Source organism: Cherax quadricarinatus, chromosome 97 (genome assembly GCF_038502225.1).
Source record: "Cherax quadricarinatus isolate ZL_2023a chromosome 97, ASM3850222v1, whole genome shotgun sequence".
Lineage (NCBI taxonomy): Eukaryota > Metazoa > Arthropoda > Malacostraca > Decapoda > Parastacidae > Cherax > Cherax quadricarinatus.
In genome coordinates, this window is record NC_091388.1 from 4418279 (window position 1) to 4490367 (window position 72089).

Consider the following 72089-nt stretch of genomic DNA (forward strand, 5'->3'; position numbering starts at 1 on the left):
AGGGACGCTGTAGAGGCACCTAGGGATGTTGTAGAGGCACCTAGGGACGATGTAGGGGCACCTAGGGACGCTGTAGAGGCACCTAGGGACGCTGTCGAAGCACCTAAGGACGCTGTAGAGGCACCTAGGGACGATGTAGGGGCACCTAGGGACGCTGTAGAGGCATCTAGGGACATTGTAGAGGCACCTAGGGACGCTGTAGAAGCACCTAGGTACGTTAAAGCACCTGAAAAATTGAAGGTAATTGTTGTAGCTACACCTAGGTCTGCTACACCTAGGTCTTCTACACCTAGGTCTGCTACACCTAGGTATGCTGAATCTAGGTCTGCTACACGTAGGTCTGCTGCACCTAGGTCTGCTACACCTAGGTCTGCTACACCTAGGTCTGCTACACCTAGGTCTACTACACCTAGGTCTGCTGCATGTAGGCCTGCTGTAGCTACACCTAGGTCTGATACACCTAGGTCTGTTGTAGCTACACCTAGGTCTGTTGTAGCTACACCTAGGTCTGCTACACCTAGGTCTGCTGCACGTAGGTCTGCTGTAGCTACACCTAGGTCTGATACACCTAGGTCTGCTTCACCTAGGTCTGCTGTAGCTACACCTAGGTCTGCTACACCTAGGTCTGCTGCACGTAGGTCTGCTGTAGCTACACCTAGGTCTGATACACCTAGGTCTGCTTCACCTAGGTCTGCTGTAGCTACACCTAGGTCTGCTACACCTAGGTCTGCTGCACGTAGGTCTGCTGTAGCTACACCTAGGTCTGATACACCTAGGTCTGCTACACCTAGGTCTGCTGTAGCTACACCTAGGTCTGCTGCACGTAGGTCTGCTGTAGCTACACCTAGGTCTGCTACACCTAGGTCTGCTGCACGTAGGTCTGCTGTAGCTACACCTAGGTCTGATACACCTAGGTCTGCTACACCTAGGTCTGCTGCAGCTACACCTAGGTCTGCTGCACCTAGGTCTACACACAAGTCACTACTTACCACAGAGGAGCCAAGAGATAGCGATCAACCCACAACACATTCTGAAAAGTATGTTTTATATATATATATATATATATATATATATATATATATATATATATATATATATATATATATATATATATATATATATATATATATATAGTGTACATGATTCAAAATAGTGTATATACATAGTATGTATAGGCAGTGTGAATATTTGCAGTGTGTATAGGCAGTATATAGAAGCAGTGTATAGAGGCAGTGTGTACCTGGTATGAGTGCAGTACCAGCAGTGAGAGTTCTGGTACTCTGGCAGTGTATACAGGCAGTGTATAGTAGCAGTGTGTACCTGGTATGAGTGCAGTACCAGCAGTGAGAGTTCTGGTATTCTGGCAGTGTATACAGGCAGTGTATAGTAGCAGTGTGTACCTGGTATGAGTGCAGTACCAGCAGTGAGAGTTCTGGTACTCTGGCAGTGTATACAGGCAGTATATAGTAGCAGTGTGTACCTGGTATGAGTGCAGTACCAGCAGTGAGAGTTCTGGTACTCTGGCAGTGTATACAGGCAGTATATAGTAGCAGTGTGTACCTGGTATGAGTGCAGTACCAGCAGTGAGAGTTCTGGTACTCTGGCAGTGTATACAGGCAGTGTATAGTAGCAGTGTGTACCTGGTATGAGTGCAGTACCAGCAGTGAGAGTTCTGGTACTCTGACAGTTTATATGTGCTCAGTCAGTCCATCAATACTGCCAGGTTAATTAACCTTGCAACACTCTTCCAGTATTAATGGTGTTGCAACACCTGCAGTATTAATGATCTTGCAACACCTGCTTGTGTTGCAGACTCTGGCATTGTATGTGTCAGGGCACCAAGACTGTTCAACTGTCTTCCAGTGTATGTAAGGCGGCTACCAGTACACCCCTGGTTGTCTTTAAGACCCCTGGGTGTCTTCAAGACCCCTGGTTGTCTTAAAGACTCCCTGGTTGTCTTCAAGACCCCTGGTTGTCTTAAAGACCCCCTGGTTGTCTTCAAGACCCCTGGTTGTCCCACAGCTGGTGCATACTGCAGGTATGCACCAGCTGTGATAAGGGTAATAACCCCAAGCACCAGCTGTGGGTGAGGCAGCTGGCAGCCTGTGCTCACTGGTAGAATGGCCAGGAATTTTGGTATCATGTCAACAATGACTTCCAAGAACCTACTGAGAGTGAGAAAGAGAGAGAGAGAGAGAGAAAGAGAGAGAGAGAGAGAGAGAGAGAGAGAGAGAGAGAGAGAGAGAGAGAGAGAGAGAGAGAGAGAGAGAGAGAACGATCCAGCAAGACTGGACCTAGTATTCACCTTGAGCAGTTCAGACATTGGTGAAATCACATATGAAAAGCCCCTCGGAACTTATGATCACGGGGTTCTGAGCTTCAAATACATAGAGTTACAAGTGGAGAGGGAAGCAGGGAGAGTAGGGCAGGTGAAGCCAAGCTACAAGAGAGGGACTACACAGGCATGAGGAATTTCCTGCATGAGGTTCAGTGGGACAGACAACTGGTGGGGAAATCAGTAAATGAGATGATGGAATATGTGAGAACAATATGCAAGGAAGCTGAGGAGGAGTCTGTACCCAAGAGCAACAGAGGTAATGAGAAGGCCAGAACGAGTCCTTGTTCAACCAAAGTTGTAGAGAGGCCAAAACTAAGTGTGCTAGAGAATGGAAGAAGCATAGAAGACAAAGGACCCAGGAGAATAAGATTAGTTGAAGAGCCAGAAAGCAATATGCACAGGTAAGGGGGCAGGTCCAGCGACAATGACATAGCATCAAAAGCCAAGTCTGACCTGAAGCTGTTGTACAGTCACATCAGGAGGAACACAACAGTTAAGGATTGTTGAGGAAGGAAGGAGGGGACTTCACATGAAACGATCTAGAAGTATGTGAAGATACCAATATGAGATTTAAAGAAGTATTCACAGAGGAGACAGAAAGGACTACAGAAAGACAAAGTGGTGGGGTACACCATCAAGTGCTGGACACAATACACACAACCGAGGAAGTGAAGAGGCTGCTAAGTGAACTAGATACCTCAAAAGCGATGGGACTGGACATCTCTCCATGGGTCCTGAGAGAGGGAGCAGAAGCATTATGTGTACCACTAACAACAATCTTCAACACATCTATCATGGGTCCTGAGAGAGGGAGCAGAGGCACTGTTTGTACCACTAACAACAATCTTCAACACATTTATCGAAACAGCACAACTACCTGATTGTGACCAGACTTACCTGGAGTTCATTACCTTTGTAAATTGTGAGTTCATTACCTTTGTAAATTGTGAGTTCATTACCTTTGTAAATTGTGAGTTCATTACCTCTGTAACTTGCTCAGCTATCAAAACTTTGGAGTCCAGTCCCTGGACCAATTATGTACCTCTGTAATCTTTTGACTACCGCCCACAGGATGGGTATGGGGTGCATAATAAACATATTAAACTAACTAACTACCTGAGGTGTGGAAGACAGCAAATGTAGTCTCAGTTTTTAAGAAAGGAGACAGACAGACAGCACTAAACTACAGACCAGTGTTACTGACATGTATAGTATGCAGAGTCATGGAGAAGATTATCAGGAGAAGAGTGGTTGAGCATCTAGAAAGGAATGAGCTTATCAACGACAACCAGCATGGATTCAGGGATGGGAAATCGTGTGTCACAAACGTACCGGAGTTCTATGACAAAGTGACAGCAGTAAGACAAGAGAGAGAAAGGTGGGTAGATTGTGTTTTCTTGGACTGTAAAAAGGCTTTAGATGCAGTTCCACAAAAGAGAGCAGTGCAACAGCTGGAGAATCAGGCAGGGATAATAGGGAAGGTGCTGCAATGGATCAGAGAATACCTGTCAGGAAGGCACCAACAAGTCATGGTACGTGATGAGGTATCAGAGTGGGCGCCTGTGATGAGCAAGGTTTCCCAGGGCTCAGTCCTAGGACCAGTGCTGTTTCTGGTATATGACTGAAGGGATAGATTCAGAGTGTCCCTGTTTGCAGACGATGTGAGGTTAATAAGAATTCAGTCAGATGAGGATCAAGTAGAACTAGAAAAGGATCTGGCCAGATTACAGGCCTGTCCAGATCCCAATCTGACTGAGTAGAGGCTAGGGGGCCATAGACTGCAAACCTCACTCAAGGTTAAAGATTGTAATAAGGTTGGTAGAATTACCGACAATATGTAAAGTAAAAGGACACAAGTGCAACTAATGTGACATTTATTGTGGCAACGTTTCGCTCTCCAGGAGCTTTATCAAGCCATTACAAACAATACATGGACACAGAGGGTATATAAAGGCTCAGAGTGAGGTGCAATACTAGTGAGGTACCATTTCGATGTTCACTAGTGGTAGTAGTAGTAGTAGTAGTAGTAGTAGTGGTGACAAAAGTAATACAATATGATAGAGCAATTAATTCGTACAAGAGTAAAAGGATATAAAAGCTATTACTTGGGTAACATAAAAATAGGTTGGACAAATATAGACTGGAATGAGGCAGGTTGTTTCAGTGTTCACTCTCTGTAATGTGCTTGTGTAGTATAACAGGAGAGACTATGTGATGGCAGGGTTTACTGTTTTCAGGAGGATTCTTGTGATGAATGGTTTGAAAAACCGACAAGTTGAAGATTGAGACACTTATGCAGCATATGGAAATCTTTATTCAGGAAATGTTTCGCCACACAGTGGCTTCATCAGTCCAATACAAAGAGGAAGGCGTAAGGAGAGGAGGAGAATGAGGTGTTCAGTCCATCAATCTTGTAGAATGTACAGCATAGGGCCGTAGACGTGGCTTATATACTGTAGTGAGGTGAGGTGAAGCAGGCGGAGGCGGGGTCATAGTGGTACCATCCACTAGTCGAAGTAGGTCTTCGTCCAAAGGTTGAACAAGTGTTGAAGAATTCTTTGTAACAAGATCCCATGATGCTGCAGTGTCTGACAGTTGTGATGAATGGTTTGAAAAACCGACAAGTTGAAGATTGAGACACTTATGCAGAATTCTTCAACACTTGTTCAACCTTTGGACGAAGACCTACTTCGACTAGTGGATGGTACCACTATGACCCCGCCTCCTCCTGCTTCGCCTCACCTCACTACAGTATATAAGCCACGTCTACGGCCCTATGCTGTACATTCTACAAGATTGATGGACTGAACATATCGACTCCAGGCTGAGGGACTGATTACCTCATTCTCCTCCTCTCCTTACGCCTTCCTCTTTGTATTGGACTGATGAAGCCACTGTGTGGCGAAACGTTTCCTGAATAAAGACTGCCATATGCTGCATAAGTGTCTCAATCTTCAGGAGGATTCTTGCTAAGACTTCGGAGATGGTGAAGCTGCCGTTGTTTTGTTTAATTGTATTCGAAACAGCGATCAGTGCTGATTCGAGGCACTTGCGTCTGCGGTAATTAGTTATTTTGATCACTAATTGGGCGTCTCTGAATTTCATGAGATGATTGGTGGAATTTCGGTGTTGAACAACGCCTGTGTACAACACCGAAATTCCACCAATCATCTCATGAAATTCAGAGACGCCCAATTAGTCATCAAAGAAACTAATTACCGCAGACGCAAGTGCCTCGAATCAGCACTGATCGCTGTTTCGAATACAATTAAACAAAACAAAGGCAGCTTCACCATCTCCGAAGTCTTAGCAAGAATCCTCCTGAAAACAGTAAACCCTGCCATCACATAGTCTCTCCTGTTATACTACACAAAGCACAGAGAGTGAACACTGAAACAACCTGCCTCATTCCAGTCTATATTTGTCCAACCTATTTTTATGTTACCCAAGTAATAGCTTTTATATCCTTTTACTCTTGTACGAATTAATTGCTCTATCATATTGTATTACTTTTGTCACTACCACTACTACTACTACTACTACTACTACTACTACTACTGTGAACATCGAAATGTTACCTCACTAGTATTACACCTCACTCTGTGTCCATGTATTGTTTGTAATGGCTTGATAAAGCTCCTGGAGAGCGAAACGTTGCCACAATAAATGTCACATTAGTTGCACTTGTGTCCTTTTACTTTACAAGGTTAAGGATCTTGGGGTGAGTATAATACCGAGGACATCTCCTCAGGCACACATCAACCAAATAACTAATGCAGCATATGGGCACTTGGCGAACCTGAGAATATCATTTTGACATCTAAGAAGTCATTCAAGACACTGTGTACATCAGACACTTCACACCATGTACATCAAGCCTGTACACAGTGTATATCAGGCCTATATTGGAGTACGCAGCACTGGAACCCACTACTGGTCAAGCATAGCAAGAAATTAGAGAAAGTGCAAAGGTTTGCAACAAGACTAATCCCAGAGCTAAGGGGCATGTCCAACAAGGAGAGGTTAAGGGACCTAAGGGGCATGTATAACGAGGAGAGGTTAAGAGAAATCGACCTGATGACACTGAAGGACAGAAGAGATAGGGGGGATATGATAACGACATATAAAATACTGAGAAATTGACAAGGTGGATAGAGACAGAATGTTCCAGAGATGGGACACAGCAACAATGTGTGACAATTGGAAGTTGAAGACTCAGGTGAGTCACAGGGATGTTATGAAGTATTTCTTCAGCCACAGAGTTGTCAGGAAGTGGAACAATCTGAAGAGTGATATAGTGGAGGCAGGATCCATACATAGCTTTAAGACGAGGTATGATGAAGCTCATGGAGCAGGGAGAGAGAGTGGACCTAGTGGCGACCAGTGAGGAGGCAGGGGCAGGAGCTGTGACTCGACCCCTTCAACCACAATTAGGTGAGAGAGAGAGATACATAGTAGTTTAAATTGTATCAGACTTATTAATTACTTAGTGACTACCTTCAACGGGACAGTGTATTGGTACCATTGTACCAGAGGGAAGTGTACCAGTGGTATTATTGGTACCATTGTACTACAGGGAACTGTACCAGTGGTACCATTGTTTCACAGGGCAGTGTACCATTAGTACCATTGTTCCACAAGGGAGTTTACCATTGGTACCATTGTACCACAGGGCATTGTACCATTGGTACCATTGTTTCACAGGGCAGTGTACCATTGGTATCATTCTTTCACAGGGCAGTGTACCATTGGTACCATTCTTCCACAGGACAGTGTACCATTGGTACCATTGTTCCACAGGGCAGTGTACCATTGGTACCATTGTTCCACAGGAACAGTTCATCCCAGAATCACATAATTTATCTGACATTTTCTTATCCGAGGGAGTAAATACCAGCTGTCAGCACCAGCTGTCAGCACCAGCTGTCAGCACCAGCTGTCTACGTACCATGATGGTACTCCTGGAACAATGGTACCATGGTACACAATATCACAGGGGTGAAATTCGTTTGTAAACTGACAGTTCTGGACAGAACTGTCAGTCCAACAAAGCTGTCAGCACAGGAGGGATGTGGGGGTGACCTTGCAGATAGCTGCCACAAGACGGGCAGTCAGAGGGCAGTTACTACAGCAAAAGACTGATAGCTACTGCAGTGCAACACTGACAGTTAATACACCACAAGACTGACAGCTACTACTCCACAAGGCTGACAGCTACTACACTACAAGACTGACAGTTGCTGCACCACAAGACTGACAGTTGCTGCACCACACGACTGACAGCTACTACACTACAAGACTGACAGTTGTTGCACCATAAGACTGACAGTTGCTGCACCACAAAACTGAAAGCTGCTGCACCACAAGACTGACAGTTGCTACTTCACAAGACTGACAGTTACTACACCACAAGACTGACAGTTAATACACCACAAGACTGACAGTTGCTACACCACAAGACTGACACTTGCTACACCACAAGACTAACAGTTGCTGCACCACAAGACTTGCAGTTACTGCACCACAAGACTGACAGTTGCTGCACCACAAGACTGACAGTTGCTGCACCACAAGCTGACAGTTGCTGCACCACAAGACTGACAGTTGCTGCACCACAAGACTGACAGTTGCTGCACCACAAGACTGACAGTTGCTGCACCACAAGACTGACAGTTGCTGCACCACGACACTGACAGTTGCTGCACCACAAGACTGACAGTTAATACACCACAAGACTGACAGTTACTACACAAGACTGACAGTTAATACACCACAAGACTGACAGCTACTACACCACAAGACTGACAGTTGCTGCACCACAAGACTGTCAGTTGCTACATCACAAGACTGACAGTTAATACACCACAAGACTGACAGTTTCTGTACCACAAGACTGACAGTTGCTGCACCACAAGACTGACAGTTAATACACCACAAGACTGACAGTTAATACACAAGACTGACAGTTGCTACACCATAAGACTGACAGTTGCTGCACCACAAGACTGACAGTTACTGCACCACAAGACTGACAGTTGCTACACCATAAGACTGACAGTTGCTGCACCATAAGACTGACAGTTACTACACCACAATACTGACAGTTGCTGCACCACAAGACTGACAGTTGCTGCACCACAAGACTGACAGTTACTACACAAGAATGACAGTTACTTCACAAGACTGACAGTTAATACACCACAAGACTGACAGTTGCTGCACCACAAGACTGACAGTTGCTGCACCACAAGACTGACAGTTGCTGCACCACAAGACTGACTGCTACTACACAAGACTGACAGTTAATACACCACAAGACTGACAGCTACTACACCACAAGACTGACAGCTGCTACACCACAAGACTGACAGCTACTACATCACAAGACTGACAGCTACTACACCACAAGACTGACAGCTACTACACCACAAGACTGACAGCTACTACACCACAAGACTGACAGCTACTACACCACAAGACTGACAGCTACTACACCACAAGACTGACAGCTACTACACCACAGTACTGACAGGTGCTGCACCACAGTACTGACAGCTACTACACCACAGTACTGACAGGTGCTGCACCACAGTACTGACAGGTGCTGCACCACATGACTGACAGTTGCTACTTCACAAGACTGACAGTTAATACACCACAAGACTGACAGCTACTACACCACAAGACTGACAGTTGCTGCACCACAAGACTGTCAGTTGCTGCACCACAAGACTGACAGTTGCTGCACCACAAGACTGACAGTTGCTGCACCACAAGACTGACAGTTGCTGCACCACAAGACTGACAGTTACTACACAAGACTGACAGTTAATACACCACAAGACTGACAGTTGCTGCACCACAAGACTGACAGTTGCTGCACCACAAGACTGACAGTTGCTGCACCACAAGACTGACAGTTACTACACAAGACTGACAGTTAATACACCACAAGACTGACAGTTAATACACCACAAGACTGACAGTTGCTTCACCACAAGACTGACAGTTAATACACAAGATTGACAGTTGCTACACCATAAGACTGACAGTTACTACACCACAAGACTGACAGTTGCTGCACCACAAGACTGACAGTTAATACACAAGATTGACAGTTGCTACACCATAAGACTGACAGTTACTACACCACAAGACTGACAGTTAATACACAAGATTGACAGTTGCTACACCATAAGACTGACAGTTACTACACCACAAGACTGACAGTTGCTGCACCACAAGACTGACAGTTGCTGCACCACAAGACTGACAGTTGCTGCACCACAAGACTGACAGTTACTGCACCGCAAGACTGACAGCTACTACACCACAAGACTGACAGTTGCTGCACCAAAAGACTGACAGTTGCTACTTCACAAGACTGACAGTTGCTGCACAAGACTGACAGTTGCTGCACCACAAGACTGACAGTTACTACACAAGACTGACAGTTAATACACCACAAGACTGACAGTTGCTGCACAAGACTGACAGTTGCTGCACCACAAGACTGACAGTTGCTGCACCACAAGACTGACAGTTGCTGCACCACAAGACTGACAGTTGCTGCACCACAAGACTGACAGTTACTACACCACAAGACTGACAGCTACTACACCACAAGACTGACAGTTGCTGCACAAGACTGACAGTTGCTGCACCACAAGACTGACAGTTGCTGCACCACAAGACTGACAGTTGCTGCACAACAAGACTGACAGTTAATACACCACAAGACTGACAGTTGCTGCACCACAAGACTGACAGTTGCTGCACCACAAGACTGACAGTTGCTGCACAACAAGACTGACATTTGCTGCACCACAAGACTGACAGTTAATACACCACAAGACTGACAGTTGCTGCACCACAAGACTGACAGTTGCTGCACAACAAGACTGACAGTTGCTGCACCACAAGACTGACAGTTGCTGCACAACAAGACTGACAGTTGCTGCACCACAAGACTGACAGTTGCTGCACAACAAGACTGACAGTTGCTGCACCACAAGACTGACAGTTAATACACCACAAGACTGACAGTTGCTGCACCACAAGACTGACAGTTGCTGCACAACAAGACTGACAGTTGCTGCACCACAAGACTGACAGTTACTACACCACAAGACTGACAGTTAATACACCACAAGACTGACAGTTGCTGCACCACAAGACTGACAGTTAATACACCACAAGACTGACAGTTGCTGCACCACAAGACTGACAGTTGCTGCACCACAAGACTGACAGTTGCTGCACCACAAGACTGACAGTTAATAAACCACAAGACTGACAGTTGCTGCACCACAAGACTGACAGTTACTACACCACAAGACTGACAGTTGCTGCATCTACATGTATGTACATCAGAACCACGAGTGTACACCAGTACCACAAGTGTACACCAGTACCACAAGTGTACACCAGTACCACAAGTGTACACCAGTACCACGAGTGTACACCAGTACCACGAGTGTACACCAGTACCACAAGTGTACACCAGTACCACAAGTGTACACCAGTACCACAAGTGTACACCAGTACCACAAGTGTGCACCAGTACCACAAGTGTACACCAGTACCACAAGTGTACACCAGTACCACAAGTGTACACCAGTACCACAAGTGTACACCAGTACCACGAGTGTACACCAGTACCACAAGTGTACACCAGTACCACAAGTGTACACCAGTACCACAAGTGTACACCAGTACCACAAGTGTACACCAGTACCACGAGTGTACACCAGTACCACAAGTGTACACCAGTACCACAAGTGTACACCAGTACCACAAGTGTACACCAGTACCACAAGTGTACACCAGTACCACAAGTGTACACCAGTACCACAAGTGTACACCAGTACCACGAGTGTACACCAGTACCACAAGTGTACACCAGTACCACAAGTGTACACCAGTACCACGAGTGTACACCAGTACCACGAGTGTACACCAGTACCACAAGTGTACACCAGTACCACAAGTGTACACCAGTACCACAAGTGTACACCAGTACCAAAAGTGTACACCAGTACCACGAGTGTACACCAGTACCACGAGTGTACACCAGTACCACGAGTGTACACCAGTACCACGAGTGTACACCAGTACCACAAGTGTACACCAGTACCACGAGTGTACACCAGTACCACAAGTGTACACCAGTACCACGAGTGTACACCAGTACCACGAGTGTACACCAGTACCAAGAGTGTACACCAGTACCACGAGTGTACACCAGTACCACGAGTGTACACCAGTACCACGAGTGTACACCAGTACCACGAGTGTACACCAGTACCACGAGTGTACACCAGTACCACGAGTGTACTCCAGTACCACGAGTGTACGCTAGTACCACGTGTGTACACCAGTATCACGAGTGTACACCAGTACCACGAGTGTACACCAGTACCACGAGTGTACACCAGTACCACGAGTGTACACCAGTACCACGAGTGTACACCAGTACCGTGTGTATACCAGTACCACGAGTGTACACCAGTACCACGTGTGTACACCAGTACCACGTGTGTACACCAGTACCGTGTGTACACCAGTACCACGTGTGTACACCAGTACCACGTGTGTACACCCGTACCACGTGTATACACCAGTACCACGAGTGTACACCAGTACCATGTGTGTACACCAGTACCAGGTGTGTACACCAGTACCAGGTGTGTACACCAGTACCAGGTGTATACACGAGCAACACGTGTGTACACCAGTACCGCGTGTGTACACCAGTACCACGTGTGTACACCAGTACCACGTGTGTACACCAGTACCACGTGTGTACACCAGTACCACGTGTGTACACCCGTACCACGTGTATACACCAGTACCACGAGTGTACACCAGTACCACGAGTGTACACCAGTACCAGGTGTGTACACCAGTACCAGGTGTGTACACCAGTACCAGGTGTATACACCAGCACCACGTGTGTACACCAGTACCGCGTGTGTACGCCAGTACCACGTGTGTACACCAGTACCACGTGTGTACACCAGTACCACGTGTGTACACCAGTACCACGTGTGTACGCAGTACCACGAGTGTACACCAGTACCACGAGTGTACACCAGTACCACGAGTGTACACCAGTATCAAGAGTGTACACCAGTACCACGTGTGTACACCAGTACCACGAGTGTACACCAGTACCACGAGTGTACACCCGTACCACGTGTGTACACCAGTACCACGAGTGTACACCCGTACCACGTGTGTACACTAGTACCACGAATGTACACCAGTACCACGTGTGTACATCAGTACCACGTGTGTTCACCAGTACCACGTGCACACCAGTTCCAAGAGTGTACACCAGTACCACGTGTGCACACCAGTACTACGCGTGTACACCAGTACCGCGTGTGCACACCAGTACCACGAGTGTACACCAGTACCAAGTGTGTACACCAGTACCACGTGTGTACACCAGTACCACGAGTGTAAACCAGTACCACGAGTGTACACCAGTACCACGTGTGTACACCAGTACCACGTGTATACACCAGTACCACGAGTGTACACCAGTACCACGTGTGTACGCCAGTACCACGTGTGTACACCAGTACCAAGTGTGTACACCAGTGCCACGTGTGTACACCAGTGCCACGTGTGTACACCAGTACCACGTGTGTACACCAGTACCACGAGTGTACACCAGTATCACGTGTGTACACCAGTACCACGTGTGTACACCAGTACCACGTGTGTACACCAGTACCACGTGTGTACACCAGTACCACGTGTGTACACCAGTTCCAAGAGTGTACACCAGTACCACGTGTGTACACCAGTACTACGTGTGTACACCAGTATCACGAGTGTACACCAGTACCACGTGTGTACACCAGTACCACGTGTGTACACCAGTACCACGAGTGTAAACCAGTACTACGAGTGTACACCAGTACCACGAGTGTACACCAGTACCACGTGTATACACCAGTACCACGTGTGTACACCAGTACCACGTGTGTACACCAGTACCACGTGTGTACACCCGTACCACGTGTGTACACCAGTACCATGTGTGTACAACAGTACCACGAGTGTACACCAGTATCACGTGTGTACACCAGTACCACGTGTGTACACCAGTACTACGTGTGTACACTAGTACCGCGTGTGTACACCAGTACCACGAGTGTACACCAGTACCACGCGTGTAAACCAGTACCACGAGTGTACACCAGTACCACGAGTGTACACCAGTACCACAAGTGTACACCAGTACCGCGAGTGTACACCAGTACCACGAGTGTACACCAGTATCACGAGTGTACACTAGTACCACGTGTGTACACCAGTACCACGTGTGTACACCAGTACCACGTGTGTACACCAGTACCACGAGTGTACACCACTACCATGTGTGTACACCAGTACCACGTGTGTACACCAGTATCACGTGTGTACACGAGTACCACGTGTGTACACCAGTACCACGTGTGTACACCAGTACCACGTGTGTACACCAGTACCACGTGTGTACACCAGTACCACGTGTGTACACCAGTACCACGTGTGTACACCAGTACCACGTGTATACACCAGTACCACGAGTGTACACCATTACCACGAGTGTACACCAGTACCACGTGTGTACACCAGTACCACGTGTGTACACCAGTACCACGTGTGTACACCAGTACTACGTGTGTACACCAGTACCATGTGTGTACACCAGTACTACGCGTGTACACCAGTACCACGTGTGTACACCAGTACCACGTGCGTACACCAGTACCACTAGTGTACACCAGTACCACGTGTGTACACCAGTACCACGAGTGTACACCAGTGCCACGTGTGTACACCAGTACCACCTGTGTACACCAGTACCACCTGTGTACACCAGTACCACGTGTGTACACCAATACCACGTGTGTACACCAGTACCACGTGTGTACACCAGTACCACGTGTGTACACCAGTTCCAAGAGTGTACACCAGTACCACGTGTGTACACCAGTACTACGTGTGTACACCAGTATCACGAGTGTACACCAGTACCACGTGTGTACACCAGTACCACGTGTGTACACCAGTACCACGAGTGTAAACCAGTACCACGAGTGTACACCAGTACCACGAGTGTACACCAGTACCACGTGTATACACCAGTACCACGTGTGTACACCAGTACCACGTGTGTACACCAGTACCACGTGTGTACACCCGTACCACGTGTGTACACCAGTACCATGTGTGTACAACAGTACCACGAGTGTACACCAGTATCACGTGTGTACACCAGTACCACGTGTGTACACCAGTACTACGTGTGTACACTAGTACCGCGTGTGTACACCAGTACCACGAGTGTACACCAGTACCACGAGTGTAAACCAGTACCACGAGTGTACACCAGTACCACGAGTGTACACCAGTACCACAAGTGTACACCAGTACCGCGAGTGTACACCAGTACCACGAGTGTACACCAGTATCACGAGTGTACACTAGTACCACGTGTGTACACCAGTACCACGTGTGTACACCAGTACCACGTGTGTACACCAGTACCACGAGTGTACACCACTACCATGTGTGTACACCTGTACCACGTGTGTACACCAGTATCACGTGTGTACACGAGTACCACGTGTGTACACCAGTACCACGTGTGTACACCAGTACCACGTGTGTACACCAGTACCACGTGTGTACACCAGTACCACGTGTGTACACCAGTACCACGTGTGTACACCAGTACCACGTGTGTACACCAGTACCACGTGTATACACCAGTACCACGAGTGTACACCATTACCACGAGTGTACACCAGTACCACGTGTGTACACCAGTACCACGTGTGTACACCAGTACCACGTGTGTACACCAGTACTACGTGTGTACACCAGTACCATGTGTGTACACCAGTACTACGCGTGTACACCAGTACCACGTGTGTACACCAGTACCACGTGCGTACACCAGTACCACTAGTGTACACCAGTACCACGTGTGTACACCAGTACCACGAGTGTACACCAGTGCCACGTGTGTACACCAGTACCACCTGTGTACACCAGTACCACCTGTGTACACCAGTACCACGTGTGTACACCAGTACCACGTGTGTACACCAGTACCACGTGTGTACACCAGTACCACGTGTGTACACCAGTACCACGAGTGTACACCGGTATCACGAGTGTACATCAGTACCACGAGTGTACACCAGTACTACGAGTGTACACCAGTACCACGTGTGTACACCAGTACCACGTGTGTACACCAGTACCACGTGTGTACACCAGTACCACGAGTGTACACCAGTACCCCGAGTGTACACCAGTACCACGTGTGTACACCAGTACCACCTCTGTACACGAGTACCACGTGTGTACACCAGTACAGGCTGTGGCATCAGTGCCAAGTGTAGGAGGGTATGTGGTGCCCAGGTGGGTATTTTTATACCCAGAGTGCCACGAGTGACAGAGTCTTGGCACTCTCTCTCTCTCTCACTCACTCTCTCTCTCTCTCTCTCACTATCTCTCTCTCTCTCTCTCTCTCTCTCTATTGATTGAAAGTTCATTAGAGAGGAGGTTCTTGATTATCAAGGACCCAGCGTGGTTATCAAAGACACCCATTGTGGTTATCAAGGACACCCAGTGTGGTTATCAAGGACACCCATTGTGGTTATCAATGACACCCATTGTGTTTATCAAGGACACCCAGTGTGGTTATCAAGGACACCCAGTGTGGTTATCAAGGACACCCAGTGTGGTTATCAAGGACACCCAGTGTGGTTATCAAGGATACCCAGTGTAGTTATCAAGGATACCCAGTGTGGTTATCAAGGACACCTAGTGTGGTTATCAAGGACACCCATTGTAATTATCAAAGATACCCATTGCGGTTATCAAGGAAACCCATTGTGGTTATCAAGGACACCCATTGTGGTTATCAAGGACACCCATTGTGGTTATCAAGGACACCCATTGTGGTTATCAAGTACACCCAGTGTGGTTATCAAGGACACCCAGTGTGGTTATCAAGGACACCCATTGTGGTTATCAAGGACACCCACTATGGATACAAAGAACACTCACTGTGGGTATCAAGGGCACCAAGTGTGTTTATCAAAGACAACTAGTGCATATCAAGGACCCAGAGGGGTTATCAAGGCTTGATAACCCATCTGGGTCCTTGATATACTCTGGGTGTCCTTGGTAACCACACTTAGTGTCCTTGATACCCACAGTGAGTGTTCTTGATCTCTATAGTGGGTATCCTTGATAAACATACTAGGTGTCCTTTATATCCACTATGGGTGTCCTTGATATCCGCTGTGAGGACCTTGATATCCACTGTTGGGGTCTTGATACCCACTGTGGAGGTTCTTGATACCCACTGTGGAGGTTCTTGATACCCTCTGTGGAGGTCCTTGATACCCACTATGGAGGTCCTTGATATCCACTGTGTTGTCCTTGATACCCACCGTGGGGTCCTTGATACCCACTGTCGAGGTCCTTGATACTCACTGTGGGGTCCTTGATACCCACTGTGGGGTCCTTGATACCCACTGTGGGGTCCTTGATACACATTATGGGGGGTCCTTGATTTACAATGTGGGGGCCCTTGATACCCACTGTGGAGGTCCTTGATACCCACTGTGGGGGTCCTTGATACCCACTGTGGAGGTCCTTGATACCCACTGTGGAGGTCCTTGATACGCACTGTGGGGTCCTTGATACCCACTGTGGGGGTCCTTGATACCCTCTGTGGAGGTCCTTGATGCCCACTGTGGAGGTCCTTGATACCCACTGTCAGTGTTTTAAATGATGTACGTGTCCGTGGTGCCCTTGGTGTAAGGGGTAACTGGGTCGTGAGTATGTACGTACGTGTCCGTGGTGCCTGCCCCTGATATAAGGGGTTTACCTGGAGTTTACCTGGAGAGAGTTTCGGGGGTCAACGCCCCCGCTGCCCGGTCTGTGACTAGGCCTCATGGTGGATCAGAGCCTGATCAACCAGGCTGTTACTGCTGGCTGCACGCAATCCAACGTACGAGCCACAGCCTGGCTGGTCAGGTACCGACTTTAGGTGCTTGTCGTAGCTGGGTCGTAGGTATGTACGTGTCCGTGGTGCCCCTGGTGTCAGGTGTAGCCGGGTCGTGGGTATGTACGTGTCCGTGGTGCCCCTGGTGTAAGGGGTAGCTGGGTCTTAGGTATGTACGTGTCCGTGGCGCCTCTGGTGTCAAGGGATAGCCGGGTCGTGGGTATGTGCATGTCCGTGGTGCCTGTCCCTGGTGTCAGGAATAGCTGGGTTGTGGGTAGGTACGTGTCCGTGGCGCTCCTGATGTCAGGGAGTAGCTGGGTCGTAGGTATGTTCGTGTCCGTGGTTCCCCTGGTGTCAGGGGGTAGCTGAATCGAAGGTATGTACGTGTCCGTGGCGCCCCTGGTGTCAGGGGATAGCTGGGCTGTGGGTATGTACGTGTCCGCGGTGCCCAGGAGATGGGTATGGGCACTGAGTCACGCCAGAGGTGCCATGGCATCCTGGGGTACATACCCCAGCAAACCGTACAACCCATGGCTACCCTGAACCCCCTAGGGTCCCTAAGGACCCTGTAGAATACCCCAAGGGGGCACTAACACCCATAGATACCCACAAAACAATACCCAGTCATACCCAAAGCTCAAATTTCCATTAGAAGGGTAGGCAGGGCCTGTTTAGGGCGCCTCCGCTGCTACCCAATATTAGACAATGTAACCCTGACGGGCATTCCTGCCAGAAATACCCAATGGGGCAGCAGCGGCGCGGCAGCAGCAGCAGAAATACCCACTGGGGCATCAGCAGCGCCCTCTACCCAGTATAAAATTAACCTGCAGGACTCTAGACCCAGTCACTTCAGGTCCGCCTTTTGCCCCGAGTACTTGGTGTGCTAGAGGCTATATTTTACCAGGATGGTGAGTAACACTGGAGGAACACTGAGTAACACTGAGTGACACTGAAGAAACACTGAGAGTACCTGGTGTGCTAGAGGCTAAGTTGCCAGGATGGTGAGTAACACTGGAGGAACACTGAGTAACACTAAGTGACACTGGAGGAACACTGAGAGTATCTGGTGTGCTAGAGGCTAAGTTGCCAGGATGGTGAGTAACACTGGAGGAACACTGAGTAACACTAAGTGACACTGGAGGAACACTGAGAGTATCTGGTGTGCTAGAGGCTAAGTTGCCAGGATGGTGAGTAACACTGGAGGAACACTGAGTAACACTAAGTGACACTGGAGGAACACTGAGAGTACCTGGTGTGCTAGAGGCTAAGTTGCCAGGATGGTGAGTAACACTGGAGGAACACTGAGTAACACTGAATGACACTGGAGGAACACTGAGAGTACCTGGTGTGCTAGAGGCTAAGTTGCCAGGATGGTGAGTAACACTGGAGGAACACTGAGTAACACTGAGTTACACTGGAGGAACACTGAGAGTACCTGGTGTGCTAGAGGCTAAGTTGCCAGGATGGTGAGTAACACTGAGTAACACTTACACTGAGTAACACTAAGTGACACTGGAGGAACACTGAGAGTACCTGGTGTGCTAGAGGCTAAGTTACCAGGATAGTGAGTTGCTTACTTTTGAGAAACACTGAGATAACTTAGAACATCACACAACACTACAGCAACACTACCACATCAACACTCGTGGTGAGGAAATACATGCCTAGTGACCTGTGCACTTTATAGTGATTTAAGTTGTAGTGAAGTGATCCTGAAGGATTCTACAGTGTTATTGGTGACTCTGGTAGATAATGGAAGATAAGGGATGAGTCCCTCACACAGTGCAAGATGGCAGAATCAGTCCCTCTGCCTTGTTGAACGATACAGACAGTGGAAGATGAGATGGTCAGTCCCTCAGACAGTGAAAAATGAGATGGTCAGTCCCTCAGACAGTGAAAAATGAGATGGTCAATCCCTCAGACAGTGAAAGATGAGATGGTCAATCCCTCAGACAGTGAAAGATGAGATGGTCAATCCCTCAGACAGTGAAAAATGAGATGGTCAGTCCCTCAGACAGTGGAAGATGAGATGGTCAATCCCTCAGACAGTGAAAAATGAGATGGTCAGTCCCTCAGACAGTGAAAAACGAAGTGGTCAATCCCTCAGTCGTGTTGAACGATACAGGCAGCTCAATCTGACCTTGGAACACGAGTCTGGCAAATCAAATGTGGTCACAGATGCTTGATCTGAACACAGTACGGGGGTCACAGTACGGTGGTCACAGTACGGTGGTCACAGTACGGGGGTCACAGTACGGTGGTCACAGTACGGTGGTCACAGCTCCACCATTCACTGTTAAGGATGTCAAGAATGCTCAAAGAAGAGATGCTATATACTCTAGTGTAATTTGATTCCTTCTGCAGGAAGATCGAACTGTGTGTGTGAAACCACCAGCAACACTTATCATAAACCAAGACGTACTGTATCGTAGAGCCGATCTAGGTACTACTAGCAGAAGGTAGTTGAAGATTCCAGAGGTATGTAATGGTTCCAGGGACTCGGCCCCTAAAGTTTTGATAGCTGAACAAGTCACACGTCCACTCCTAGCAGAAGAGTTTACAATCTAGGTGTATCCCACTAAGCGAACCTTGGGAAAGTTGTGCTAGACGTACTCACCTAGTTGTACTCACGTAGTTGAGGTTGCAAGGGTCGAGTCCAAGTTCCTGGCTCCGCCTCTTCACTGGTCGCTACTAGGTCACTCTCCCTGAACCGTGAGCTTTATCATACCTCTGCTTAAAGCTATGTATGGATCCCGCCTCCACTACATCACTTCCCAAACTATTCCACTTCCTGACTACTCTGTGGCTGAAGAAATACTTCCTAACATCCCTGTGATACATCTGTGTGTTAGGGTAGAATATTTCAGTATAAGGCATAAGACTGCCCAGACAATAGCTCAAGTGTTTAAGGAACGTATAATCTGGAGAGATACTGCTCCCTTGTCCCTAGTACCAGGTAAAGGAGGAGAATTCCGCAAGGAGAATCTTGAGAAGCTGTGTACTTTGTGCAAGATTTCTAAGTCAACCATTATTCCTCACCATCCTGCCAGCAATGGTTTACCTCGAAGACTCAGTAAGAGAGTATATGATGTTTAGTATACTGCAAACACTGTTTACAGTGTCTCCATACCTGGTGATACCTCTGGTGATACCCTGGTGATACCCCACGTTATTCATTGTATGGTGTAGATCAGCGTTTACCTGATGAGTTCTTGTATTCCACCCAGAAAGCAAATTATGCTTCTGATGATTTCATAGCGGCTCATACCAGCTAGGATTTACAAGTCTTGAACATTTGAGCAGAGTCAACTCAAACCATGCCACGGGCAGGGATAGAACCCACGATTCGTCTGTAAGAACTTGTATTTGTGGTCACAGTGGTGGCCTATGCTAACCTTACTATGGTGTAGAAATATACCTAGTTGGATGAATCTTATTGTAGCTAGCTGGCCCAGTGGCTAACGCGTCGGTTTGGAGTTTTGCGACTCTCTGACCGCGGGTTCTATCCCGCCCGTGGTATGGTTTGAACAAACCAGATGATAAGTAAGAAATGTCCAACGTTTCGCCCACACAGTAGGCTTCTTCAGTCAAGTACAGATGACTTAGCAGAAGCAATAGAGATGTGTAGACGTTGTCATCAATCCATCACCCTTGAAGACGTAGTTTCGTGGTGGTCAGTCCCTTAGACAGTGGGGAATGTGGTGTCAGTCCCTTAGACAGTGGGGAATGTGGTGTCAGTCCCTTACACAGTGGTAGATGTGGTGATCAGTCCCTCAGACAGTGGTAGATGAGGTGGTCAGTCCCTCAGACAGTGGTAGATGAGGTGTCAGTCCCTCAGACAGTGGTAGATGTGGTGATCAATCCCTCAGACAGTGGTAGATGTGGTGTCAGTCCCTCAGACAGTGGTAGATGAGGTGTCAGTCCCTCAGACAGTGGTAGATGAGGTGTCAGTCCCTCAGACAGTGGTAGATGAGGTGGTCAGTCCCTCAGACAGTGGTAGATGAGGTGTCAGTCCCTCAGACAGTGGTAGATGTGGTGGTCAGTCCCTCAGACAGTGATAGATGTGGTGGTCAGTCAGTCCCTCAGACAGTGGTAGATGAGGTGGTCAGTCCCTCAGACAGTGGTAGATGTGGTGGTCAGTCCCTCAGACAGTGGTAGATGAGGTGGTCAGTCCCTCAGATAGTGGTAGATGAGGTGGTCAGTCCCTCAGACAGTGGTAGATGAGGTGGTCAGTCCCTCAGATAGTGGTAGATGAGGTGGTCAGTCCCTCAGACAGTGGTAGATGAGATGGTCAGTCCCTCAGATAGTGGTAGATGAGGTGGTCAGTCCCTCAGACAGTGGTAGATGAGATGGTCAGTCCCTCAGACAGTGGTAGATGTGGTGTCAGTCCCTCAGACAGTGGTAGATGAGGTGGTCAGTCCCTCAGACAGTGGTAGATGAGGTGGTCAGTCCCTCAGACAGTGGTAGATGAGGTGGTCAGTCCCTCAGACAGTGGTAGATGTGGTGGTCAGTCCCTCAGACAGTGGTAGATGTGGTGTCAGTCCCTCAGACAGTGGTAGATGTGGTGTCAGTCCCTCAGACAGTGGTAGATGAGGTGGTCAGTCCCTCAGACAGTGGTAGATGTGGTGTCAGTCCCTCAGACAGTGGTAGATGTGGTGTCAGTCCCTCAGACAGTGGTAGATGTGGTGTCAGTCCCTCAGACAGTGGTAGATGTGGTGGTCAGTCCCTCAGACAGTGGTAGATGTGGTGTCAGTCCCTCAGACAGTGGTAGATGTGGTGTCAGTCCCTCAGACAGTGGTAGATGTGGTGTCAGTCCCTCAGACAGTGGTAGATGTGGTGGTCAGTCCCTCAGACAGTGGTAGATGAGGTGGTCAGTCCCTCAGACAGTGGTAGATGTGGTGTCAGTCCCTCAGACAGTGGTAGATGTGGTGTCAGTCCCTCAGACAGTGGTAGGTGAGGTAGTCAGTCCCTCAGACAGTGGTAGATGAGGTGGTCAGTCCCTCAGACAGTGGTAGATGAGGTGGTCAGTCCCTCAGACAGTGGTAGATGAAGTGTCAGCCCCTCAGACAGTGGTAGATGAAGTGTCAGTCCCTCAGACAGTGGTAGATGTGGTGGTCAGTCCCTCAGACAGTGGTAGATGTGGTGGTCAATCCCTCAGACAGTGGTAGATGTGGTGTCAGTCCCTCAGACAGTGGTAGATGAGGTGGTCAGTCCCTCAGACAGTGGTAGATGAGGTGGTCAGTCCCTCAGACAGTGGTAGATGAGGTGGTCAGTCCCTCAGACAGTGGTAGATGTGGTGGTCAGTCCCTCAGACAGTGGTAGATGTGGTGTCAGTCCCTCAGACAGTGGTAGATGTGGTGTCAGTCCCTCAGACAGTGGTAGATGTGGTGTCAGTCCCTCAGACAGTGGTAGATGTGGTGTCAGTCCCTCAGACAGTGGTAGATGAGGTGGTCAGTCCCTCAGACAGTGGTAGATGAGGTGGTCAGTCCCTCAGACAGTGGTAGATGAGGTGGTCAGTCCCTCAGACAGTGGTAGATGTGGTGGTCAGTCCCTCAGACAGTGGTAAATGTGGTGGTCAATCCCTCACACAGTGGTAGATGTGGTGTCAGTCCCTCAGACAGTGGTAGATGTGGTGTCAGTCCCTCAGACAGTGGTAGATGTGGTGGTCAGTCCCTCAGACAGTGGTAGATGTGGTGGTCAGTCCCTCAGACAGTGGTAGATGTGGTGGTCAGTCCCTCAGACAGTGGTAGATGAGGTGGTCAGTCCCTCAGACAGTGGTAGATGAGGTGGTCAGTCCCTCAGACAGTGGTAGATGTGGTGGTCAATCCCTCACACAGTGGTAGATGTGGTGTCAGTCCCTCAGACGGTGGTAGATGTGGTGTCAGTCCCTCAGACAGTGGTAGATGTGGTGTCAGTCCCTCAGACAGTGGTAGATGAGGTGGTCAGTCCCTCAGACAGTGGTAGATGTGGTGTCAGTCCCTCAGACAGTGGTAGATGTGGTGTCAGTCCCTCAGACAGTGGTAGATGTGGTGTCAGTCCCTCAGACAGTGGTAGGTGAGGTGGTCAGTCCCTCAGACAGTGGTAGATGAGGTGGTCAGTCCCTCAGACAGTGGTAGATGAGGTGGTCAGTCCCTCAGACAGTGGTAGATGTGGTGTCAGTCCCTCAGACAGTGGTAGATGAGGTGGTCAGTCCCTCAGACAGTGGTAGATGAGGTGGTCAGTCCCTCAGACAGTGGTAGATGTGGTGGTCAGTCCCTCAGACAGTGGTAGATGAGGTGGTCAGTCCCTCAGACAGTGGTAGATGTGGTGGTCAGTCCCTCAGACAGTGGTAGATGAGGTGGTCAGTCCCTCAGACAGTGGTAGATGTGGTGGTCAGTCCCTCAGACAGTGGTAGATGTGGTGGTCAGTCCCTCAGACAGTGGTAGATGTGGTGGTCAGTCCCTCAGACAGTGGTAGATGAGGTGGTCAGTCCCTCAGACAGTGGTAGATGAGGTGGTCAGTCCCTCATTATTATTATTATTATTATTATTATTATTATTATTATTATTATTATTATTATTATTACCATCATTATTATTATCATTATTAACAAATTCTCCCCCCCCCCCAGGCTGCGGATCTCAGTGCTCGCGATGTTGAGAGTAAGTTAACATTACTCTGTTAAAATGACTTATAACACAAAATAAAGGCTTGGTTAATGGGGTTTAAAGTCTATCTACTACACCAGGATCATTAACACTGGTTGGTTAATGGGGTTTAAAGTCTATCTACTACACCAGGGTCATTAACACTGGTTGGTTAATGGGGTTTAAAGTCTATCTACTACACCAGGGTCATTAACACTAGTTGGTTAATGGGGTTTAAAGTCTATCTACTACACCAGGGTCATTAACACTGGTTGGTTAATGGGGTTTAAAGTCTATCTACTACACCAGGGTCATTAACACTGGTTGGTTAATGGGGTTTAAAGTCTATCTACTACACCAGGGTCATTAACACTAGTTGGTTAATGGGGTTTAAAGTCTATCTACTACACCGGGGTCATTAACACTAGTTGGTTAATGGGGTTTAAAGTCTATCTACTACACCAGGGTCATTAACACTAGTTGGTTAATGGGGTTTAAAGTCTATCTACTACACCAGGGTCATTAACACTGGTTGGTTAATGGGGTTTAAAGTCTATCTACTACACCAGGGTCATTAACACTAGTTGGTTAATGGGGTTTAAAGTCTATCTACTCCACCAGGGTCATTAACACTAGTTGGTTAATGGGGTTTAAAGTCTATCTACTACACCAGGGTCATTAACACTAGTTGGTTAATGGGGTTTAAAGTCTATCTACTACACCAGGGTCATTAACACTAGTTGGTTAATGGGGTTTAAAGTCTATCTACTACACCAGGGTCATTAACACTAGTTGGTTAATGGGGTTTAAAGTCTATCTACTACACCAGGGTCATTAACACTGGTTGGTTAATGGGGTTTAAAGTCTATCTACTACACCAGGATCATTAACACTGGTTGGTTAATGGGGTTTAAAGTCTATCTACTACACCAGGATCATTAACACTGGTTGGTTAATGGGGTTTAAAGTCTATCTACTACACCAGGATCATTAACACTGGTTGGTTAATGGGGTTTAAAGTCTATCTACTACACCAGGATCATTAACACTGGTTGGTTAATGGGGTTTAAAGTCTATCTACTACACCGGGGTCATTAACACTGGTTGGTTAATGGGGTTTAAAGTCTATCTACTACACCAGGGTCATTAACACTGGTTGGTTAATGGGGTTTAAAGTCTATCTACTACACCGGGGTCATTAACACTGGTTGGTTAATGGTGTTTAAAGTCTATCTACTACACCAGGGTCATTAACACTGGTTGGTTAATGGTGTTTAAAATCTATCTACTACACCAGGGTCATTAACACTGGTTGGTTAATGGGATTTAAAGTCTATCTACTACACCAGGATCATTAACACTGGTTGGTTAATGGGGTTTAAAGTCTATCTACTACACCGGGGTCATTAACACTGGTTGGTTAATGGGGTTTAAAGTCTATCTACTACACCAGGGTCATTAACACTGGTTGGTTAATGGGGTTTAGAGTCTATCTACTACACCAGGGTCATTAACACTGGTTGGTTAATGGGGTTTAAAGTCTATCTACTACACCAGGATCATTAATAATGGTTGGTTAATGGGGTTTAAAGTCTATCTACTACACCAGGATCATTAACACTGGTTGGTTAATGGGATTTAAAGTCTATCTACTACACCAGGATCATTAACACTGGTTGGTTAATGGGGTTTAAAGTCTATCTACTACACCAGGGTCATTAACACTCGTTGGTTAATGGGGTTTAAAGTCTATCTACTACACCAGGATCATTAACACTGGCTGGTTAATGGGGTTTAAAGTCTATCTACTACACCAGGATCATTAACACTGGTTGGTTAATGGGGTTTAAAGTCTATCTACTACACCAGGGTCATTAACACTGGTTGGTTAATGGGGTTTAAAGTCTATCTACTACACCAGGATCATTAACACTGGTTGGTTAATGGGGTTTAAAGTCTATCTACTACACCAGGGTCATTAACACTGGTTGGTTAATGGGGTTTAAAGTCTATCCACTAGAGGGTGTGGCATCCTGGCTGTCAGCCAAGACAGTCGTGGCACTGATGACAGTATCAGCTATCACCAGAAATAGACCAGCCTAATATGGTGTGGGCGCCTCACACAGTGTTAATACTAACACACTGTGTTAACACAGTGTTAACATAATATTAACACTACAACACAGTGTTAATACTAACACACTGTGTTAACACAGTGTTAACACAAAATTAACACAATATTAACATAACAGTAACACAATATTAACACTACCACAGAGTGTTAATACAGTATTAACACAATATTAACATAACATTAACACAATATTAACACAATATTAACACTACCACACAGTGCTAATGCAGTATTAACACAATATTAGCATAATATTAACCCAATATTAACACCACAGTATTATCTCAATATTAACACAACATTAACACAATATTAACACAATATTAACACCACAGTATTATCTCAATATTAACACAACATTAACACAATATTAACACAATATTAACACCACAGTATTATCTCATTATTAACACAACATTAACACAACATTAACACAATATTAACACAATATTAACACAACATTAACACAATATTAACAATATTAACACCACAGTATTATCTCAATATTAACACAACATTAACACAATATTAACACCATAGTATTATCTCAATATTAACACAACATTAACACAATATTAACACAATGTTAACACCACAGTATTATCTCAATATTAACACAATATTAACACAACATTAACACAATATTAACACCACAGTATTATCTCAATATTAACACAACATTAACACAATATTAACACAATGTTAACTCCATAGTATTATCTCAATATTAACACAACATTAACACAATATTAACACAATGTTAACACCACAGTATTATCTCAATATTAACACAACATTGACACAACATTAACAACATTAACACAATATTAACACCACAGTATTATCTCAATATTAACACAACATTAACACAATATTAACACAATATTAACACAACATTAACACAATATTAACACAATATTAACACCACAGTATTATCTCAATATTAACACAACATTAACACAACATTAACACAATATTAACACCACAGTATTATCTCAATATTAACACAACATTAACACAATATTAACACAATATTAACACAACATTAACACAATATTAACACAATATTAACACCACAGTATTATCTCAATATTAACACAACATTAACACAACATTAACACAATATTAACACCACAGTATTATCTCAATATTAACACAACATTAACACAACATTAACACAATATTAACACCACAGTATTATCTCAATATTAACACAACATTGACACAACATTAACACAACATTAACACAATATTAACACCACAGTATTATCTCAATATTAACACAATATTAACACAACATTAACACAACATTAACACAATATTAACACCACAGTATTATCTCAATATTAACACAACATTAACACAATATTAACACCACAGTATTATCTCAATATTAACACAACATTAACACAATATTAACACAATATTAACACCACAGTATTATCTCAATATTAACACAACATTAACACAACATTAACACAATATTAACATAATATTAACACCACAGTATTATCTCAATATTAACACAACATTGACACAACATTAACACAATATTAACACAATATTAACACCACAGTATTATCTCAATATTAACACAACATTGACACAACATTAACACAACATTAACACAATATTAACACCACAGTATTATCTCAATATTAACACAACATTGACACAACATTAACACAACATTAACACAATATTAACACCACAGTATTATCTCAATATTAACACAACATTGACACAATATTAACACAACATTAACACAATATTAACAAGGTTCTCCCATTCCCAGGGGTTAAATTCGCCTTCTCAATCTACGACTTTGAAGGCAATGGTACCATGGATGCCTATTACATTGGTGACTGTCTGAGGGCCCTGAACTTGAACCCAACTCTGGCTGTCATAGAGAAAGTAGGAGGCAAAGATAAGAGAAAGGAGAAGATCATTAAACTGGATGATTTCCTGCCTATCTTTGCTCAGGTGAAGAAAGATAAGGATGCTGGATCTTACGAGGACTTTATGGAAGTCTTGAAGCTGTATGATAAGGCTGAGAATGGTACCATGATGTATGCTGAGCTGGAGCACATATTGATGTCACTGGGTGAGTATGTTGTGTCCCTGGGTGAGTGTGTTGTGTCCCTGGGTGTTGTTATGGAAGTCTTGAAGCTGTATGATAAGGCTGAGAATGGTACCATGATGTATGCTGAGCTGGAGCACATATTGATGTCACTGGGTGAGTGTGTTGTGTCCCTGGGTGAGTGTGTTGTGTCCCTGGGTGAGTGTGTTGTGTCCCTGGGTGTTGTTATGGAAGTCTTGAAGCTGTATGATAAGGCTGAGAATGGTACCATGATGTATGCTGAGCTGGAGCACATATTGATGTCACTGGGTGAGTGTGTTGTGTCCCTGGGTGAGTGTGTTGTGTCCCTGGGTGTTGTTATGGAAGTCTTGAAGCTGTATGATAAGGCTGAGAATGGTACCATGATGTATGCTGAGCTGGAGCACATATTGATGTCACTGGGTGAGTATGTTGTGTCCCTGGGTGAGTGTGTTGTGTCCCTGGGTGAGTGTGTTGTGTCCCTGGGTGAGTGTGTTGTGTCCCTGGGTGTTGTTATGGAAGTCTTGAAGCTGTATGATAAGGCTGAGAATGGTACCATGATGTATGCTGAGCTGGAGCACATATTGATGTCCCTGGGTGAGTGTGTTGTGTCCCTGGGTGAGTGTGTTGTGTTTGTATGATGCTGTGTTGTGTCCCTGGGTGAGTATATTGTGTCCCTGGGTGAGTGTATTGTGTCCCTGGGTGAGTGTATTGTGTCCCTGGGTGAGTGTGTTGTGTCCCTGGGTGAGTGTGTTGTGTCCCTGGGTGAGTGTGTTGTGTCCCTGGGTGAGTGTGTTGTGTCCCTGGGTGAGTGTGTTGTGTCCCTGGGTGAGTGTGTTGTGTCCCTGGGTGAGTGTGTTGTGTTTGTATGATGCTGTATTGTGTCCCTGGGTGAGTATGTTGTGTTACTGTATGTTATGTTGCAGGCTATGTTGTGTTGTTAATAACTTGTGTTGCTGTTAGAGTGTTGCAGTGTTGCTAATAATTTGTGTTGCTGTTAGAATGTTGCAGTGTTGCTAATAATTTGTGTTGCTGTTAGAATGTTGCAGTGTTGCTAATAATTTGTGTTGGTGTTAGAATATTGCAGTGTTGCTAATAACTTGTATTGCTGTTAGAATGTTGCACACAGTGTTGTTAATAACTAGTGTTGCAGACAGTGTTGCTAATAACTTGTGTTGTAGACAGTGTTGCTAATAACTTGTGTTGCACACAGTGTTGCTAATAACTTGTGTTGCACACAGTGTTGCTAATAACTTGTGTTGCACACAGTGTTGCTAATAACTTGTGTTGCACACAGTGTTGCTAATAACTTGTGTTGCACACAGTGTTGCTAATAACTTGTGTTGCAGACAGTGTTGCTAATAACCAGTGTTGCAGACAGTGTTGCTAATAACCAGTGTTGCAGACAGTGTTGCTAATAACTTGTGTTGCAGACAGTGTTGCTAATAACCAGTGTTGTAGACAGTGTTGCTAATAACCAGTGTTGCAGACAGTGTTGCTAATAACCAGTGTTGCACACAGTGTTGCTAATAACTTGTGTTGCAGACAGTGTTGCTAATAACTTGTGTTGCAGACAGTGTTGCTAATAACTTGTGTTGCAGACAGTGTTGCTAATAACCAGTGTTGTAGACAGTGTTGCTAATAACTTGTGTTGCAGACAGTGTTGCTAATAACCAGTGTTGTAGACAGTGTTGCTAATAACTTGTGTTGCAGACAGTGTTGCTAATAACTTGTGTTGCAGACAGTGTTGCTAATAACTTGTGTTGCAGACAGTGTTGCTAATAACTTGTGTTGCAGACAGTGTTGCTAATAACCAGTGTTGTAGACAGTGTTGCTAATAACTTGTGTTGCAGACAGTGTTGCTAATAACCAGTGTTGTAGACAGTGTTGCTAATAACTTGTGTTGCAGACAGTGTTGCTAATAACTTGTGTTGCAGACAGTGTTGCTAATAACTTGTGTTGCAGACAGTGTTGCTAATAACTTGTGTTGCAGACAGTGTTGCTAATAACATGTGTTGCACACAGTGTTGTTAATAACCAGTGTTGCAGACAGTGTTGCTAATAACTAGTGTTGCACACAGTGTTGCTAATAACCAGTGTTGCAGACAGTGTTGCTAATAACTTGTGTTGCACACAGTGTTGCTAATAACATGTGTTGCACACAGTGTTGCTAATAACCAGTGTTGCAGACAGTGTTGCTAATAACTAGTGTTGCAGACAGTGTTGCTAATAACTTGTGTTGCACACAGTGTTGCTAATAACCAGTGTTGCACACAGTGTTGCTAATAACCAGTGTTGCACACAGTGTTGCTAATAACCAGTGTTGCACACAGTGTTGCTAATAACCAGTGTTGCACACAGTGTTGCTAATAACCAGTGTTGCAGACAGTGTTGCTAATAACCAGTGTTGCACACAGTGTTGCTAATAACCAGTGTTGCACACAGTGTTGCTAATAACCAGTGTTGCAGACAGTGTTGCTAATAACTTGTGTTGCTGTTGTGTTGCAGGAGAGCGCCTTGAGAAGTCAGAACTTGAACCAGTGTTGAAGGAGTGTTGCAACGAGGAAGATGAGGATGGTTTCATTCCTTACGAACGTAAGTGTTTCCTGGGCCTCATCAGTCACTGAGGCTCTGAAGAGAGCTTAGGGGGGTCAGTCCCTTAAATTATTGCATCTTGGTCCCTGGGGTTTCATCAGTCCCTGAAGTTCTGAAGTGTACCTGGGGATCAGTCCCTTAAATTATTGCATCTTGGTCCCTGGAGCTTCATCAGTCCCTGAAGTTCTGAAGTATTCCTGGGGGTCAGTCCCTTAAATTATTGCATCTTGGTCCCTAGAACTTCATCAGTCCCTGAAGTTCTGAAGTGTACCTGGGGATCAGTCCCTTAAATTATTGCATCTTGGTCCCTGGAGCTTCATCAGTCCCTGAAGTTCTGAAATGTACCCGGGGATCAGTCCCTTAAATTATTGCATCTTGGTCCCTGGAGCTTCATCAGTCCCTGAAGTTCTGAAGTGTACCTGGGGATCAGTCCCTTAAATTATTGCATCTTGGTCCCTGGAGCTTCATCAGTCCCTGAAGTTCTGAAGTGTACCTGGGGATCAGTCCCTTAAATTATTGCATCTTGGTCCCTGGAGCTTCATCAGTCCCTGAAGTTCTGAAGTGTACCTGGGGATCAGTCCCTTAAATTATTGCATCTTGGTCCCTGGGGTTTCATCAGTCCCTGAAGTTCTGAAGTGTACCTGGGGATCAGTCCCTTAAATTATTGCATCTTGGTCCCTGGGGTTTCATCAGTCCCTGAAGTTCTGAAGTGTACCCGGGGATCAGTCCCTTAAATTATTGCATCTTGGTCCCTGGAGCTTCATCAGTCCCTGAAGTTCTGAAATGTACCCGGGGATCAGTCCCTTAAATTATTGCATCTTGGTCCCTGGAGCTTCATCAGTCCCTGAAGTTCTGAAGTGTACCTGGGGATCAGTCCCTTAAATTATTGCATCTTGGTCCCTGGAGCTTCATCAGTCCCTGAAGTTCTGAAGTGTTCCTGGGGGTCAGTCCCTTAAATTATTGCATCTTGGTCCCTAGAACTTCATCAGTCCCTGAAGTTCTGAAGTGTACCTGGGGATCAGTCCCTTAAATTATTGCATCTTGGTCCCTGGAGCTTCATCAGTCCCTGAAGTTCTGAAATGTACCCGGGGATCAGTCCCTTAAATTATTGCATCTTGGTCCCTGGAGCTTCATCAGTCCCTGAAGTTCTGAAATGTACCCGGGGATCAGTCCCTTAAATTATTGCATCTTGGTCCCTGGGGTTTCATCAGTCCCTGAAGTTCTGAAATGTACCCGGGGATCAGTCCCTTAAATTATTGCATCTTGGTCCCTGGGGTTTCATCAGTCCCTGAAGTTCTGAAATGTACCTGGGGATCAGTCCCTTAAATTATTGCATCTTGGTCCCTAGAACTTCATCAGTCCCTGAAGTTCTAAAGTATTCCTGGGGGTCAGTCCCTTAAATTATTGCATCTTGGTCCCTGGAGCTTCATCAGTCCCTGAAGTTCTGAAATGTACCTGGGGATCAGTCCCTTAAATTATTGCATCTTGCCCATTATTGTCTATTATTACCTAATATTGCCCCAACATGATTTTAATAGAGCTGGTCCATGCTGGTCCATATTGATTGATGATGGACCATGTTGGTCCATACTGGTCCATACTAGACCATGTTGGTCCATACTGGTCCATACTAGACCATGATGGTCCATACTGGTCCATACTAGACCATGTTGGTCCATACTGGTCCATACTAGACCATGTTGGTCCATACTAGACCATGTTGGCCCATACTGGTCCATACTAGACCATGTTGGTCCATACTGGTCCATACTAGACCACGTTGGTCCATACTGGTCCATACTAGACCATGTTGGTCCATACTGGTCCATACTAGACCATGTTGGTCCATACTGGTCCATACTAGACCATGTTGGTCCATACTGGTTCATACTAGACCATGTTGGTCCATACTGGTCCATACTAGACCATGTTGGTCCATACAGACCATGTTGGTCCATACTGGTCCATGTTGGTTCTCACAGTTCTTCCTTTTCAGCATGTCCCAGTACAGTGTTACACTGTACAAATATATATATAGGCTTTGTATTTTTTTTTAAACCCCCTCCCCCCTTTAAAAAGGCCTAATATATACAGCCTCTCCTCACTTAACGACGGAGTTACATTTTTAAGGCCACGTCGTTAAACGAATTTGTGTCAACCATCTTTGACAAAGTTTTACTGTCACCTTTGCAAAATAACATTTCTGGTATATTTTTTCAAGTGTTTATACAGTAGTTTACTGTATTTGTAATAAACAGAATATAGGAAATCAGCTGTAATATACATTATTTAGATATAAATACTGGTCAGAGAGCCCGTCGTAAGTCCGAGACGTCGGTAAACGAGTACGTCGCTAAGTAAGGAGAGGTTGTGTATAATATACCTGGAGAAGGCTCTGGGGGTCAGTGCCCCCATGGCCTGGTCTGTATCCAGGCCTCATATATGAATGGATTCCCCAATTCCCCCACTTAAAACATAACCTTGCAACATTGGTGCAACATGCAAGCCCTGGTATTACCCAGCATGTTGCCCTGGTTAATTGCAACATTGGTGCAACATGCTAGCCCAGGTATTACCCAGCATGTTGCCCTGGTTAATTGCAACATTGGTGCAACATGCTAGCCCAGGTATTACCCAGCATGTTAACCTTGGTTAATGTCATCTGATTAACTTCTCTTACAGCTTTTCTTACCAAACTCTGCAAAGATATCAAGTAGAGTCCCGTCTCTGAGTAAGTAATGTCTGCTGATAGATGGATAGTTAGATAGATAGACTATCCCTTGTAATGTGACCCCCAGCACGTGATAAACTATTCCCTATCTGCTAGTGTAACTACTAGCAGGACTATCCCCTAGTGTAAGTACTAGCAGGATTATCCCCTATCCCCTAGTATAAGTACTAGCACAACTATCCCCTAGTATAAGTACTAGCAGGACTATCCCCTATCCCTTAGTGTAAGTGTCATCACAAGGGTGACTATCCCCTATCCCCTAGTATAAGTACTAGCACAACTATCCTCTAGTATAAGTACTAGCACAACTATCCCCTAGTATAAGTACTAGCAGGACTATCCCCTATCCCTTAGTGTAAGTGTCATCACAAGGGTGACTATCCCCTATCCCCTAGTATAAGTACTAGCACAACTATCCCCTAGTATAAGTACTAGCAGGACTATTCCCTATCCCTTAGTGTAAGTGTCAGCACGAGGGTGACTATCCCCTATCCCCTAATGTGTCAGCACGAGGGTGACTATCCCCTATCCCCTAATGTGTCAGTACGAGATTGACTATCCCCTATCCCCTAGTGTGTCAGCACGAGGTTGACTATCCCCTATCCCCTAATGTGTCAGTACGAGATTGACTATCCCCTATCCCCTAGTGTGTCAGCACGAGGTTGACTATCCCCTATCCCCTAGTGTGTCAGCACGAGGTTGACTATCCCCTATCCCCTAGTGTGTCAGCACGAGGTTGACTATCCCCTATCCCCTAGTGTGTCAGCACGAGGTTGACTATCCCCTATCCCCTAGTGTGTCAGCACGAGGTTGACTATCCCTCCCTCTAGTAACTATCCCTCCCTCTAGTAACTATCCCTCCCTCTAGTAACTATCCCTCCCTCTAGTAACTATCCCTCTCTCTAGCAACTATCCCTCCCTGTAGTTACTATTGCTCTACAACATTTCGCCCCTCTGAGGCGCCATCTTCAGTGCTATAAGAGAGTTAAAGGGGCAAAACATCGCACTTTACCAGATGTTTCGCACAACTTGTCTCAACCACAACAATTTTTGCTTCTGAATATCCAAATTTTCGAAAATTAGGCCTATTTTCAGCAAATTTTAAATTTTTGGCCTATTTCAAGAGTCGAAATTTTTGTAATAAGAGGTCAATTTTATCATTTTTAGTGACTATTATTGACTATTATTCACTGACTACTAGACGACTATTATACACTACTAGACGACTATTATACACTACTAGACGACTATTATACACTACTAGACGACTATTATACACTACTAGACGACTATTATACACTACTAGACGACTATTATACACTACTAGACGACTATTATACACTACTAGACGACTATTATACACTGACTACTAGACGACTATTATACACTACTAGACGACTATTATACACTGACTACTAGACGACTATTATACACTACTAGACGACTATTATACACTGACTACTAGACGACTATTATACACTACTAGACGACTATTATACACTACTAGACGACTATTATACACTACTAGACGACTATTATACACTACTAGAAGACTATTATACACTGACTACTAGACGACTATTATACACTGACTACTAGACGACTATTATACACTACTAGACGACTATTATACACTACTAGACGACTATTATACACTACTAGACGACTATTATACACTGACTACTAGACGACTATTATACACTACTAGACGACTATTATACACTACTAGACGACTATTATACACTACTAGACGACTATTATACACTACTAGACGACTATTATACACTACTAGACGACTATTATACACTGACTACTAGACGACTATTATACACTACTAGACGACTATTATACACTACTAGACGACTATTATACACTACTAGACGACTATTATACACTACTAGACGACTATTATACACTACTAGACGACTATTATACACAACTAGAAGACTATTATACACTACTAGACGACTATTATACACTACTAGACGACTATTATACACTACTAGACGACTATTATACACTGACTACTAGACGACTATTATACACTACTAGACGACTATTATACACTACTAGACGACTATTATACACTACTAGACGACTATTATACACTACTAGACGACTATTATACACTACTAGACGACTATTATACACTTACTACTAGACGACTATTATACACTACTAGACGACTATTATACACTACTAGACGACTATTATACACTACTAGACGACTATTATACACAACTAGAAGACTATTATACACTACTAGACGACTATTATACACTACTAGACGACTATTATACACTGACTACTAGACGACTATTATACACTACTAGAAGACTATTAAACACTGCCTACTAGACGACTATTATACACTACTAGACGACTATTATACACTACTAGACGACTATTATACACTACTAGACGACTATTATACACTACTAGACGACTATTATACACAACTAGAAGACTATTATACACTACTAGACGACTATTATACACTACTAGACGACTATTATACACTGACTACTAGACGACTATTATACACTACTAGACGACTATTATACACTACTAGAAGACTATTAAACACTGACTACTAGACGACTATTATACACTACTAGACGACTATTATACACTACTAGACGACTATTATACACTACTAGAAGACTATTAAACACTGACTACTAGACGACTATTATACACTACTAGACGACTATTATACACTACTAGACGACTATTATACACTACTAGACGACTATTATACACTACTAGACGACTATTATACACTACTAGACGACTATTATACACTACTAGACGACTATTATACACTACTAGACGACTATTATACACTACTAGACGACTATTATACACAACTAGAAGACTATTATACACTACTAGACGACTATTATACACTACTAGACGACTATTATACACTACTAGACGACTATTATACACTACTAGACGACTATTATACACTACTAGACGACTATTATACACTGACTACTAGACGACTATTATACACTACTAGACGACTATTATACACTACTAGACGACTATTATACACTACTAGACGACTATTATACACTACTAGACGACTATTATACACTACTAGACGACTATTATACACTACTAGACGACTATTATACACAACTAGAAGACTATTATACACTACTAGACGACTATTATACACTACTAGACGACTATTATACACTACTAGACGACTATTATACACTACTAGACGACTATTATACACTACTAGACGACTATTATACACTGACTACTAGACGACTATTATACACTACTAGACGACTATTATACACTGACTACTAGACGACTATTATACACTACTAGACGACTATTATACACTACTAGACGACTATTATACACTACTAGACGACTATTATACACTACTAGACGACTATTATACACAACTAGAAGACTATTATACACTACTAGACGACTATTATACACTACTAGACGACTATTATACACTACTAGACGACTATTATACACTGACTACTAGACGACTATTATACACTACTAGACGACTATTATACACTACTAGACGACTATTATACACTACTAGACGACTATTATACACTACTAGACGACTATTATACACTGACTACTAGACGACTATTATACACTACTAGACGACTATTATACACTACTAGACGACTATTATACACTACTAGACGACTATTATACACTACTAGACGACTATTATATACTACTAGACGACTACTAGACGACTATTATACACTACTAGACGACTATTATACACTACTAGACGACTATTATACACTACTAGACGACTATTATACACTACTAGACGACTATTATACACTGACTACTAGACGACTATTATACACTACTAGACGACTATTATACACTACTAGACGACTATTATACACTACTAGACGACTATTATACACTACTAGACGACTATTATACACAACTAGAAGACTATTATACACTACTAGACGACTATTATACACTACTAGACGACTATTATACACTACTAGACGACTATTATACACTACTAGACGACTATTATACACTACTAGACGACTATTATACACTACTAGACGACTATTATACACTACTAGACGACTATTATACACTACTAGACGACTATTATACACTACTAGACAACTATTATACACTACTAGACGACTATTATACACTACTAGACGACTATTATACACTACTAGACGACTATTATACACTACTAGACGACTATTATACACTATCATTCACTATCTTCCATTTTTAAATCTTAATAACAATTCGTCTTAACTAAAGTGGCTGTTAGAGTTGAACCACCAAAGTCGGAAGTTTACCTCCACTCAGATAATTTTTAGTCATTTCTGACCATTTTCTAGCCATTAAAATGAAAAAACCTAAAGGCTCTGTTATTAATCGTAAACAATCATACGAGACCCGTCTAATTCAATGTTCTATCTAATATCTCTTCAAAATAGCCTCAGAAGAAACTCAATATTGTCTAAAACTATTTCAAAGTTACTTCTGAATAGTCTCTAAGTTCTAATTTATCAAAATTGATTTAATTGATCTTCTATTTCAAAAAAGTCTAATTTTTCTAAAATTTCTAATGTGTATATGATTTTTTGGTCAGCACAAAATCTAAATCTAAGTTTCCAGGAAATTAGAACGTTTTATCTCTTTTTTTGCAGGAATTTTAAATTTTTCTTCTAATTTTTCTAAGAATTTAGAAGTTTTTTTCTAAATTTTTAGAAATTTAGAAATTTTCATCCATTTTTTTTAAGAATTTAGAATATTTCATCTATTTTTTTCAGGAATTTAGAAAGTTTTGTCTAAATTTTCCAGGAATTTAGAAAGTTTTGTCTAAATTTCCAGGAATTTAGAAATTTCCGTCTAATTTTTCTAAGAATTTAGAACTTTCGTCTAATTTTTTCTAAGAATTTAGAAACCTTCGTCTAATTTTTTTCTAAGAATTTAGAAATTTTGTCTAATTTTTCCAGCCTTCCTAAAGAGAGTTTTGGCCTTCAAAATCTAAATCAAAATGGGTCATTTCTAGTAAGTTTTTGACACATTTAGACATGTCTAACGAACATAGAATTTGAAGCAGCATTAACTAGCGGCTACAGTGGTCTACTTATGCATATAACACTGTATATTAACCTTATTATCCGTTATCTTCCTTTAAATGGACCAAATTATCATTATATTTATTATATTAGTTATCCCTACATCTATTATATTAGTTATCCCTACATCTATTATATTAGTTATCCCTACATCTATTATATTAGTTATCCCTACATCTATTATATTAGTTATCCCTACATCTATTATATTAGTTATCCCTACATCTATTATATTAGTTATCCCTACATCTATTATATTATCCCTACATCTGTTTATTATATTAGTTATCCCTACATCTATTATATTAGTTATCCCTACATCTATTATATTAGTTATCCCTACATCTATTATATTAGTTGTCCCTACATCTATTATATTAGTTATCCCTACATCTATTATATTAGTTGTCCCTACATCTATTATATTAGTTATCCCTACATCTATTATATTATCCCTACATCTGTTTATTATATTAGTTATCCCTACATCTATTACATTAGTTATCCCTACATCTATTATATTAGTTATCCCTACATTTGTCTATTATATTAGTTATCCCTACATCTATTTATTATATTAGTTATCCCCTACAGCTATTTATTATATTAGTTATCCCTACATTTGTCTATTATATTAGTTATCCCTACATCTATTTATTATATTAGTTATCCCTACATTTGTCTATTATATTAATTATCCCTACATTTGTCTATTATATTAGTTATCCCTACATCTATTTATTATATTAGTTATCCCTACATTTGTCTATTATATTAGTTATCCCTACATTTGTCTATTATATTAGTTATCCCTACATCTATTTATTATATTAGTTATCCCTACAGCTATTTATTATATTAGTTATCCCTACATTTGTCTGTTATATTAGTTATCCCTGCATCTATTTATTATATTAGTTATCCCTACATTTGTCTATTATATTAGTTATCCCTACATATATTTATTATATTAGTTATCCCTACAGCTATTTATTATATTAGTTATCCCTACATTTGTCTATTATATTAGTTATCCCTACATCTATTTATTATATTAGTTATCCCTGCAGCTATTTATTATATTAGTTATCCCTACATTTGTCTATTATATTAGTTATCCCTACATCTATTTATTATATTAGTTATCCCTGCAGCTATTTATTATATTAGTTATCCCTACATTTGTCTATTATATTAGTTATCCCTACATCTATTTATTATATTAGTTATCCCTACAGCTATTTAGTATATTAGTTATCCCTACATTTGTCTATTAGTTATCCCTACATCTATTTATTATATTAGTTATTCCTACATCTGTCTATTATATTAGTTATTCCTACATCTATTATATTAGTTACCCCTACATCTATTTATTATATTAGTTATTCCTGCATCTGTCTATTATATTAGTTATTCCTACATCTGTTATATTAGTTACCCCTACATCTATTTATTATAGTTATCCCTACATTTAGTTATCCTTATATATATCTGTTATATTAGTTATCCCTTGTTTATTCTCCTTTGTTTACCATCTATTTATCTATCGGTTGATTGGTAGTGAAAGATGAATGGTTCCTTGCGCTTCTAACCTTATATGTGGTAGATTACTTTAAGCGGATGTTTCTTGCCTTATAGTGAACCTCTGAGACAGTGAACTTTTCAACTGACGTCTTGAACACGTTCTGGTCGCATTCTGAATGCTTTCTGAACATGCTTTGAACGCATTCTAAACATGACCTGAGTATACACGTTCTAAGCATGCTCTGAACATGTTCTAAACATGCTCTAAACGCATTCTGGACACGCTCTAAACGTGTTCTGAAAACCATTCTAAACACGTTGTAAACACGTTCTAAATACGTAAACACGTTCTGAACATGTAAACACGTTCTAAACACGTTCTGAACACGTTCTGAACTTACAAAATCATTATTGTGATATATATATATATATATATATATATATATATATATATATATATATATATATATATATATATATATATAGTGTTTCAAAATGAAAGACCCAATTTTAGTATATATTGCTTAAAAATTGGGTCTATAAATTGGAAACACCCTGTATATATAGTGGATGTGGTAGTTAGTAGTGTGGTTGTTAGCAGTGTGGTTGTTAGCAGTGTGGTTGTTGGCAGTGTGGTAGTAGTTATCAGTAGTTACCCTTGCATGACCTGGAATTAGTAATATAATATGTATATATATATATTATTCAATACAGTCAATATATTGGATTAAGCTCAATTTGTCCCATAAGATTGCAATTTAACATTAGAAAATCTAGCTTTAGAGGTCAAAGTTAGCTTGTTATCATTGTTAGAAAGAAGGGCAATTAGAAGAACGTCTTTCTAAGTCTTCATATGTCCCACCTTCTTTCCGAACCTCTTTCATTTCAAATTCAAGTTAGAAAATTAACTTTCAGACATCAAAGTTAGCTTGTCACCATTGTTAGAAAGAAGTGGAGTTAGAGGAAGGACTTTCTAACACTTCTTAATGTCCCTTCACAGCTTTCCTCAAAAAGATGACCCAACTCCTGTAAGAAATTCATCTAAGATCATAATACGTATTATCTCGTGGCCTGACAGCAACACAGCATCACCACCGCTCTTATGACTGTCTACAGTGTACATTTATTCTGTGGCTACATCAACCCACAGACAATATATAAATTATCATTATAGGCCTAAAATGCTGGAAAAAATTGATGGAAATTGAAAAAATGAGATTTTTTTTAGTTATAAGTGAGAAAGTGAACCTGCCCTGCTGTTCTCATGGCTGTTTTGGTAAGGTTGGAGGCCTCTGTGGAGCTTTTGGATAGGCCTATCTTCCTCCAGGCCGGGGTAGGACACGGGGTATAGCTGGGCACAGCCTATTAACCTGAAGTGAACACTGAATCCGCAAATATTAGACCCAAACCGTTGCCATCCGGAGGGGGAACGCCCACTGCCACCATGGGCACTAGTACCCAGGGTATCCCTAGCTACCAGCACCATCTCTGGGCATGCCTAGGGGCCCCTGAGTATTCCAGGGTATCCCTAGCTACCATCACTACCCCTGGGCTTGCCTGGAGGGCCCCCAGGGTACTCACCATCACAGCAGTGCCCTGCCTGGCCCCTAACCTACCCTACCTGGGGTATTGTCTTAGTCAGTCAGTCAGCAACAAGGCTCTGTCAGCCGTCAGTCAAGTCAGTCAAGTCTTTGTTTCACCTGCTGACTTAAGGCAACATTAACTATGTTCTTCAATAAAACTAATAACCAAAAAATGACTTTCCTTTATTACCCACTAATACATTTTTTATTAAATTATAAAACTTTGTAATAAAAATAGTTTTATTAAAACCTTTTATTATCTCAAAGCTATAAATGTTTTTACTAGTTATTTAAATAAAAAATGTGCAACGAGAATTATTAAAAAATATATGATATACTTAGAGTATACCTGGAGGGGTATTTTGAGAATGATCATTATACCCAGCTCTTCTAGGGCAGGGTAGGTTCCTGAGCCAGAGCATCGACACCATGCCCAGCTCTTCTAGGGCAGGGTAGGTTCCTGAGCCAGAGCATCGACACCATGCCCAGCTCTTCTAGGGCAGCCTCTTCAAGGGGGGCTCCTTGTTGTGGCGAAGAGGCTCTTGGTCTGAGAAATCAGACCTGTCGGTCTCCTTCCTCAGACCGAACCTAATTACCCCCCAATCCCCCGCTCCCTATCCCATCCTCCCCTTTTTTCCTTTCCTCCTCCTCCCCACCCCTCCCTTTTGCCCTTCCTCTTTTTGGCCTTTGGGATTTCTCCCACAGGCACGCTAGTTCCTAGGTAGGGGAAAGGATACCGGGGTCCATCCCATTCCGTTGAGGTTTTTGGCGGTGGCGTAGTTTGCCGTGGAATCTGGATCGCCTGGGGATGTCCCAATCCCTCTCCGGTATCCCGGAGTAGCTTTGGGTGTCTTTCGGGCGACGGATGTATCTCTGGAAGCCACCTTTCAGATTCCAGGGGTGGTGGCCGAAGGAGGTATGCTTTGTGGTGGATATCCGGCCGCCCTCTCTTTTGTCCACTGAGGTAGCTCGGCAGTTGTGAGGTTGCTATCCCGGATTGCTGGTTTACTGGCATGAAGGGTAGGGTATGGCACGGGTTCCATGCTGCATCTGCGCTACTAGCGGTGCTGAGGTCCTCTTGGGTGCGGAGGGAGATTTCTGGCCCTTTCATTCCTCCTGGGAACTATTCCTCCCTGCTCCCCCCTTTTTTTTATTCTTTTTTTTTTATTTTTATTTTCTTTTCTTCTTTCTTTTTTTTCCTTAAAAGCAAAGGAGTAACCTAACCATGGAGAACCCAATCCATGAACCCACTACCCCCGGGCCCCTTCTTGATACCGCACCCCATTCTGACCCTGCCTTGTTTTTAGACCACTCTTCGGACACTCCTGATGCCCCTGTACCTCTTGCTGGTGCTGTTTCCTCACCCGCTTCAGGTACCGGGGCTTCGACTGACTCCTTCGATTTGTCTGACCGCTCTCCTTTGACTATGCTTCCGGCCTCTCCCTCTACGGTATGACAATTTTCGAATCGCCAGCCCATTTCACGCCGGACCAACTCTGGTCCTACTCCTAAACGCCAACGTCAATCTCCTGATGATGCTCCTTCATTACCTTCCCATTCTACTCAGAAAAGACCGACACGTCATGCACTCCCTCTCCACGCTCAGTTTCGGACCACACAATGGACTAAATTCTTTACTATAAGACCGACTTCTTCTATTTATCTTTCTGACCATAGTATTGGCAAAGCGCTCCTACGTCATGTTGGTAGAGATATTTCATTTCATGCTCTCAAGAGCGGTATGTGCATCGTCACTGTCCAGAATGCTACCCAAGCTCATGATCTTTCTCTCCTTTCGAATATCTATACTACTACTATCACTGTTGAAAAACATCTTTCTCTCAATTCTTGTAGTGGTACTGTCATTCTGCCCCATACCATAGTCCAACAGAATTTCCAGTCATGTGGCAATGACATTCTTGAACAGCTGGAACTCCAGGATCTCCCAATCCTCAAAGTAGACACTTATGTCCTTCCTGCCCATTGGCGGAGACGTTACCCTTGCAATGTGGCTCGTTTAACTTTTGACAGCCGAGAACTCCCATCCTCTGTATATGTCGTGGGACATCGGTTACAAGTTCGAAAGGTGATACCTACACTGCAACAATGTAGAAATTGCTGGCGTTTTGGTCACCCAGCGAAATATTGCAGATCTATAGCCGAATGCCCAGTCTGTGGTGCCGACGACCATTCTAATACATCTTGCAGTCAACCTCCATCTTGCCTTAATTGTAATGAAGCTCACCCTTCATACTCCCGCCGTTGCCAAGTCTACTTAAATGAACGTGAACTCCGTTGCCTCAAAGAGGCAGAAGGTCTCCCTTATGCTATGGCAGTTACTCATCTCCGCCTCCAAGGGAGACTACCCCGTGTTTCTTATTCTCGTGTTTCAAAACATCCCCCCACTTCTAGGGTCCCATCTTCTGCAGCCTCCTCTGTTGTTACCCCTCCCATAGCCACTCCGGCATCTAATCCTTTTGCTGTCCTTGGCTCTGACGTCCCGACTATAACTCAGTCTGTTCTCACACCTTCGCATCCTTCCTCACAAGCCCCAGTATCGACAAGACCTCATACGACACCTTATACCAATCGCCCCTCTACTTCTCAGAAGTCCAAAAAATCCACAGTGCTCGAATCTTCTTTGCCCCTTCCTTCCCTTCTTCCACCTCCACACTTTACCTTTCCAGTCTCTGTGCCCAGTTCTTCCCCTCTCTCTGGCTCTATTACAAGTGTGGAGATTCACCCTCCTCCTCATACTATGCCTTCCACCCCCATCCCCTCCCAAGTTTCTCCCTCTTCTGCCACCTCCCAGGTTTCTGCCTCTTCTGTCCCCCCCCCCCACACTTCATCTCCAGTCCCTTACACTCTTTTGTCCCCCTCTACTTTGGTACAGTCCATTTCTGTTCCAGTCTTTACTCACCCTCCCCCTTCTACCTCCAGTATGGTCTCCCATACATCTTTGAATTCAGAAACACTTGAAGCCATTTCAGAATATATTGCAGAGACTAAACCTTCAATGGACACTGATTCACTTCCTGTTCCTTCTCTTCCCTCTCCTCTATCTTCACAATCCCATTCTTTGCAAAGCTCCGTTCCTTCGCTGCTTGAACGTCTTCCAATGCCACCACACGTTGACTTTTCTAACCCCTCTAGTCCGTAGGTGGCTTTACCTATGGATTCCTGGTATTTTCTTCATCGCCAATCATGGCCTATTTACAGTGGAATATCCGCGGCCTCAGGGGTAATCGGGGTGAGCTTCAGATGTTGCTTTCCAGGTTTTACCCTGTTGGTGCTTGCTTACAAGAACCAAAATTACACTCAGCTGTTTTCCAACCTATCTAAGGCTATAATTTATTGTATTCTTCAGATCCTTTCTCAGATGGGACCTTTAATGAAAGTGCCCTTCTTCTACACAATGATATTCCGTACTGTCAACTATTTGTCCATACCTCGCTGCATTACACTGCAGCCCATATCCACTTGAATAAGTGGATACGGGCTGCTCTCCTTCTCGAGCATTTTCTATCCCAGACTTTACCTTTCTTGTTTCATCCTTACCACCACCACTTCTGTTACTTGGCGATTTTAACGCCCACCATTTCCTCTGGGGGGGGTCTCATTGTGACTCACATGGCATCCAGTTGGAGGCTTTTCTCGCCTCTCACCCCCTCCATGTTTTAAATACGGGTACTCCCACCCATTTTGATCCTCGTACTCATACTCTCTCTTGCATCGATCTATCCGTCTGCTCTTCCTCCACTGCACTAGACTTCACCTGGTCTGTTCTACCGGACTTACATGACAGCGATCATTTTCCAATCATTCTTACTTCTCCTTCATATTCACCACCTTTCCGTAGCCCTCGCTGGCAATTTGATCAGGCAAATTGGGACCTTTACTCGCAGCTCACTGCTTTTAGTGAGGTTCCTTCTTCATCCTCCATTGATGAGCTCCTACACCTCTTCTCGATGTCAGTTTATACCGCAGCTTCTCATTCTATACCCCAAACCTCAGGCAAGCATTCTCAGAAGTGCGTGTCTTTGGTGGTCTCCTGCTTGTGCTCATGCAGTACATTTGAAATGCGCTGCATGGGGCAGGTACCGATACAATAGAACCAATGAGAGACTTCTTGATTTTAAGCAGAAGCGTGCGATCGCTCGCCATGTCATCCGTGATGCTAAACGCACTTGCTGGTGAGACTATGTTTCCACCATCACCTCTACTTCCTCTATGAGTGCAGTCTGGAAAAAAGTGAGGAAATTGAGTGGTAAATACTCTCTTGACCCGGCTCCTGTTCTACGGGTCTCTGGTATTGATGTAGCAAACCCTCTTGACGTTGCCATTGAAATTGGCACTCATCTGGTCCGTATTTCCCGAGGGCTCCATCTATGCCCCTCGTTTCTTTCCTCAAAGTCTGCCAGAGAGTTAGTACCCTTGGACTTTTCTTCTCTCAGAGAAGAACAGTATAATGTGCCTTTTACACTTCAGGAACTGGAGGCAACACTCTCAGCTTGCTGATCATCGGCAGCTGGGCCCGACGACATTCATATTCGTATGTTACAACATTTACATCAGTCAGCCCATGTAGTCCTCTTACACTTCTTCAATCTTATTTGGGCACAAGGAGTTCTTCCCCAGCTGTGGAAATCTGCCATTGTTCTCCCTTTCCGCAAGCCGGGTACTACAGGACATGATACTTCCCACTATCGTCCCATCGCTCTTACTAGTGCAGTTTGCAAAGTGATGGAACGTCTGGTAAATCGCCGTTTAATGTGGTATTTAGAGACACACAACAGTCTCTCCGCTAGTCAATACGGCTTTCGTAAGGGCCGTTCTACCATAGACCCCTTACTACGCTTGGATACGTATGTTCGTAATGCCTTTGCAAATAATCACTCAGTTATTGCCATATTTTTTGACCTTGAGAAGGCATATGACACAACTTGGAGGTATAATATTTTGGCCCAGGCCCACTCCTTAGGCCTCCGAGGCAATCTACCATCCTTCCTTAAGAACTTTTTAACTGACAGTCATTTCCGTGTTCGAGTCAATAATGTTCTTTCCCCGGACTTTGTCCAAGCTGAAGGTGTCCCTCAGGGATGTGTTCTGAACACACTTTTTCTCCTTGCTATAAATGATTTGGCCTCTGTTCTTCCACCCAATATTTGGTCATCACTCTATGTTGATGACTTCGCTATTGCTTGTGCAGGCGCTGACTGTCATCTCATTGCAGTTTCTCTCCAGCATGCGGTCGACCGTGTTTCCACTTGGGCCACCACGCATGGGTTTAAATTTTCCAGTACCAAAACTCACCAAATTACTTTCACTAGACGCTCTGTCATCTCCGATCATCCTTTGTATCTCTATGGCTCTCGTATCCCCGAACGTGATACAGTCAGGTTTCTAGGCCTTCTCTTTGACTGTAGGTTATCCTGGAAACCTCACATTACCTCTCTGAAGGCAACTTGTCACAGCCAGCTAAACCTTCTTAAAACCCTTGCTCATCTTTCCTGGGGAGCTGATCGTCGAACTCTGCTTCGCCTACATTCAGCCCTCGTTTTATCGAAACTCGATTATGGTGACCAGATTTATTCAGCGGCCTCTCCTGCTACTCTCTCTAGCCTTAACCCCGTCCATCACCAAGGATTACGTTTATGCCTTGGTGCTTTTCGCTCTTCCCCTGTTGAGAGCCTCTATGCAGAAGCGAATGTTCCATCCTTGTCTGATCGCCGTGATGCCCATTGCCTTCGCTACTATATACGCTCCCACGATCTCCACAATCCTTCCATTTATAGAATGGTCACTGATATTAGTAGACATTCTTTATTTGTTCGCCGCCCCTGTTTGCTCTGTCCCTTTTCTCTTCGCTTACATTCACTCTTGTCTTCCCTTCAGTTGCCACCTTTATATGTTCATGTAGCATCTCACTTTTCCCTACCCCCCTGGAAGTTCCAGCTGTTTGGGTCTGTTCTTTCTCACTCCCTTGCTCAAAAGCCCAACTGCCTACGGTGGCTTCCCGCTCTCTTTTTCTTGATCACTTCCACTCTCATTCTCATGCCATCGCTGTGTACACAGATGGGTCTAAGTCTTCAGACAGTGTCGGATTCACAGCAGTGTTTCCGGACAGCGTCGTGCGAGGGCATTTACTATCTTCAGCTAGCATTTTTACTGCTGAATTGTATGCCATTCTTGCAGCACTTATTCGTATTGCATCTATGCCTGTGTCATCATTTGTGGTAGTCTCAGACTCCCTTAGTGCTCTACAGGCTATACAAAAATTTGATACATCTCACCCCCTAGTTCTCCGTATCCAACTTTGGCTACGCCGTATCTCTACCAAGCATAAAGATATTGTTTTTTGTTGGGTCCCTGGTCATGTCGATGTACAGGGCAATGAACAGGCAGACACTGCTGCGCGGTCAGCAGTACATGACCTACCAATTTCCTATAGAGGTGTTCCATTTCTGGACTATTTTGCTGCAATAGCTACCCACCTTCACACCCGTTGGCAACAACATTGGTCAACTCTGCTCGGTAACAAACTTCATTCTATTAAACCGAGCATAGGTTACTGGCCGTCTTCTTGTCATCAGTGCCGTGGTTGGGAGACCACTCTCTCCCGCCTTCACATTGGCCACACTCGTCTTACTCACGGGTGTACTCACTACATGGAGAGGCACCCTGTTCCTCTCTGTGAGCAGTGTCAAGTTCCAGTATCGATTAGCCACATTCTGTTAGACTGCCCTCTCTATCAACGAGCACGCAGAATTTACCTCCAACGTCGTCTTCATTCTACTACTCTCTCTTTACCTTCCCTTCTTGCTGATGGACCCTCCTTTAATCCTGACTCTCTCATTGACTTCTTGACAACGACTGATTTACTCCACAAACTCTGATGATGATACCTTTCGCACTCCCCTCAGCCCTTTCTTGTTCAGTCTCTTGCTACCCTTTACCCTTTCACCATCCACTGCCCCGCTGTTATCCATAACCTATTACTCATCCATCTCCCTTTTGCCACCTGATGCCCTCGCTTCCTTCCTGCCCTGCAGCGCTGTATAGCCCTTGTGGCTTAGCGCTTCTTTTTGATTATAACAATAATCTTCTAGGGCAGGGTAGGTTCCTGAGCCAGAGCATCAACACCATGCCCAGCTCTTCTAGGCCAGGGTAGGTTCCTGAGCCAGAGCATCGACACTATGCCCAGCTCTTCTAGAGCAGGATAGGTACCCGAGCCAGAGCTTGCAGCTCACAAGACTGCCATTCCCATTATCCCCTTTGGGACGAGGATGGCAGACCAGAGAGCCTTAGTCTCTCCCTACGAGCCCCGTGCGGGCGGGGATTGTGGCTAGGCCTGGGGATAATTGGTCCCGACGATGCGAAAGTACTTACACCTCCTCCCATGGCAGACATTCGTCTGAGATACTCCCGAGAAAGGGAGCCAAAGCCGGGCTACCACTTGGAAAAGGCCCGGGCCGGGAGAGTACCGGGAAATCTAAAAGAAGAGTGTTTTGGGGGGTCAACGCCCCCATTGCCCGGTCTGTGACCAGGCCTCGTGGTGGATCAGGACCTGATCAACTAAGCTATTACTGCAGTGCCTTCTTGAAGACAGGGGCGTACTGGTAATCCACTTTACGTATGCTGGGAGGCAGTTGAACAGTCTTGGACCCCTGACACTTATTGTGTTGCCCGTGATAATCATCCTCTCATCAGTGAGAATGGCGAGGGACTGTTTACGACTCCATCATATTGCTTCTCTGCCTTCTACTCATCCCTGCCACCTCTCTCCATCGATGTGGGCCTTTGTGGCCAGGGCCCAACATTCCCTGGCCTACCTCTCACCCCCTCTCCACTCTCCGGTCCTCCCTTGGATGGACCTGAAACGGTACATCCACCTGGACTGGCTTTATGGGAACTGGGAACCTCCTCAGATAGCTGCATTTCTCTTTGAAGAGTTTCGTGTTCCCCTCCTACATCTTCTGCTGCTTTCTCCGTTAACTTTCTTTGTGTTAAATCTGGGGGTTAGACCCCAACTCACTCGATCCTAGCAGGGTAACTCTTCACCATTCACCAGGCTTTGATTTTAATCTTTGCTCACTTTCCTCAGCCTGTGGTTCTTTTCTCTGATTCCCAATCTTCCCTGGCACTTTTGTATTCTGTCCGTCCAAGATCCCTCCGTTTCCTCGTCCGACAGACACCGGACACAGCATTTCCTGCTGTGTCCAGGTTGGAACAACTTCCTTCAGTGGGTACCGGCGTCCGGGTTGGAGGAACTTCCTTCAGTGGGTACCGGCGTCCGGGTTGGAGCAACTTCCTTCAGTGGGTACCAGCATCCGGGTTGGAGGAACTTCCTTCAGTGTGTACCGGCATCCGGGTTGGAGCAACTTCCTTCAGTGGGTACCGGCGTCCGGGTTGGAGCAACTTCCATCAGTGGGTACCGGCGTCCGGGTTGGAGCAACTTCCATCAGTGGGTACCGGCGTCCGGGTTGGAGCAACTTCCATCAGTGGGTACCGGCGTCCGGGTTGGAGCAACTTCCTTCAGTGGGTATCAGGCCCGGTGGCCTGGTGGCTAAAGCTCCCGCATCACACACGGAGGGCCCGGGTTCGATTCCCGGCTGGTGGAAACATTTCGACACGTTTCCTTACACCTGTTGTCCTGTTCACCTAGCAGCAAATAGGTACCTGGGTGTTAGTCGACTGGTGTGGGTCACATCCTGGGGGACAAGATTAAGGACCCCAATGGAAATAAGTTAGACAGTCCTCGATGACACACTGACTTTCTTGGGTTATCCTGGGTGGCTAACCCTCCGGGGTTAAAAATCCGAACGAAATCTTATCTTATCGAGCGGCTTCCCTCGCACACACATTTCCTACAACTACCCATCTTGTAGTGGGTCACAGTGATTTCACAAGGACTGTTTGGAAGGAAATCTGAAAGTTATGGCAGGAGGATCTGGCAACCTCCCTCTTTTTTTTGGCACTCAGTTCTGTCCGATCTTTCAATGACCCTTGGACTCGCCATCCCAGTCCCTCGGTGGATGTTCAATTCAATTAAATTTAATTCAAGTTTATTCTCTATATGGGTTACAATGTGGAGTTTACAGGTTTTGGGTATTGTGTGGTTTACATGTTATAAAATACTAATTACAGAGGGGGCCACTAGGACACCTAGCCCGGCTAGGCATTTCGAGCAGACTTAGATTAATTCTTAACATTAAATGTTGTACTAACTCGCCTCTGGGTTGGGCTTTCACTACTGGCAGCTCATCTGCACCGCCATCGGATGACAGACTCCCCGTACTGCCAGTGGTGTCCCTCACAGCCTGAGACGGTAGAACACTTACTACTGTAGTTCCACCTTTACCACTCCACACCGACTCTTCTCCGCATGACCTTGTGTACAGTCAAGTTACAACCTTTAACCCTGCCTCTCCTTCTCAGTGGTGGGGGAGGGTTTGACCATCCAGACTATTCTTGCTGGCTTCAGAATGCATTAGGGACATACAATACAGTTATTAGTCAACATCCTTCCACTGTGGTCGAAATTCCATTTCCGAACACAGGACGACCGGGCTCGATACGGCGCACACTGTCAGTGGCTCTATATAAGATAAGATAAGATAAGATTTCGTTCGGATTTTTAACCCCGGAGGATTAGCCACCCAGGATAACCCAAGAAAGTCAGTGCGTCATCGAGGACTGTCTAACTTATTTCCATTGGGGTCCTTAATCTTGTCCCCCAGGATGCGACCCACACCAGTCGACTAACACCCAGGTACCTATTTGCTGCTAGGTGAACAGGACAACAGGTGTAAGGAAACGTGTCGAAATGTTTCCACCCGCCGGGAATCGAACCCGGGCCCTCCGTGTGTGAAGCGGGAGCTTTAGCCACCAGGCCACCGGGCCACCAACACAACAAGGATCACCACTGACCGGGACTTCTGCGTCAGTTCTGCCTCAACCTTTGTCAGGTGTGGATGTCACTCTCTCTCGCATTGGTGACAAATTGCCACCGTTTTGGGGCACTTGTCCTTATTTTGCCCATCGGGCACTTCACAAGATGGGCACCTGGTCATCGGGTTAATTTTATCCAGCTCCATTTTTCTCTTCTGTGGATAATTCTTTAGTGGGAAGCCGGTTAATGACCCCAGGTGGGGGGGGGTCGTGCTGTATGACCCTTGTGGTTTAGCGCTTCTTTTTGATTATAATAATATATATTGTTCCAGTTATGGTATTGTTAGTCTTGTTATTATGAACTTTGTTAATACAGTGTTCGTTAATTTGTTAATAGTGTTTGTTAATTTGTTAATACAATGTTTGTCAATTTAATACAATGTTTGTTAATTTAATACAATGTTTGTTAGTTTGTTAATACAATGTTCTCTATAAGGAATACAATGTGGGGTTTACAGATTTTGGTTACTGTGTGGTTTATATGTAATAAAATACTAATTACAGAGGGGACACTAGAGCACCTAGCATGGCTAGGCATTTCGGGAAAACTTACATTAATTCTTAACATTAAATTATTACAAATTGTGGAGTAAGTTGACTACTAAGTGACTAAATACTAGTTTGTGAGTTTAGCAATGTGAATACTTTTGTTATGGCACAATACATAGTTTCTATATTGGAGTATCACAGGCAAACTTATGACTAGTTAGAAATCATTATTTTAAGATTAAGATTCGTATTTCTGGGTTTATAGTCAAGTGGGTGAGTGACCCGCCAGGACCTGCCTTGCATGGGCGAGTAGGCCTTCTGCAGTGTTCCTCCATTCTTATGTTCTTAAATGTGTCTGCAGTTCTAGAGTTCTCAGGCAGGGTGTTCCAGATTTTATGTCCTTTGACATACATTGAATTTTTGTAAAGGTTTAGTCGGACACGGGGAATGTCATAGAGATGTTTGTGTCTGGTGTTATGCCTGTGGGTTCTGTCACAACTATCAAGAAAGCGTTTTAGGTCAAGGTTGATATTGGAGTTTAAGGCCCTGTAGATGTAGATTGCACAGTAGTAAGTGTGGATGTACTGAACAGGGAGTAAGTTTAGATCTATGAAGAGTGGGGGGGGGGGTGTTGCCAGGGATGGGATTTAGTGATTATTCTTACTGCAGCTTTTTGTTGGGTTATTATTGGCTTTAGGTGTGTTGCTGCAGTTGATCCCCAAGCATAAATAGCATAGGTGAGGTATGGATAAATGAGTGAATGGTATAGTGTGAGAAGGGCATTTTGTGTCACTGTGTGTCACTGTTGATGCTGGTACATCACCACCCTGTGTGTCACTGTTGATGCTGCTACACCACCACCCTGTGTGCCACTGTTGATGCTGCTACACCACCACCCTGTGTGTCACTGTTGATGCTGCTACACCACCACCCTGTGTGCCACTGTTGATGCTGCTACACCACCACCCTGTGTGCCACTGTTGATGCTGCTACACCACCACCCTGTGTGCCACTGTTGATGCTGCTACACCACCCTGTGTGCCACTGTTGATGCTGCTACACCACCACCCTGTGTGTCACTGTTGATGCTGCACCACTACCCTGTGTGTCACTGTTGATGCTGCTACACCACCACCCTGTGTGCCACTGTTGATGCTGCTACACCACCACCCTGTGTGTCACTGTTGATGCTGCTACACCACCACCCTGTGTGCCACTGTTGATGCTGCTACACCACCACCCTGTGTGTCACTGTTGATGCTGCTACACCACCACCCTGTGTGTCACTGTTGATGCTGCTACACCACCACCCTGTGTGTCACTGTTGATACTGCTACACCACCACCCTGTGTGTCACTGTTGATGCTGGTATATCTCCACCCTGTGTGTCACTGTTGATGCTGGTACACCACCCTGTGTGTCACTGTTGATGCTGCTACACCAGCACCCTGTGTGTCACTGTTGATGCTGGTACACCACCACCCTGTGTGTCACTGTTGATGCTGGTATATCTCCACCCTACGCATCATTCTCTGGTAAACGTCTTTCTGATATCATTTCCAAGCCACCCATGAGGTAGACGTCAAGGTTCGCTTTTTTTTATAGTGGTATCCCCAGGTAGGCCTAATCCACATTTTTTACACCTTCCAGCACGGTGGTACTCACAACTACCTTCAACTAAGGTGGACGATAGTTAGATGTCCGTTAACCTCTAAGGATTCGATACACTATATTCAGGATTCATGTGACCTTACAGGTCTCCGCCGAGCGGGTCACAATCCTGACCTTCTTACAGCATTACTAGAGGTCTTCAGGACCTCGCCGAGCGGACCTAATCATAATAGAGTAAGTGGCTAAAATCCTAGTATTGCTAGAGTTAGTTTAGTTTAATATGTTTATTATGCACCCCATACACATCCTGTGGGCGGTAGTCACCCCATACCCATCCTGTGGGCGGTAGTCACCCCATACCCATCCTGTGGGCGGTAGTCACCCCATACCCATCCTGTGGGCGGTAGTCACCCCATACCCATCCTGTGGGCGGTAGTCAAAAGATTACAGAGGTACATAATTGGTCCAGGGACTGGGCCTCAAAGTTTTGATAGCTGAGCAAGTTACAGAGGTAATGAATTCACAATTTACAAAGGTAATGAACTCACAATTTACAAAGGTAATGAACTCCAGGTAGGTCTAGTCACAATCATGACAAGTTACAAAGGTATTTACAGATTACAGAGGTACGTTATGGGTCCAGGGACTGGGCCCCCAAAGTTTTGATAGCTGAACTAGGTACAAAGGTAATGAGCTCACAAGTTACAAAGGTAATGAACTCCAGGTAGGTCTAGTCACAATCATGACAAGTTACAAAGGTATTTACAGAACTTAAAACCTCTGTTTCCTATCATGACACGCGCATGTGACCCTCTGAGCGGAGCCTTCAAGGTCACAAGGCACTCTAGCAATACCAATGACAAGTTACAAAGGTTACAGAGGGTCACATGCGCGTGTCATGATAGGAAACAGAGATTTTAAGTTCTCCACATTTTAAAATTATTAGTATTGTCTGGTGTATACGCACTGCAGGGAGGGGAATGATTTTCTATTCTTTTAGCTGTCTGTCTCAACTATTGGATCACTACGACAAGGTCCTAGATGCACTAGAAGACAAAAAGAATGCAGATGTAATATATACAGACTTTGCAAAAGCCTTCGACAAGTGTGACCATGGCGTAATAGCGCACAAAATGCGTGCTAAAGGAATAACAGGAAAAGTCGGTCGATGGATCTATAATTTCCTCACTAACAGAACACAGAGAGTAGTCGTCAACAGAGTAAAGTCCGAGGCAGCTACGGTGAAAAGCTCTGTTCCACAAGGCACAGTATTCGCTCCCATCTTGTTCCTCATCCTCATATCCGACATAGACAAGGATGTCAGCCACAGCACCGTGTCTTCCTTTGCAGATGACACCCGAATCTGCATGACAGTGTCTTCCATTGCAGACACTGCAAGGCTCAAGGTGGACATCAACCAAATCTTTCAGTGAGCTGCAGAAAACAATATGAAGTTCAACGATGAGAAATTTCAATTACTCAGATATGGTAAACACGAGGAAATTAAATCTTCATCAGAGTACAAAACAAATTCTGCCCACAAAATAGAGCGAAACACCAACGTCAAAGACCTGGGAGTGATCATGTCGGAGGATCTCACCTTCAAGGACCATAACATTGTATCAATCGCATCTGCTAGGAAAATGACAGGATGGATAATGAGAACCTTCAAAACTAGGGAGGCCAAGCCCATGATGACACTCTTCAGGTCACTTGTTCTATCTAGGCTGGAATATTGCTGCACACTAACAGCACCTTTCAAGGCAGGTGAAATTGCTGACCTAGAAAATGTACAGAGAACTTTCATGGCGCGCATAACGGAGATAAAACACCTCAATTATTGGGAGCGCTTGAGGTTCCTGAACCTGTATTCCCTGGAACGCAGGAGGGAGAGATACATGATTATATACACCTGGAAAATCCTAGAGGGACTAGTACCGAACTTACACACGAAAATCACTCACTACGAAAGCAAAAGACTTGGCAGACGATGCAACATCCCCCCAATGAAAAGCAGGGGTGTCACTAGCAAGTTAACAGACCATACAATAAGTGTCAGGGGCCCGAGACTGTTCAACTGCCTCCCAGCATACATAAGGGGGATTACCAACAGACCCCTGGCAGTCTTCAAGCTGGCACTGGACAAACACCTAAAGTCGGTTCCTGACCAGCCGGGCTGTGGCTCGTACGTTGGTTTGCGTGCAGCCAGCAGTAACAGCCTGGTTGATCAGGCTCTGATCCACCAGGAGGCCTGGTCACAGACCGGGCCGCGGGGGCGTTGACCCCCGGAACTCTCTCCAGGTAAACTCCAGGTAATACGTGTAAATTTTACCTTATTCCTAGTAATGACCCTCGTATTGTAGATAGTCTTAATGACCCTCGTGTAGTAGATAGTCTTTTTAGTATGATAATAAGATGTTATCTTCATCATAGAATAATAAGAAAATATTATAACCTTTATACGTATTATAATAATAAGGTAAAAGGACCCCAATGGAAATAAGTCACTCTGTCTGACTTTTTTGGGTTATCCCAGGTTGTCTACACATATGCTGCTATGTATGATAATTCTATGTAACTGTATTTGTGTATACTTGAATAAACTTACTTACTTACTTACTTACCTCTAAGAATGATGAGGTATCTACAGGTAGATCTCACCAGTCTCAGAGAGGTTGACGGAGACAATCTTGTGATACACTTGTGTCCTTGACGTTGTGATGGAAGGAACGACTGAAAGACGTGTGATCCTCTTCCCGTCAGTGTGTCCTTGACGTTGTGATGGAAGGAAAGACGTGTGATCCTCTTCCCGTCAGTGTGTCCTTGACGTTGTGATGGAAGGAAAGACTGAAAGACGTGTGATCCTCTTCCCGTCAGTGTGTCCTTGACGTTGTGATGGAAGGAAAGACGTGTGATCCTCTTCCCGTCAGTGTGTCCTTGACGTTGTGATGGAAGGAAAGACTGAAAGACGTGTGATCCTCTTCCCGTCAGTGTGTCCTTGACGTTGTGATGGAAGGAAAGACGTGTGATCCTCTTCCCGTCAGTGTGTCCTTGACGTTGTGATGGAAGGAACGACTGAAACACGTGTGATCCTCCTCCCGTCAGTGTGTCCTTGACGTTGTGATGTAAGGAACGACTGAAAGACGTGTGATCCTCTTCCCGTCAGTGTGTCCTTGACGTTGTGATGGAAGGAACGACTGAAACACGTGTGATCCTCTTCCCGTCAGTGTGTCCTTGACGTTGTGATGGAAGGAACGACGTGTGATCCTCTTCCCGTCAGTGTGTCCTTGACGTTGTGATGGAAGGAACGACGTGTGATCCTCTTCCCGTCAGTGCAAAGATTTATTTCCCGGATATCCTGCCGGGGGGGGGGGAATAATACTTGTACTAAACAAGTTGTCTTTTGCAGTTAAGCTGTATAGCCCTTGTGGTTTAGCGCTTCTTTTCGATTATAATAATAATAATAATTTTGTAGCTAAATATCTATAATTTAGTGTATTTGGAAGTTTTTATGGATAGTCTTTATATATAATTATTCAAGTTATGTAGTAAGGTTCGAGAATCTGTAGTAAAGTAACTTAGTAAGATGTAGTTATATTGTGTAGTGCTGTGTTGTGTAGTGCTGTGTTGTGTAGTGCTGTGTTGTGTAGTGCTGTGTTGTGTAGTGCTGTGTAGTGTAGTGCTGTGTTGTGTAGTGCTGTGTTGTGTAGTGCTGTGTTGTGTAGTGCTGTGTTGTGTAGTGCTGTGTTGTGTAGTGCTGTGTTGTGTAGTGCTGTGTTGTGTAGTGTTGTGTTGTGTAGTGCTGTGTTGTGTAGTGCTGTGTTGTGTAGTGCTGTGTTGTGTAGTGCTGTGTAGTGTAGTGCTGTGTTGTGTAGTGCTGTGTTGTGTAGTGCTGTGTTGTGTAGTGCTGTGTTGTGTAGTGCTGTGTTGTGTAGTGCTGTGTAGTGTAGTGCTGTGTTGTGTAGTGCTGTGTTGTGTAGTGCTGTGTTGTGTAGTGCTGTGTTGTGTAGTGCTGTGTTGTGTAGTGCTGTGTTGTGTAGTGCTGTGTTGTGTAGTGCTGTGTTGTGTAGTGCTGTGTTGTGTAGTGCTGTGTAGTGTAGTGCTGTGTTGTGTAGTGTTGTGTTGTGTAGTGCTGTGTTGTGTAGTGCTGTGTAGTGTAGTGCTGTGTTGTGTAGTGCTGTGTTGTGTAGTGCTGTGTTGTGTAGTGCTGTGTTGTGTAGTGCTGTGTAGTGTAGTGCTGTGTTGTGTAGTGTTGTGTTGTGTAGTGCTGTGTTGTGTAGTGCTGTGTAGTGTAGTGCTGTGTTGTGTAGTGCTGTGTTGTGTAGTGCTGTGTTGTGTAGTGCTGTGTTGTGTAGTGCTGTGTAGTGTAGTGCTGTGTTGTGTAGTGTTGTGTTGTGTAGTGCTGTGTTGTGTAGTGCTGTGTAGTGTAGTGCTGTGTTGTGTAGTGCTGTGTTGTGTAGTGCTGTGTTGTGTAGTGCTGTGTTGTGTAGTGCTGTGTAGTGTAGTGCTGTGTTGTGTAGTGCTGTGTTGTGTAGTGCTGTGTTGTGTAGTGCTGTGTTGTGTAGTGCTGTGTAGTGTAGTGCTGTGTTGTGTAGTGTTGTGTTGTGTAGTGCTGTGTTGTGTAGTGCTGTGTTGTGTAGTGCTGTGTTGTGTAGTGCTGTGTTGTGTAGTGCTGTGTTGTGTAGTGCTGTGTTGTGTAGTGCTGTGTTGTGTAGTGCTGTGTTGTGTAGTGCTGTGTTGTGTAGTGCTGTGTTGTGTAGTGCTGTGTTGTGTAGTGCTGTGTAGTGTAGTGCTGTGTTGTGTAGTGTTGTGTTGTGTAGTGCTGTGTTGTGTAGTGCTGTGTAGTGTAGTGCTGTGTTGTGTAGTGCTGTGTTGTGTAGTGCTGTGTTGTGTAGTGCTGTGTTGTGTAGTGCTGTGTAGTGTAGTGCTGTGTTGTGTAGTGTTGTGTTGTGTAGTGCTGTGTTGTGTAGTGCTGTGTTGTGTAGTGCTGTGTTGTGTAGTGCTGTGTTGTGTAGTGCTGTGTAGTGTAGTGCTGTGTTGTGTAGTGTTGTGTTGTGTAGTGCTGTGTTGTGTAGTGCTGTGTTGTGTAGTGCTGTGTTGTGTAGTGCTGTGTAGTGTAGTGCTGTGTTGTGTAGTGCTGTGTTGTGTAGTGCTGTGTTGTGTAGTGCTGTGTTGTGTAGTGCTGTGTTGTGTAGTGCTGTGTTGTGTAGTGCTGTGTTGTGTAGTGCTGTGTTGTGTAGTGTTGTGTTGTGTAGTGCTGTGTTGTGTAGTGCTGTGTTGTGTAGTGCTGTGTTGTGTAGTGCTGTGTAGTGTAGTGCTGTGTTGTGTAGTGCTGTGTTGTGTAGTGTTGTGTTGTGTAGTGTTGTGTTGTGTAGTGCTGTGTTGTGTAGTGCTGTGTTGTGTAGTGCTGTGTTGTGTAGTGCTGTGTTGTGTAGTGTTGTGTTGTGTAGTGCTGTGTTGTGTAGTGCTGTGTTGTGTAGTGCTGTGTTGTGTAGTGCTGTGTAGTGTAGTGCTGTGTTGTGTAGTGCTGTGTTGTGTAGTGCTGTGTTGTGTAGTGCTGTGTTGTGTAGTGCTGTGTAGTGTAGTGCTGTGTTGTGTAGTGTTGTGTTGTGTAGTGCTGTGTTGTGTAGTGCTGTGTTGTGTAGTGCTGTGTTGTGTAGTGCTGTGTTGTGTAGTGCTGTGTTGTGTAGTGCTGTGTTGTGTAGTGCTGTGTTGTGTAGTGCTGTGTTGTGTAGTGCTGTGTTGTGTAGTGCTGTGTTGTGTAGTGCTGTGTAGTGTAGTGCTGTGTAGTGTAGTGCTGTGTTGTGTAGTGCTGTGTTGTGTAGTGCTGTGTAGTGTAGTGCTGTGTTGTGTAGTGCTGTGTTGTGTAGTGCTGTGTAGTGTAGTGCTGTGTTGTGTAGTGCTGTGTTGTGTAGTGCTGTGTTGTGTAGTGCTGTGTTGTGTAGTGCTGTGTTGTGTAGTGCTGTGTTGTGTAGTGCTGTGTTGTGTAGTGCTGTGTAGTGTAGTGCTGTGTTGTGTAGTGCTGTGTTGTGTAGTGCTGTGTTGTGTAGTGCTGTGTTGTGTAGTGCTGTGTTGTGTAGTGCTGTGTTGTGTAGTGCTGTGTAGTGTAGTGCTGTGTTGTGTAGTGCTGTGTTGTGTAGTGCTGTGTTGTGTAGTGCTGTGTTGTGTAGTGCTGTGTTGTGTAGTGCTGTGTTGTGTAGTGCTGTGTAGTGTAGTGCTGTGTTGTGTAGTGCTGTGTTGTGTAGTGCTGTGTTGTGTAGTGCTGTGTTGTGTAGTGCTGTGTTGTGTAGTGCTGTGTTGTGTAGTGCTGTGTTGTGTAGTGCTGTGTAGTGTAGTGCTGTGTTGTGTAGTGCTGTGTTGTGTAGTGCTGTGTTGTGTAGTGCTGTGTTGTGTAGTGCTGTGTTGTGTAGTGCTGTGTTGTGTAGTGCTGTGTTGTGTAGTGCTGTGTTGTGTAGTGCTGTGTTGTGTAGTGCTGTGTAGTGTAGTGCTGTGTAGTGTAGTGCTGTGTTGTGTAGTGCTGTGTAGTGTAGTGCTGTGTTGTGTAGTGCTGTGTTGTGTAGTGCTGTGTTGTGTAGTGCTGTGTTGTGTAGTGCTGTGTTGTGTAGTGCTGTGTTGTGTAGTGCTGTGTAGTGTAGTGCTGTGTAGTGTAGTGCTGTGTTGTGTAGTGCTGTGTAGTGTAGTGCTGTGTTGTGTAGTGCTGTGTTGTGTAGTGCTGTGTTGTGTAGTGCTGTGTTGTGTAGTGCTGTGTTGTGTAGTGCTGTGTAGTGTAGTGCTGTGTAGTGTAGTGCTGTGTTGTGTAGTGCTGTGTAGTGTAGTGCTGTGTAGTGTAGTGCTGTGTTGTGTAGTGCTGTGTAGTGTAGTGCTGTGTAGTGTAGTGCTGTGTTGTGTAGTGCTGTGTTGTGTAGTGCTGTGTTGTGTAGTGCTGTGTTGTGTAGTGCTGTGTTGTGTAGTGTTGTGTAGTGTAGTGCAGTGTTGTGTAGCACTGTGTAGTGTAGTGCAGTGTTGTGTAGCACTGTGTAGTGTAGTGCTGTGTTGTGTAGCACTGTGTAGTGTAGTGCAGTGTTGTGTAGCACTGTGTAGTGTAGTGCTGTGTTGTGTAGTGCTGTGTAGTGTAGTGCTGTGTTGTGTAGTGCTGTGTTGTGTAGTGCTGTGTAGTGTAGTGCTGTGTTGTGTAGTGCTGTGTTGTGTAGTGCTGTGTTGTGTAGTGCTGTGTAGTGTAGTGCTGTGTTGTGTAGTGCTGTGTTGTGTAGTGCTGTGTTGTGTAGTGCTGTGTTGTGTAGTGCTGTGTTGTGTAGTGCTGTGTTGTGTAGTGCTGTGTTGTGTAGTGCTGTATAGTGTAGTGCTGTGTTGTGTAGTGCTGTGTTGTGTAGTGCTGTGTAGTGTAGTGCTGTGTTGTGTAGTGCTGTGTTGTGTAGTGCTGTGTTGTGTAGTGCTGTGTAGTGTAGTGCTGTGTTGTGTAGTGCTGTGTTGTGTAGTGCTGTGTTGTGTAGTGCTGTGTTGTGTAGTGCTGTGTTGTGTAGTGCTGTGTTGTGTAGTGCTGTGTTGTGTAGTGCTGTGTTGTGTAGTGCTGTGTTGTGTAGTGCTGTATAGTGTATTGTGTAGTGCTGTGTTGTGTAGTGCTGTGTTGTGTAGTGCTGTGTTGTGTAGTGCTGTGTTGTGTAGTGCTGTGTTGTGTAGTGCTGTGTAGTGTAGTGCTGTGTTGTGTAGTGCTGTGTTGTGTAGTGCTGTGTTGTGTAGTGCTGTGTTGTGTAGTGCTGTGTTGTGTAGTGCTGTATAGTGTATTGTGTAGTGCTGTGTTGTGTAGTGCTGTGTTGTGTAGTGCTGTGTTGTGTAGTGCTGTGTTGTGTAGTGCTGTGTTGTGTAGTGCTGTGTAGTGTAGTGCTGTGTTGTGTAGTGCTGTGTTGTGTAGTGCTGTGTTGTGTAGTGCTGTGTTGTGTAGTGCTGTGTAGTGTAGTGCTGTGTAGTGTAGTGCTGTGTTGTGTAGTGCTGTGTTGTGTAGTGCTGTGTTGTGTAGTGCTGTGTTGTGTAGTGCTGTGTAGTGTAGTGCTGTGTTGTGTAGTGCTGTGTTGTGTAGTGCTGTGTTGTGTAGTGCTGTGTTGTGTAGTGCTGTGTAGTGTAGTGTTGTGTAGTGTAGTGCTGTGTTGTGTAGTGCTGTGTTGTGTAGTGCTGTGTTGTGTAGTGCTGTGTTGTGTAGTGCTGTGTTGTGTAGTGCTGTGTAGTGCTGTATTGTGTAGTGCTGTGTTGTGTAGTGCTGTGTTGTGTAGTGCTGTGTTGTGTAGTGCTGTGTTGTGTAGTGCTGTGTAGTGTAGTGCTGTGTAGTGTAGTGCTGTGTTGTGTAGTGCTGTGTAGTGTAGTGCTGTGTATTGTAGTGCTGTGTAGTGTAGTGCTGTGTAGTGTAGTGCTGTGTTGTGTAGTGCTGTGTTGTGTAGTGCTGTGTTGTGTAGTGCTGTGTAGTGTAGTGCTGTGTAGTGTAGTGCTGTGTAGTGTAGTGCTGTGTTGTGTAGTGCTGTATTGTGTAGTGCTGTGTAGTGTAGTGCTGTGTTGTGTAGTGCTGTGTTGTGTAGTGCTGTGTAGTGTAGTGCTGTGTTGTGTAGTGCTGTGTTGTGTAGTGCTGTGTTGTGTAGTGCTGTGTTGTGTAGTGCTGTGTTGTGTAGTGCTGTGTTGTGTAGTGCTGTGTTGTGTAGTGCTGTGTAGTGTAGTGCTGTGTTGTGTAGTGCTGTGTTGTGTAGTGCTGTGTTGTGTAGTGCTGTGTTGTGTAGTGCTGTGTTGTGTAGTGCTGTGTTGTGTAGTGCTGTGTAGTGTAGTGCTGTGTTGTGTAGTGCTGTGTTGTGTAGTGCTGTGTTGTGTAGTGCTGTGTTGTGTAGTGCTGTGTTGTGTAGTGCTGTGTTGTGTAGTGCTGTGTTGTGTAGTGCTGTGTAGTGTAGTGCTGTGTTGTGTAGTGCTGTGTTGTGTAGTGCTGTGTTGTGTAGTGCTGTGTTGTGTAGTGCTGTGTTGTGTAGTGCTGTGTTGTGTAGTGCTGTGTTGTGTAGTGCTGTGTAGTGTAGTGCTGTGTTGTGTAGTGCTGTGTAGTGTAGTGCTGTGTTGTGTAGTGCTGTGTTGTGTAGTGCTGTGTAGTGTAGTGCTGTGTTGTGTAGTGCTGTGTTGTGTAGTGCTGTGTTGTGTAGTGCTGTGTTGTGTAGTGCTGTGTTGTGTAGTGCTGTATTGTGTAGTGCTGTATTGTGTAGTGCTGTGTTGTGTAGTGCTGTATTGTGTAGTGCTGTATTGTGTAGTGCTGTGTTGTGTAGTGCTGTGTTGTGTAGTGCTGTGTTGTGTAGTGCTGTGTTGTGTAGTGCTGTGTTGTGTAGTGCTGTGTTGTGTAGTGCTGTGTTGTGTAGTGCTGTATTGTGTAGTGCTGTGTTGTGTAGTGCTGTGTTGTGTAGTGCTGTGTTGTGTAGTGCTGTATTGTGTAGTGCTGTGTTGTGTAGTGCTGTGTTGTGTAGTGCTGTGTTGTGTAGTGCTGTATTGTGTAGTGCTGTATTGTGTAGTGCTGTGTTGTGTAGTGCTGTGTTGTGTAGTGCTGTATAGTGTATTGTGTAGTGCTGTGTTGTGTAGTGCTGTGTTGTGTAGTGCTGTGTTGTGTAGTGCTGTGTTGTGTAGTGCTGTGTTGTGTAGTGCTGTGTTGTGTAGTGCTGTGTTGTGTAGTGCTGTGTTGTGTAGTGCTGTGTTGTGTAGTGCTGTGTTGTGTAGTGCTGTATAGTGTATTGTGTAGTGCTGTGTTGTGTAGTGCTGTGTTGTGTAGTGCTGTGTTGTGTAGTGCTGTATTGTGTAGTGCTGTGTTGTGTAGTGCTGTGTTGTGTAGTGCTGTGTTGTGTAGTGCTGTATAGTGTATTGTGTAGTGCTGTGTTGTGTAGTGCTGTGTTGTGTAGTGCTGTGTTGTGTAGTGCTGTGTTGTGTAGTGCTGTATTGTGTAGTGCTGTGTTGTGTAGTGCTGTGTTGTGTAGTGCTGTGTTGTGTAGTGCTGTGTTGTGTAGTGCTGTGTTGTGTAGTGCTGTGTTGTGTAGTGCTGTATAGTGTATTGTGTAGTGCTGTGTTGTGTAGTGCTGTGTTGTGTAGTGCTGTGTTGTGTAGTGCTGTGTTGTGTAGTGCTGTATAGTGTATTGTGTAGTGCTGTGTTGTGTAGTGCTGTGTTGTGTAGTGCTGTGTTGTGTAGTGCTGTATTGTGTAGTGCTGTGTTGTGTAGTGCTGTGTTGTGTAGTGCTGTGTTGTGTAGTGCTGTGTTGTGTAGTGCTGTGTTGTGTAGTGCTGTGCTGTGTAGTGCTGTATTGTGTAGTGCTGTGTTGTGTAGTGCTGTGTTGTGTAGTGCTGTGTTGTGTAGTGCTGTGTTGTGTAGTGATGTGTTGTGTAGTGCTGTGTTCTGTAGTGCTGTGTTGTGTAGTGCTGTGTGTAGTGCTGTGTTGTGTAGTGCTGTGTTGTGTAGTGCTGTGTTGTGTAGTGCTGTGTTGTGTAGTGCTGTATTGTGTAGTGCTGTGTTGTGTAGTGCTGTGTTGTGTAGTGCTGTGTTGTGTAGTGCTGTATTGTGTAGTGCTGTGTTGTGTAGTGCTGTGTTGTGTAGTGCTGTGTTGTGTAGTGCTGTGTTGTGTAGTGCTGTGTTGTGTAGTGCTGTGTTGTGTAGTGCTGTGTTGTGTAGTGCTGTATTGTGTAGTGCTGTGTTGTGTAGTGCTGTGTTGTGTAGTGCTGTATTGTGTAGTGCTGTGTTGTGTAGTGCTGTGTTGTGTAGTGCTGTATAGTGTATTGTGTAGTGCTGTGTTGTGTAGTGCTGTGTTGTGTAGTGCTGTGTTGTGTAGTGCTGTATAGTGTATTGTGTAGTGATGTGTTGTGTAGTGCTGTGTTGTGTAGTGCTGTGTTGTGTAGTGCTGTGTTGTGTAGTGCTGTGTTGTGTAGTGCTGTGTTGTGTAGTGCTGTGTTGTGTTGTGCTGTATAGTGTATTGTGTAGTGCTGTGTTGTGTAGTGCTGTGTTGTGTAGTGCTGTGTTGTGTAGTGCTGTGTTGTGTAGTGCTGTGTTGTGTAGTGCTGTGTTGTGTAGTGCTGTATAGTGTATTGTGTAGTGCTGTGTTGTGTAGTGCTGTGTTGTGTAGTGCTGTGTTGTGTAGTGCTGTGTTGTGTAGTGCTGTGTTGTGTAGTGCTGTGTTGTGTAGTGCTGTGTTGTGTAGTGCTGTGTTGTGTAGTGCTGTATTGTGTAGTGCTGTGTTGTGTAGTGCTGTGTTGTGTAGTGCTGTGTTGTGTAGTGCTGTGTTGTGTAGTGCTGTATTGTGTAGTGCTGTGTTGTGTAGTGCTGTGTTGTGTAGTGCTGTGTTGTGTAGTGCTGTGTTGTGTAGTGCTGTGTTGTGTAGTGCTGTGTTGTGTAGTGCTGTGTTGTGTAGTGCTGTGTTGTGTAGTGCTGTATAGTGTATTGTGTAGTGCTGTGTTGTGTAGTGCTGTGTTGTGTAGTGCTGTATAGTGTATTGTGTAGTGCTGTGTTGTGTAGTGCTGTGTTGTGTAGTGCTGTGTTGTGTAGTGCTGTGTTGTGTAGTGCTGTGTTGTGTAGTGCTGTATTGTGTAGTGCTGTGTTGTGTAGTGCTGTGTTGTGTAGTGCTGTGTTGTGTAGTGCTGTGTTGTGTAGTGCTGTGTTGTGTAGTGCTGTGTTGTGTAGTGCTGTGTTGTGTAGTGCTGTGTTGTGTAGTGCTGTGTTGTGTAGTGCTGTATAGTGTATTGTGTAGTGCTGTGTTGTGTAGTGCTGTGTTGTGTAGTGCTGTATAGTGTATTGTGTAGTGCTGTGTTGTGTAGTGCTGTGTTGTGTAGTGCTGTGTTGTGTAGTGCTGTGTTGTGTAGTGCTGTGTTGTGTAGTGCTGTATTGTGTAGTGCTGTGTTGTGTAGTGCTGTGTTGTGTAGTGCTGTGTTGTGTAGTGCTGTGTTGTGTAGTGCTGTGTTGTGTAGTGCTGTGTTGTGTAGTGCTGTGTTGTGTAGTGCTGTATAGTGTATTGTGTAGTGCTGTGTTGTGTAGTGCTGTGTTGTGTAGTGCTGTATAGTGTATTGTGTAGTGCTGTGTTGTGTAGTGCTGTGTTGTGTAGTGCTGTGTTGTGTAGTGCTGTATTGTGTAGTGCTGTATAGTGTATTGTGTAGTGCTGTGTTGTGTAGTGCTGTGTTGTGTAGTGCTGTGTTGTGTAGTGCTGTATAGTGTATTGTGTAGTGCTGTGTTGTGTAGTGCTGTGTTGTGTAGTGCTGTGTTGTGTAGTGCTGTATTGTGTAGTGCTGTGTTGTGTAGTGCTGTGTTGTGTAGTGCTGTGTTGTGTAGTGCTGTGTTGTGTAGTGCTGTGTTGTGTAGTGCTGTATAGTGTATTGTGTAGTGCTGTATAGTGTATTGTGTAGTGCTGTGTTGTGTAGTGCTGTGTTGTGTAGTGCTGTGTTGTGTAGTGCTGTGTTGTGTAGTGCTGTATTGTGTAGTGCTGTGTTGTGTAGTGCTGTGTTGTGTAGTGCTGTGTTGTGTAGTGCTGTGTTGTGTAGTGCTGTGTTGTGTAGTGCTGTGTTGTGTAGTGCTGTGTTGTGTAGTGCTGTGTTGTGTAGTGCTGTATTGTGTAGTGCTGTGTTGTGTAGTGCTGTGTTGTGTAGTGCTGTGTTGTGTAGTGCTGTATTGTGTAGTGCTGTGTTGTGTAGTGCTGTGTTGTGTAGTGCTGTGTTGTGTAGTGCTGTGTTGTGTAGTGCTGTGTTGTGTTTACCTAGAGTTTACCTGGAGAGAGTTCCGGGGGTCAACGCCCCCGCGGCCCGGTCTGTGACCAGGCCTCCTGGTGGATCAGTGCCTGATCAACCAGGCTGTTGCTGCTGGCTGCACGCAAACCAACGTACGAGCCACAGCCCGGCTGATCAGGAACTGACTTTAGGTGCTTGTCCAGTGCCAGCTTGAAGACTGCCAGGGGTCTGTTGGTAATCCCCCTTATGTGTGCTGGGAGGCAGTTGAACAATCTCGGGCCCCTGACACTTATTGTATGGTCTCTTAACGTGCTAGTGACACCCCTGCTTTTCATTGGGGGGATGGTGCATCGTCTGCCAAGTCTTTTGCTTTCGTAGTGAGTGATTTTCGTGTGCAAGTTCGGTACTAGTCCCTCTAGAATTTTCCAGGTGTATATAATCATGTATCTCTCCCTCCTGCGTTCCAGGGAATACAGGTTTAGGAACCTCAAGCGCTCCCAGTAATTGAGGTGTTTTATCTCCGTTATGCGCGCCGTGAAAGTTCTCTGTACATTTTCTAGGTCGGCAATTTCACCTGCCTTGAAAGGTGCTGTTAGTGTGCAGCAATATTCCAGCCTAGATAGAACAAGTGACCTGAAGAGTGTCATCATGGGCTTGGCCTCCCTAGTTCTGAAGGTTCTCATTATCCATCCTGTCATTTTTCTAGCAGATGCGATTGATACAATGTTATGGTCCTTGAAGGTGAGATCCTCCGACATAATCACTCCCAGGTCTTTGACGTTGGTGTTTCGCTCTATTTTGTGGCCAGAATTTGTTTTGTACTCTGATGAAGATTTAATTTCCTCATGTTTACCATATCTGAGTAATTGAAATTTCTCATCGTTGAACTTCATATTGTTTTCTGCAGCCCACTGAAAGATTTGGTTGATGTCCGCCTGGAGCCTTGCAGTGTCTGCAATGGAAGACACTGTCATGCAGATTCGGGTGTCATCTGCAAAGGAAGACACGGTGCTGTGGCTGACATACTTGTCTATGTCGGATATGAGGATGAGGAACAAGATGGGAGCTAGTACTGTGCCTTGTGGAACAGAGCTTTTCACTGTAGCTGCCTCGGACTTTACTCTGTTGACGACTACTCTCTGTGTTCTGTTAGTGAGGAAATTATAGATCCATCGACCGACTTTTCCTGTTATTCCTTTAGCACGCATTTTGTGCGCTATTACGCCATGGTCACACTTGTCGAAGGCTTTTGCAAAGTCTGTATATATTACATGACAGACAGGAGCGACCTGTTCTAAACCCATGTTGCCCTGGGTTGTGTAACTGATGGGTTTCTAGATGGGTGGTGATCTTGCTTCTTAGGACCCTTTCAAAGATTTTTATGATATGGGATGTTAGTGCTATCAGTCTGTAGTTCTTTGCTGTTGCTTTACTGCCCCCTTTGTGGAGAGGGGCTATGTCTGTTGTTTTTAGTAACTGTGGGACGACCCCCGTGTCCATGCTCCCACTCCATAGGATGGAAAAGGCTCGTGATAGGGGATTCTTGCAGTTCTTGATGAACACAGAGTTCCATGAGTCTGGCCCTGGGGCAGAGTGCATGGGCATGTCATTTATCGCCTGTTCGAAGTCATTTGGCGTCAGGATAACATCGGATAGGCTTGTGTTAATCAAATTTTGTGGCTCTCTCATAAAAAATTCATTTTGATCTTCGACTCTCAGTCTGGTTAGCGGCTTGCTAAAAACTGAGTCATATTGGGACTTGAGTAGCTCACTCATTTCCTTGCTGTCATCTGTGTAGGACCCATCTTGTTTAAGTAGGGGCCCAATACTGGACGTTGTTCTCGATTTTGATTTGGCATAGGAGAAGAAATACTTTGGGTTTCTTTCGATTTCATTTATGGCTTTTAGTTCTTCCCGCGATTCCTGACTCCTATAGGATTCTTTTAGCTTAAGTTCGATGCTTGCTATTTCTCTGACCAGTGTCTCCCTACGCATTTCAGATATATTATCCTCTTTTAGCCGCTCTGTTATTCTTTTCCGTCGCCTGTAAAGGGAGCGCCTGTCTCTTTCTGTTTTACATCTACTCCTCCTTTTTCTTAAAGGAATAAGCCTTGTGCATACATCGAGTGCCACCGAGTTAATCTGTTCTAGGCATAAGTTTGGGTCTGTGTTGCTTAGTATATCTTCCCAGCTTATATCGGTTAGGACTTGGTTTACTTGGTCCCACTTTATGTTTTTGTTATTGAAGTTGAATTTGGTGAATGCTCCCTCGTGACTAATCTCATTTTGTCGGTCTGGGGCTCCGCGCATACATGACTGAACCTCAATTATGTTGTGATCTGAGTATATTATTTTTGATATGGTGACACTTCTTATCAGATCATCATTGTTAGTGAAGATGAGGTCTAGTGTATTCTCCAGTCTAGTAGGCTCTATTATTTGCTGGTTTAAATTGAATTTTGTGCAGAGATTTAAAAGCTCGCGTGAGTGTGAGTTTTCATCAGAGCTGCCTCCTGGTGTTATTACTGCAACAATATTATTTGCTATATTCCTCCATTTTAGGTGCCTTAAGTTGAAATCCCCCAGGAGCAAGATGTTTGGTGCAGGAGCTGGAAGATTTTCCAGACAGTGGTCAATTTTTAACAGCTGTTCCTGGAATTGCTGGGATGTTGCATCCGGAGGCTTGTAGACTACCACAATGACTAGGTTTTGGTTCTCGACCTTTACTGCTAAAACTTCCACTACATCATTTGAGCCATTTAGCAGTTCTGTGCAAACAAGTGACTCTGCAATGTACAGGCCAACCGCCCCCCTTTTGCATGTTCACTCTGTCACATCTGTATAGGTTGTAACCTGGGATCCATATTTCGTTGTCCAAGTGATCCTTTATGTGGGTCTCAGTGAAAGCCGCGAACATTGCCTTTGCCTCTGCAAGCAGTCCACGGATGAAAGGTATTTTGTTGTTTGTTGCTGGCTTTAGACCCTGTATATTTGCAAAGAAGAATGTTATCGGATTGGTGGTATTGTTGGTACTGGGGGGCGATTTTTTTTCACTACACAACCCTCCACATCTTCACTACACAATCCTCCACATCTTCACTACACAACCCTCCACATCTTCACTACACAACCCTCCACATCTTCACTACACAATCCACCACATCTTCACTACACAACCCTCCACATCTTCACTACACAATCCACCACATCTTCACTACACATCCCTCCACATCTTCACTACACAACCCTCCACATCTTCACTACACAACCCTCCACATCTTCACTACACAATCCTCCACATCTTCACTACACAATCCTCCACATCTTCACTACACAATCCACCACATCTTCACTACACAATCCTCCACATCTTCACTACACATCCCTCCACATCTTCACTACACATCCCTCCACATCTTCACTACACATCCCTCCACATCTTCACTACACAACCCTCCACATCTTCACTACACAACCCTCCACATCTTCACTACACAACCCTCCACATCTTCACTACACAACCCTCCACATCTTCACTACACATCCCTCCACATCTTCACTACACAATCCTCCACATCTTCACTACACATCCCTCCACATCTTCACTACACATCCCTCCACATCTTCACTACACAATCCTCCATATCTTCACTACACATCCCTCCACATCTTCACTACACATCCCTCCACATCTTCACTACACATCCCTCCACATCTTCACTACACAATCCTCCACATCTTCACTACACATCCCTCCACATCTTCACTACACATCCCTCCACATCTTCACTACACATCCCTCCACATCTTCACTACACATCCCTCCACATCTTCACTACACAATCCTCCACATCTTCACTACACATCCCTCCACATCTTCACTACACATCCCTCCACATCTTCACTACACATCCCTCCACATCTTCACTACACAACCCTCCACATCTTCACTACACAACCCTCCACATCTTCACTACACATCCCTCCACATCTTCACTACACAATCCACCACATCTTCACTACACATCCCTCCACATCTTCACTACACAACTCTCCACATCTTCACTACACAACCCACCACATCTTCACTACACAACCCACCACATCTTCACTACACAACCCTCCACATCTTCACTACACAACCCTCCACATCTTCACTACACAACCCACCACATCTTCACTACACAACCCTCCACATCTTCACTACACAACCCTCCACATCTTCACTACACAATCCTCCACATCTTCACTACACATCCCTCCACATCTTCACTACACAATCCACCACATCTTCACTACACAACCCTCCACATCTTCACTACACAACCCTCCACATCTTCACTACACAACCCTCCACATCTTCACTACACAATCCTCCACATCTTCACTACACAACCCACCACATCTTCACTACACATCCCACCACATCTTCACTACACAACCCTCCACATCTTCACTACACATCCCTCCACATCTTCACTACACATCCCTCCACATCTTCACTACACAACCCTCCACATCTTCACTATACATCCCTCCACATCTTCACTACACATCCCTCCACATCTTCACTACACAACCATCCACATCTTCACTACACATCCCTCCACATATTCACTACACATCCCTCCACATCTTCACTACACAACCCACCGCATCTTCACTACACATCCCTCCACATCTTCACTACACATCCCTCCACATCTTCACTACACAACCCTCCACATCTTCACTACACAACCCACCACATCTTCACTACACATCCCTCCACATCTTCACTACACAACCCACCACATCTTCACTACACATCCCTCCACATCTTCACTTCACATCCCTCCACATCTTCACTACACAACCCTCCACATCTTCACTACACAACCCTCCACATCTTCACTACACAACCCTCCACATCTTCACTACACAACCCTCCACATCTTCACTACACAACCCTCCACATCTTCACTACACAACCCTCCACATCTTCACTACACATCCCTCCACATCTTCACTACACAACCCACCACATCTTCACTACACATCCATCCACATCTTCACTACACAACCCTCCACATCTTCACTACACATCCCTCCACATCTTCACTACACATCCCTCCACATCTTCACTACACATCCCTCCACATCTTCACTACACAACCCACCACATCTTCACTACACATCCCTCCACATCTTCACTACACAACCCTCCACATCTTCACTACACAACCCACCACATCTTCACTACACAACCCTCCACATCTTCACTACACAACCCTCCACATCTTCACTACACAACCCTCCACATCTTCACTACACATCCCTCCACATCTTCACTACACAACCCTCCACATCTTCACTACACAACCCTCCACATCTTCACTACACATCCCTCCACATCTTCACTACACAACCCTCCACATCTTCACTACACATCCATCCACATCTTCACTACACAACCCTCCACATCTTCACTACACAACCCTCCACATCTTCACTACACATCCATCCACATCTTCACTACACAATCCTCCACATCTTCACTACACATCC

At 44.7% G+C, this 72089-nt stretch overlaps 1 protein-coding gene and 1 long non-coding RNA gene across 11 annotated transcripts; one reads left to right on the forward strand and one right to left on the reverse strand.

The window, feature by feature from the left end:
• Positions 1–17852: 17852 nt before the first annotated feature.
• On the forward strand, positions 17853–42024 carry Mlc1 (Myosin light chain alkali). 10 transcript variants are annotated; one of them, XR_011394749.1, is made up of 7 exons: positions 17853–18274; positions 23977–24007; positions 27922–28230; positions 30733–30819; positions 33502–33550; positions 38554–38608; positions 41207–42024. XR_011394749.1 is itself a non-coding variant. In XM_070105149.1 (6 exons), exons 1-5 carry the CDS (start codon positions 18272–18274, stop codon positions 33534–33536), a joined length of 465 nt encoding a protein of 154 aa, XP_069961250.1. In that variant the 5' UTR covers positions 18148–18271; the 3' UTR covers positions 33537–33550; positions 41207–42024. The 10 variants fall into 10 exon arrangements, 8 of the variants coding, with proteins under 8 accessions (XP_069961250.1, XP_069961251.1, XP_069961254.1 ...); XM_070105149.1 differs by lacking the exon at positions 38554–38608 and having other exon boundaries at positions 18148–18274; XM_070105150.1 differs by lacking the exon at positions 33502–33550 and having other exon boundaries at positions 18148–18274.
• On the reverse strand, positions 37515–37740 carry LOC138855504 (uncharacterized). Its single transcript, XR_011394750.1, has 2 exons — positions 37670–37740; positions 37515–37589 (listed from the first exon to the last, which is right to left on the reverse strand). It is a non-coding gene; the product is annotated as an uncharacterized lncRNA (long non-coding RNA).
• Positions 42025–72089: the final 30065 nt, after the last annotated feature.

Excerpts from the sequence above, each read along its gene's own strand:
- Mlc1 (XM_070105146.1), top strand. The coding sequence starts at position 28,281 with ATGGAAGTCTTGAAGCTGTATGATAAGGCTGAGAATGGTACCATGATG. Across the intron at positions 28,648-30,732 it reads GCACATATTGATGTCACTGG|GAGAGCGCCTTGAGAAGTCA; the intron begins GTGAGTATGTTG and ends GTTGTGTTGCAG. Across the intron at positions 30,820-33,501 it reads TGGTTTCATTCCTTACGAAC|CTTTTCTTACCAAACTCTGC; the intron begins GTAAGTGTTTCC and ends CTTCTCTTACAG.